The sequence below is a fragment of the Molossus molossus genome, unplaced genomic scaffold (assembly GCF_014108415.1).
Source record: "Molossus molossus isolate mMolMol1 unplaced genomic scaffold, mMolMol1.p scaffold_m16_p_14, whole genome shotgun sequence".
NCBI lineage: Eukaryota > Metazoa > Chordata > Mammalia > Chiroptera > Molossidae > Molossus > Molossus molossus.
The window spans coordinates 76396533-76468621 of NW_023425349.1; positions in this window are offsets into that span (position 1 = coordinate 76396533).

The following is a 72089-nucleotide window of genomic DNA, read 5'->3' on the forward strand; positions in this document are numbered from 1 at the left end:
TGCTGGTGGCCAGCCTCTGGGGGTGCTCTCTTGTGTCTGGCACTGGCCCCTTCCAATAATCTCACCTGTATCTCCAACAATCCCACCACCTCCCCCATCTTCTCACCCTTGGGCTCTGCCTCCATGGGCTCCCAGTCCCTGGGTCCAGTTGTGTGCACTTCAGCACGGTGCTTGTCAGCAATGGTGAGCTGCCTGTGGAGCCTGGGCAGTTTTGGGGGAGGAGTTCTTCTGCCATTTATGGGCACTGGTTCCCCAGACCCCCAGGTGGCCACACTCATTTGGGCCTGCTCTGGTCCTTAGTGGTGTGGCTCGCCTGGACCTCACTGGTTGAGATGAGACAAGGTCACCATCAACCAGCTGCTGTTCCTGCATGTCCTTGGCTGAGCTCTGCAATGACAGTGACAGGCAGCTGGTCCAGAGACCTTGAGCCCTGCCCAGCCTTAGTCACTGATGCTTCTGCCCACTGGACCTTCTGCTCCCAGATCTGGCTCAGCCCTCTCTCTGCACAGACCTCCACCCAGGGGACATGAGAGTCACCTCCAGGACTTGGGATAGACCTTTGGCAGAGGGCACCACCCACACTCCATGTCCACCATGAAGCCGGTCTTGATCTGGGCTGTGAACTTGACAGGCCCACCAGGCTTCTAACCCTTCCCCAACCTGTTCCTGCTCTGGTCAGACCCTCCCCATGTGACCCCCTTTCACAATCTCACACATACACACACACACACACACACACACACACACACACACACACAAACAAACACTGGGAGGGGACATAGGCTGCTCTTGTGGGACCAGAGTGGTGCTCTGGCCCGAAAAAACAACCCTGTATTACCTCTGGGTCCCGTGTAAAGGGCCACAGGTGTTTGGACTGAGCCTGGACCAAGTGGTGGCAGCAACAGAACATGCTGTCGCTGCTGGCTCTTTGGTGGTCACAGCCTGGGGATTTGGGGAGACAACAGAACAACATGTTGCTGGTTCAAGTGTCTCTTTCCAAATGAGCTGGGCAGGGGCTATTTTAGAATTTGGCTGCTGGGCTCCCAGGATTCCAAGTTCTGTTGGGCTCTGTCATCAGGAAGTAAGGTCACTGACTTGATTACTTACCCTGAGCGTCACCTCAGACAAGATCAGTGAGGTCACTGCCTGGGTCCCCTAACCATAACATCTCCTCAGACTAGGACAATATAAACAGTAACTTTTATTTGCAAGTGAAATAAATCAAACCAAGAGGAGAACATAAATATTTTGAAAAGTTCTAAGGGTGGAGTAAAATCACTTCTGTTTGGAGTTGGAGAGTCCATGGACAGGGCAACATTGTCTGGTCTGAGTCCCAGCAAAATCGCCCGTAGGGGAGGGGGCATCTGATATGGCCTGGGGTGTGCATGGCCTCTCCTTGGAAGTGCATAGGTTTGCCCTCTGTGAAGCCTGCTCTGGACTCCATCAAGATCAGCCCTGTGTTTCTACAGATCTCCATCCAGGGGAAATGAGATTTACCTCCAGAGCTCAGGATAAACCTTGGAGGAGGGTGGCTCTCACTTCATTTCACGTTCACCCAGCCACCTTGGCCTGGGGTGGGACATGACTGACCTAGAAGGCATCAGCCTGGGGAAATGTGCTAGTCCCAAACTCCAGACTTGCATTAACCCCTCACTACCAAGCTCAAGTCCTATGGAGGAAGCTGCTGATGCAGCCATCCTGGGCCCAGGGTGCAAATTTTTTGGAGAGCTCTTGCGGAAGCCTGGGCAGACTCAGTGGGTATCAGAGATGTACAGGGAGGGACTAAGTTGTGTCTCTCTAGGGAAAGGCCCATTTAGACCCAGCATGAATGACCAGTAATGTCTCCTTATTGTCGATCCACTAGCCCACATGCCTCATCCTCTGTGGCCTCATTCTGCTAAGCTTGAGCCCTGTGAAGGAGTCAGCTGGTGCACCCATCCAGGGTCCCTGGTGCAGACTTTTTGGAGGGCTCCCAAGGAGGCCTGGAAAGGCTCAGGGGATGGCAGAGATGCACAGGAAGAGGTTGAGTTGTGTGGCTCTAGAGTGATAGCCATGTGTCCCTTCATGCTTGACCAGCACCACCATTCCTGTGCAGAGCCCTCCACCCACATGACCAAATCTTAATCTGCTTCAGCCTGATGAAGTCTGCTGGCTTCACCCTGTTGACTCCCTGACACTCCGCCCCAGACAGGTGGAAGCAGGCCTTGGTGTACTCTGACTTGTTGAGGTGCCTCAGGCCCAGCACATGCATCAAGTTTGGATTGGTAAACAGTGCTGGTGGATACCACATGCCTGGCGACTTATTGAGAACCTGCTAACATAATTCACATACTGCTGGAGGGTCTCTCACTGACAGCCAAAAAGGCAGCTAGCAAGTGGACGCTCTTCTCAAGGTTACTTGAGCCTTTTCTGACCGTCCCACAGGCTCAATACTGGTTTAAGCTTTCCTTGCTATGCAGCTTGGCCTGTCCCACATGCATCCAGGCCACACAGAGGCAGACACATATTGTGAATCACTTTGCAGAATCAAACAGGTAGCCCAGGGACAGTGAAAGACAGTATCTGACATTGGCCAGCACCGATGTCCCTCCCAGGAGAGCCCAGAACAAACCTGAATGGTGGCGGGGTTCAAACTACATCAGAACACATCCCTATTTGCTCCACAGATGGCACAGCCAAAGGTACCATCTTGGCAAAAACCAGACCCTGCTGGGTCAGATTCTGCCTTGTGAGATCAGTCCCCACATAGCAGCTTGTACACTATCATCAAAATTGGTTCTCATAGCCAACCTGCATGTTAATCCAATCCACGGATGGACAAACAGCATTCAAGACACAACTACAACAGGAGTGTTCCCATGACCCACACAAAGGGCATTTATTTCTGAAGCACCCAGCTCAGATGATCAGAGAGTCTACACCACTGAGCCCCACAGGATACCTACCATATAAGTCCTTTAAGACCTAGTGGTATAACAGGTCTTCCTAATAAACAGAAACAAATACAGAGAGTAGACAAAACTCTAGTCAATTTAATAAATAAATTACTCAAATAGTCTATTTTATTACTTCTTTATCTAAAGAAATGAGTTAAAATGTCCAAACATTATTGTATCTATGTAAATTTCTCCTTTTTATTTTCTACTGGTTTTATGTATGTATTTTGATGTTATTCTAGGTTACTTGACACAAACGGATTTCTGATATTTTATCTTCTCTATATAAACTCACAATAAACAGATTAAAATTAGTACATAAAAGTTTCATTTTCTCCTCATTCTAGCCAACATTTATTACAGTCACTCTAATTGTAAACCATTCTAATGAGTGAGTAAAATATCTCATTATTATTTTTTAAGCAGTTCCCTGATAATGATGTTGATCATGTTTTCATATGTTTATTTGCCATAGCATATCTTTTTTGGATGTCTATTCCAACCGTCTGCCCAATTTTACGTCGATTGATTTCTTTCTGTTAATTGAGTTGTGAGAGTTATTTATAAATTCTACACCAATTTTTCTTTCTGCATTTTAATAATATTGCCCCACTGTCTTCTGGCCTTTTTGGTTTCAGAAGAGAAAAAAACCATTGGCATTTAAATCAATGTTGCCCTGTATGCAACATGATGCATTTCACTGAGGAAGATTTACTCTGTTCCATATATATTTCTTAAATTTGTATTAAATTTATTGGGTGACATTGGTCAATAAGATTATACAGATATCACATACACAATTCTATAATCATCTGTATCTTGCATTGTGTGCTCATAACCCAAAGTCAAGTCTCCTGTGTCACCATATATTTGACCTCCTTTTACCCTCTACTACCTCCCTCCACACTCATAATCTTGTCCATGTCTATGAGTTTTTGTTTGTCATTTTGAGCAATTTTACTGTGATATGCATTGTTCCCTTTGAATTTATAATGTTTGAAGTTTTTAGTGTTTCTTGAAACTACAAATTCATATATTTCACCAAATTTGGGTAGTTTGGGGCCACTGATTTTCAAAAACTGTTTTTATTCCTTATTATTATTCTCCTTTTCTTACTGAGCTCTGATGATCCCTATGTCAGACGTTTTGATATTATCTGTAAGATTGTGAGGCTCTCTTCATTCTGTAAAATTTCTTGCATCTCGTTCCAATTGAATCATTTCTGTGGGTCTCTTTAAGTTCACTGACTCTCCTGTCATCTATGTGTTGCTACTAAGCCATTGAGTAAATGTTCTGTTTGAGGTATTGTATTTTTTTTTTCTAAATTTGTATGTTGTTTTTTTCATGTTTTCTATTTCTCTTTACTGATTTCACATTTTCATTTATCATGCGTATCTTCCTTTACTTCACCGAGCACAGTTCTAATAGTAACTTTCCAGTCATTGTCCAGCAGTCCTAGTCATCATGGGATTAGCCTGCATTAATTTTCTTTTGTCTTAAGGATGGGTCTTATTTTCTTTGCTTTTTATGTTTAATACTTTTAACTTTATCACGGAAAATATTCATATCAATGTCACATATACTCAATTGCATTCTTCAGACATGTGTTGATATTTTTAATCCTAGCAGTCAGTTAACTTGATGAGACAAACTACAGCCTTGAGCACACCTGAAACCTGCAATAGGTGGAGTCTCAGTTTCATCCTTTCAGTCTTGGCTGTGAACTGCTTTCAGATTCAGGCCATCTAAACACAAATAAGGCCTTAAAAATTGAGTTAAATACCCATGCATACAATCTAAACAACACAACAAAAATCATCCCATTTATTTCTAAGGAAAAGAGATAAGGGGGGATTAAAATAAATAAACTGTACTCAAAATACAATAATAGCCTAGCACAATATTTCAAAACAGTACATATTTAAAAAGAACAAAGTACAGATTCAAGCTTTCTTGTATTTTAGATTTTTGTCTTTTTAGGAAATACTAGTTATGCATTGACTATGCTTTATCTAGCTATCACATTCTCTTTTATCACTTCCATTTTTATTTTTGTTTAGTGTGATTTTGTAAAGATTTTTCTTTCTGTTACTAACACGGTTTTCAGCATTTTTTTCTATTTCTTCTATTGCACTTCTATAATAGCTTTACTATTTAACACCAATTTGATTCCTAAACTTTCCAATTTCTTAACTTATTCTGTTGATTTATCTTTCATTTTGTAAATAACTATATCTCTCTTTCCATTTTATTTTCAGTCTTTTTTTTACTTTAATTTCTTTGAAAGAATGGAAAAGCATTTATCTTAGTCTAATATGTTTCCTTTCATAATTCTTAATCTGATGCACATTATTACTCTTCTTATTTTGTTGATTTTTATTTTACTTTTGTTATCTATGCATAGCTATCCATTCTAGAGTCTTTCAATTTATAACTCAGCATTTAAAAAATCCTCAATTAAGAATTTTTTTTTTTTGCATTGATTTTTAGAGAGAGTGTGGAAGAGAGGGAGGGAGAGGGAAAGAAACATCGATGTGAGAGAGACACTTCAGTTGATTGCCTCCTGCACATACCCTAACCAAGGCCAGGGATAGAACCTGCAACCCAGATACATCCCTTGACCAGGAATCGAACCTGAGACTCTCAGTGTGAGGTCTGATACTCTAACCACTGAGTCACACTGGCCAGGGCTATGACTTAGCTTTAAATAGACTTCATCTAATCTTGGTCAGCTAGGTGCACACACACACACACACACACACACACACACGTGCATGCAAATGCCTCTGACAGAAGGACTGAGTATGGGTGAGGAGGAAAAATGGGAGAGATGGGATGGCCAGCACCATTAATTAATTTTTCTTATACTGTATCATCTTATCTGCTGCATTGTTTTTTTATAATCATCTCTTAATTTTTAGAACGCTTCTTCAAAACTTCTTAGAATATGTCAAGAAAATAATTAAAGTAATGTTTAAAAAATTTTAGTTGTTTTACAAATGTTATTATTTTTATGTGAGGCACTAATGTAAGATCTCCACAAATATCAATTCTTTAATTTTCACTACAAGTATGTGAGTTATTACATCTAATTTCAATAATTATAGATGAAGATACTGATTTTCAAAAAAATTAATTATCTTGATCAAAATCACAACGAGGTGGTGGTAGAATTGAAACTTGAAACCAAACATTCCAGCTCTGGTGCTAATATTTTTAAACACAGCCGTGAAATGTATAAAACAGTATGTTAGACATAATATGCTTGACATCACCAGTCTGCTTACCATGAGCAGTGTTGGCTGGGTCCCCCTGCCCTACATAAAACGTTGCCTTTACTTTTTCTTTTTTCATCATAGGCAAAGCTGATCTGTTACATGCTAGTATTTCTTTACTTTTCCAGCTTATCATAATGCTTCTTTCCAAGTAACATTATAGAAGCTTCTTAGATGGGCTAGTCTCATTTTTCTCTCCCGTGCCAAAAATGTTTAGTGTCCCTGGAATATCTATTGCTCTATCATATTCCTCAACCCCTTTGTTTTTGAGCAGAGCCATTGGACTAGTTCTGAGAAGAGAATTGTGGGAGAAATGATACATACCTCCTTCAGGTTGTGGCAATATAAATTTCACAGTTAATTCTCCAACTCTGTCTTTCCTTTCCGTAGCTATCCAGGGGGCCACATGTTGACATTAATGGGTCAACAATGGCAGCAGGTAGGCTGCCAAGCGCTACACAGAGGAATACTGCCTTGGAGAACTCAGTAGGATGAGACTTTGGGTGGGAAATCAAATTTGGTTGTGAGCATTGAGACCAACCTGACTAATACACCAGCTCTGATTTCATCTTAGCAATTGCTTCCCATAAATGTGCTAAAATTAAATGGTAGCATTTGGAAAATACATCTGAATCATGTATTTCAATTATTTAGGTCTCCAAAGAAAATTTAATTCAATTTATGTTAATAAAGTAATATATTTTTTCTTTTAAATACAATACAGTAAGTTACCAAGGTTACTGAGAGAGCTAGCTATTCTGATCAAATTTCTAATTAATGGAAAGACAATGAGAAACATCACTGTTTTCAGTATTTGTTGTTAAAAAATTTTTCACAAATACATTTATTGGCTTATCTAATTATTAAATAAATCATGATGTGCTGGTTTTGATCATTTGTAATTTGAAATAAACTTGAATTCATGATTTAGTAGTGCAATTCAACCAAAATAATTGAGACTTCATATGGCAAGCACTATGTGTTCGTGCCAAACTTATAAAAAACAAAGTGTAAGTTATAGGATTTGATATACTACACAATAAAAATAAATAAATAACATAGTAAGCACCATAATAAGAGTGTTAACAACGTGTAATGAAAAGTAGATGAGTGAAGGAAAAAAATTGGTTAGTGATGACTGGTTTAATAAATGAGTTAATATTCAATTTAAAACAATTTTATTGAATTCATTGGGGTGACACGGGTTAATAAAACTATATAGGTTTTGGGTGTATAATTCTATAATACATAATTCATATATTATATTGTGTGTTTACCACACAAAGTCAAGTCTCCTTCCATCACCATTTATCCCCACTCTACCCTCTTCTACCTGTGCCTACCCCCCTTCCCTGTGGTACTCACCATACTGTTGTCTGTGTCAACGAGGGTTTTCTTTTTTTGCTTAATCTCTTTCCCTATTTCACCCAACCTCCCTCCCCTCTGACAACTGTCAGTTATCTGTATCTATGAGTCTTTTGTCTTTTTCTGTTTTGTTTGTTTATTTTGTTCATTAGAGTCCACATTTAAGTGAAATCATCCTAATTTTCATTTATCTTGTTTTTGTCTGTGAAAAGTGAACATTTTTTTTATGTGTTAAGAATAAATTATCCATTTTCAAAAAGTTGTTTCACCAGGGCTACTTTTGAGAGAAGGTGCTGGCGAATATAATTGAATTAGTGGAATTTTAATGCATATGTTGTTATTTGGCATTTATGGTCTTTCTTTTTTGCTTTTACTTCTTCATTTTTATTTCCTTCAGTGTAGATTGTGCTTTGGTTCTCCCTAAAATTTGAACATTTACAAAAAAAATTTGACGTATGTTGTTCTACTTTTAAAAATCTCTGGGGTTAAAAACAAAAAGAAAAGAAAAACACTAATCTTTCTTATTTTACACAACTAGGTGGTCTTTTTTCACTTTAATTTCTTTGAAAGAATGGAAAGGCATTTATCTTCGTCTCATATACAAATACAAAACAAGACAAATTCAATGACTTGTCTAAGATGACCCAGATGATACTCCTCTGAATCACTGTACTAAGAGAAAACGAAAATATATTTACTATTGATATAGGATATAACCCAGGTCAAAACAAAACAAAACCTTGAACCATAAAGGATTATGAAATAAATAGCATGAGATAATGTAAATATAATCTAACATATTTTAATAGAAGAGAAGCATGTTTATTCTATCTGGTCCATGCAAAATTCACAAGCTGACAACATTGGCAACATTTTCTAGGTATGCAAAAGCACAGGGTGTGAGTCTAACATGAACCTTTATATCATTTAGAATAATAGTGCTAAGACTCTATATTTGATCACTTCTCTCTTTCTGTTTCCCCATCTTCCCAAAACTATCCAGTTCAGTTGCTGATGCGAAAGTCTGGGCAATTTTAATGCAATAAAAAATGTAGCACAAAGCCCACAAAGCCAGTAAATGCCCTCTTTGTCTCTGATGCCTGTCAGGAAATGGAAGTAAATAGATTTAAAACTCTAACATCACAGACGATGAGATTAAAAAGCCATTAGTAGTCATAAACCCATTAGAACTCTGGGCACCAAAAGACTGTTACAGAGAAATTTCTTGACCAGATAAAAAAAACATTATTGATATCATCCATCTTTCATTATTCAATAAAAGGTTTTATCGAATGCTTTGTTATTAGTATTCTATTCCCCTCTGTAATGGGTGCTTTTAAACAGAAAAAGTTTCTGGAGCATCCTTCTCTTGAAAGACAAAAACAACAATTGTGACCATTTGTTCCACTGACATCCAAAGTGAAGCAATATCATTTAATGGTCTGAGTGGAGGAAAAACGTGGCTACTTTCAGTCTCCCTGTCGATTTTCTTAGTCTTTTCTCTTGCTGCTGTTTCTTGCCCAAATTCTTCAAAAAACAGTGACCCCTGGTAGTTGGAGCAATGAATGTCTTTTTCAGTCTCTTAAAAATAGAACTGTGTACTCCAGCAGATGAGGGGGAAGAGAGCGTTTCTATTTTTGTTGCTTCCTGTCAGAGGATGCATTAAAAACGTGGCTCCAAACTGAAATAAAATAACCCCAAGCCTGATGTTTCATTCCAGAACGGGCAATGATGGGGAGGAGAGCATGGATACGCAGAAGAGAAACGCTGGTCAGTAGGTATGATCATGTAAGGAATGAGGGATTCAGATCATGAACTAAGTGAAATGCAATATTTTAAAGTAGTAGTTCATTCTTATTTGTGAAAGTTGCCTTTTGGCCCTCTTACTATAATTCTAAATTTTTGCCTAAAATGGGGTTATATGTATTTTATGATGCTAAGTGAAATAAAACCTTTAGAAATGAATGGTTATGTAACAAAGTGTCCTAGTTTGCAATTCCATCCCATAGTTCTAAAAAAAAAAAGAAAAAATGACTGAAATGCAGCCACCTCTAAAGGAAATGTGCCATGATATGACTGGTACTTACAGCACTTGCCATAATTTTATTTATTAAAACTAACTTTCATCTCTGAATTTTTCGATTCTTTCTCATTTTTTTAAAATTTATTAACATCTCACTTTTTTACATTGACAGTTATGTCTCTATCATTTAAAATTCACTTTAGGTTACAAACATTGCCATATTAAATACAAAGGCTAAGGGACATTAACAGTTGTTGAAATACCTTGCAATCAGAAAAGAAGCTTGACTTCTGTTATATTAATAAGGCACTAACTAAAGATTAAAATTTTATCTTATCTTTCAGCATCCTAAGTCAAAATTATTATTAAAGTGAGCCAAACTAGAGTTCACTCAACTATTTGTTTACATAGACCATGACTACATAGTGGTATCAAAATAGGAAGGGAGAAAAGTCAGAATGTGGTGTTAACAATCTGACTGCCTCATGACAAATAGCACGTTGTCATGATTGTTTAGTAACTTGACCAATGCCTGTATAAAACTAGCAGATGCCATTTTGTGTAAGTGTGAATGTCATTAACTATATATAGCTTAGAATCTGAACTTCTTTAAATTTTCAGGGAAAATAAAAAAAAAAGTTTTACCTATTATAACCAGGACAGCACCCTGAGAGGTAATCTAATCAAAGTACTTTTTAAAAATGTATCTTTCAAATTTGGAACGGCAGGTGTGATGCTCCAGTCTTCAGTAAGCAGCTAACGAGCTAGCTACATCCTGGTATCTACCCCTGGACTGACACGAGGCCCAGAAACTGTGGACCCAGCACTTGTGAGTGTAGGGACCTGAGCCTCTTGCTTCTATCATACACCACAGCCAACCCATTACAAATGTGCTAACCACACATGGGGTGTTAATTGGAGCTTGGAACCCCCTGGAGCATGACAAATTAATTCTCCACCAGTTAGAAATAAACAAAACCCAAAAGGACTTTTATTACCTACTATAGATTTGAGACTTTTTAACCCTCTATTTACCAGAGGTTTAAATGAAATTAAATCATAATGATAGATCTGTAGCAATCTTGGTGACACCAAATCCATTTATGTAAAATTGTGATTAACGTGAATTGTCTCATCTGCTCTATCAATTGTATGATGATTTCTTATTCATGTAAAAGTCACTCCACAAGTGTTTTCTGTCTTTAAGCATCCTATGGGATAATCTAATCGAAAGGCAATATTCCATAATAGTTAATAGATTAGCTAAGAAAGAAAGCAAATCTAGACTCGGATTTTCCAAGTCTGAAAACCATTTCTACTAATTAATTGAACTACGTGCAACCTTGGGAAACTTCTATTCACTTTTTCCTCATATGTAGAATAAGAATTTGAAATATCAGAATTGTTGTGAAGAGTAAAAGTACACATATTGCTGAATATAAAATCTCTGTATATCTATCAGAGCAGTTCATATGTGCAAATCATGGATTGCATTCAGAAAAAAGCCATCCCATTTCTGGTCTTGATCAAAAAATATTGCATTACGGGATTATATATATGGGAATACCTTTTCTACATTTGGTAAGACTATGACCTCCTTTTGATCAGGCAAACATGGTCATGAGAATGACCCTTGTAAATATGCCAGAGAATGTTTCTTCCCTGCACAGGACTTCGATTGCTTCTCATCTCAACCACAGTAAAAGCCACAGTCTTTGGCCCAGAGTTCTTATATTCTCTACCAGTCTTCTCACCATTCATTCCACTCCTAGCTCATTGGCCTAATTACTAAGCCTCGAACTTTCCAAAGGGAATAAATTCCTACTATAGGATTTGAAATATTTTGTTCCCCAAGCTTCTCCATGATTCACTTCTATACCTGCTCACAGAATTCTGTTGGCCCCCTCATATCAAAAGAGAAAATGCTTCATCTTGGATTTTCCATCCCTTTAGTGCATTTATATTAACCTACACCAGACTTGAAGTTTGAGAGCAGGGAATTTAAGACATTTTACACACATGACTTCCAGTATATACCATTGCCTATTAATTAGTCATATAACAAAACTTAGCTGTAAGAAAGGTTGTAATGTATTCTGACCAGCTGGATATACAGATAAAATTTCATTGTTCTGTTGTAGAATATCGGGATAATAGATATTGGTGGACAACTGGCAGACTCTGGCACATTTCTAAACAAATATTTGTAGGAAAGCTGAATAAAAATAACTTTTAAAATTCAATTTTGATTTCTTGAATTGCAAAACCAAGACATTCACTCAAAAGAAAAATGTCATCAGTGATATAGAGATGTGATGGTGATGGTCCATACATAGCTGATTTTCTTTCTTAATTAACTATTGCAAGGATAAATGCTGTATATTCATTGAAATATTTCACCTTTGATTTAGGAGGAAAACACTGTATATAAATTCTAATCAGATGGATCAAATTATTGTTTTGTCATAGACTCAGAATAATGTTTACTAATTCACTTAACTGCTCATTTTTCTTTTTGATCCATCCAATAAAGAGTACGGGTTGATTAGCTCAATCAGGTAACCAAGAACTCAATAAATCCTGTTCTATTCAGTCCCATTAACTTCTCTATCTTTGTGGTACAGTCTGCTTTTAAACAAACAAACAAAAACAAAGAAAACTACATTAAAAAGTCTCACTTTCTCTTAAAAAAAAAAAAAAAGCTTCAATGAATTTGCCCTGTCAATTGCATTTTCTGCCTCTGAGCCTTCTCTGAGCTATTTCCCTGATCTGTGAGGCAAGGGATTCTGCCTGCCAGCTTCCTGAGCAGATCTGGGGGAAAATGAACACATCCACGACTGAGCTCAAGCATTGCTGACATCTGGTTTACGCGTTTTCACAGCACACTTGCACTGCACCCTATTGCCTTTTTCTTATGCACTGTTTTATCATGTGGCTCATTTCAAGTAAATGCATTTAACTTTTAGGTACTACTCTGTGGTATGAAGTGTGGCAAATAGAAAATAAAACAACCTTGCAAGAGCATTTTCACATATATGCAGCTACAATAATCACTGAATATCAAACCTCAGAACTTATGGTTTGCTCTGTTTGGCAAAAGCTTATGAGAGCAGGGGCAGTGTGGATATCTAAAGAAACCAATCTCACTTTTGAAGAGAATGAATACAAAATACCAACAACAAATTATCTCCTTACATGGACTATAGTTTATTGTTATCTCAGAAAAAGAATAAGCAACCACCTTTACACATTTATTTGTTTAATAAATGCTTTCTCTTTAATAGTAGGAAAATGAAAACAAAATTTAAGACTTTGGGTTTAATTTTGAATTGTACCTTTTGAATATATTTTTTTATATATTCTGTGTTCTACTTACAATGCAATTCCCCCATTTGTATGGAAATTAACGTAGAGAAAACTCTTTAATGAAGACCCCAAATTGAAATGAGACTATGTCATAAACAAAATAGTGCTAAAGATAGCTTTGATTCTATGCATACAAGTTTAGCAAAGAAAAGGTATATTATAAATGAGATTTATATTATATTATAATCTGCACATGGGAGACTTAATGAACAGATTATATTTAATCACTATTAGAACATTGCTGAAGAATATCTGCCAGTAAATAGTTCAATTTGAATTGTTGTATAAACTTAATATTATTAAAACCATACATGAAAATGTCTCTCAATCCAAATTTTTATTAATTGTGATTTCTTTTCTATTCAGTCATTAATAGTGAATTCTAGAATCTTCTATTTTAAAAGTGATATGTTCTCCAGCCTTATATTACTGATCTGTATCAGATTTTCAACTATATAATATCATTACGCTCTTTTAGAAAAGTAGTACAAAGCATAGAAGGCAAATGTAATTATTATAGCATAATATTTATGAGAAAAGTTACGATAAGAAATTAACTATTTTGTGAAACCAAGAGATGATAATTGAATATCTGTGAGGCATTTAACAACATTTATTAATTTTCACAAGGAAAAGTGTAATAAGTATGTTTTTGTAACCCTAATCATCCAGTAGAATATATAAGCAGAGATGTGTTAAAGGTGAGTGTTAAATGGAACCAGATTTCCTATGTAGTTATTAGGAAAGTCTGTAAAATGTGACTTAAATTTTAGGACAAGTCCCACATTTTAAATTTACATAGTTAATAAAACTCTCTATGTGGTTGAGTATTTTACTTTTTCCTTAATAAAGTGCTAGAATATCTCAATTTAAATTCTATAAGTGAATAACAAATTTTCAAATTAATCATTTTAAAAATGTCAATCTTATTTGTAAATTAGATAAGATTAATTCATAAAGTCAGATTATCTAGTAAATCAAATTTCTTCTGTATCATCAAAGCAGCTTGAGTTCCACTGATGTGTCCAGTTGTTTTTATGAAGGACATTGCCATGGTCTGCCTCCTCTAAAGACCACCAAAAAAACCTTTTGCTCCAAACTTAAATTTATTAGATCTTTAAGGGAGAATCTACTTTGAAAGTGTCTCATCAGTGCCTTAGACAGGGAAGCCTTAGAGGGGAATGTGCGCAGGGCCTGCATTGGCTTATTTTAAGTTGGATCTTGCAAGAAAAGGTACTAGGGTGGGTCAAATTTTTTGACATAATAGCTTAGAATTTGTCAGCACAGCAAATCAAGGATCTCGAAGCGTGTCCTGATGAGCAAGCTAATAGCCTGATAGGTGCACTGTTAAGTAATGTATAGTCCTATCTTCCAGGAGCAAATATTTCCTGGAGCAAGTAACTCAATTATTTTTGCTTGTCCTTCATATTGTCTGTGATAGGAAACTGTCTATACAACTATTATTTAATGCAGGGACAGGTAATTTTTTCAATTTAAGGGACTTCCATTTGTATGAACACAAACAAAAATTTTAATAAATAATAGATATTGATCATTATTAATAAATTATAGATATTAATGTTACAAAATTTAATTATTATATAAAAAGCATTCTATTTATGCCTACTTTTCCTTTTTAGTGTTATCTCTTTACTCCACCATCAAATCAAAACAAAAGGTACCCTGATTTCTAGCAGTCATATTATTGAAAGAGATCAAAATTGAAAAATAGATAGAAATTTAATTTTTAAATTTAGTTATAATAAAATTATAAAATTAATAAGTGATGTTTATATAGTTTGTGTAATCTAACATTTAATCATATTCTCTTGTCCTATTCTTATCTTCTTTTAACATTCACTGATGCCAAGGCAGGCAAAAGTTAAATAATTTGAAGTCTATCCTACAGCTTGTAGATAGACTTTGACTGGAATTCCTGAACTTAGCCAGTGTGGTTAAATGAAAATTTCTATGTTTTAATGTTAAATGTTTAAATGTTAAAATAACATTAACCATATTAAGTAGAAAAAAAAAGACATTATAGTCTTTGAGTATACAACTAGGTGTTTCCATCACTGATAAAAGCCCAAGGGTTATCCTCTAAATAAATGGAATTAATTATTTGTGATATCTATAATATTTAGTGACACAGAAAAATAAGAGATTTGGCTGGTATGTGATCTTCCATGTCCTGGATTTCAAAGATTTCAAAGCATTCTGGGTCCCTCATGAGCTGCCCTTTATCCAGGCTATGGCTCTCTCCTACCTGAATCCATTTGTACCACTCCATAAGTCATTTTTCATGTTGTCACATGCATTGAAACTTTTCATTGTTTATGTCTCTACAGCCTGCATTATTTTATCTCCAATAGCTTTACAGCCTTTATTTCTGTGGGCTTAAATTTAGTAATTCTACTACCTTAATCATACTTTTTGAACAGCAGGTCAGGTGTCTGAGAAATAAAATTAAAGGAAGTAGTGTTTGGCCCCACAGCCTCTCATACCTTAGTGCCAGCCTACATAAATGCTCATAATTTTTATCCCATGTATATGACTTATGATTGTGTGTTTTTTAAGTGTTTTTTTTATTAATTTTGAGAGAGAGAGAGAGAAAGAAGAGAGAAATTGATTTGATGTTTCAATTATTTATGAATTCATTGCTGGATACTTGTATGTACCGTGGCTGAGGATCAAACATGCAACCACGGCCTATGGAGATGATGATCTAACCTACTGAACTACTGGCCATAATTTTATTGTAGGAAAAATCCCAGAGGAATACAAGATGTCATAAATGGACAGAGCTTGACAATGGGGTGTCTGGAGAAAGTGTAGGGAACCTTGATTATTAGATATTTAGTTGTCTTGAAACTTTGAGCACTAATATGTGTGATTATTTCTGCTTATGTTCATAATGATGATTATAATAGACCCCCCCTCAAAAATAAACTTGTTGATTCTGAATTTGATTATACGTATTAGAATGTCAAAACTGAGAGAGTTCTATTATAAATATTAATATACAGGTTTTACGTTCAACTGGTAGTCTAAGAAATTTCATGGACTCACTCTCTATCAAAACAAACAAGACTGGTGAAATTACTTTAAAATCATTTAATGTCTATGGCAATTGTCCTAAAGGTATATAACAAATGAAAAAACATTTATTAGGAAAATCTATAACCGTGAAAGGCCCTCTAGGTGTCAGAACAAATCTCATTAAATTGCCTCAAAATCTACGCTTGCAAGGGAACCTAGATTTAATTGAATCAGACTGTGAAATAAAGTATGCTCCAAAGTATTATCAACAATTATAGAGCAATCATTTGTCATTAGTGAAGCCTAACAGCTGTATATGATAACAGCAGAAGAAGGCAGTTTAATCAAGAGATCAGGGAAGAGACCAAGAGAATCCTGAAATAAACCACTGTCATCCAAGTGTAACTGTGCACATGTCCAAAGCTGAACCTCTCAGGAACAAGGTAAAAGGCTTCACATTGAGACAGAAACAGATTTTACCAACATTTCTTAGCCAAATCACTAAATAAGTAAACAGGAAAAGAAGCTCTGAGGTAATGCAAGGATTAGCATTCAGTGTTGCTACAATATATTACCTAACATGTCTTGCTAAGCAAATAATTCAGACAGAAAAAGTCAAGAACCATATGATTTCACTGATATGTGGGATATAAAACTGAAAGCAATAAATGAACAAACAAACAAATATAAACTCATAGACACAGAAAACAATATGATGATTATAGAAGGAATGGGAGGAGAGATGGTAAAAAGTAAAGGAGGTCAAATATATGATGACAGAAGATTTGATTTCAGTGGTAAATACACAATGCAATATACAGATGATGGATCATAGAATTGTACACTTGAAATCCATATAATTTTATTAACTGATGTCACCAGAAGAAATTTAATATAAAAAAGAAATGGATCACATATCCAAAATTAAACTCATTATTTTCTTCCATGACTAAGAGCATGGAGCTCTCAGTCTAGTGAGGGAAGGTAAAAGAAATGAATGAATAAATAAATAAGTGGTCTACTTTTTAACTAAAGAAAAATTGAGAAATGTAAAAACAAAAGAAAATGGGAACAATATAGAGGAAAAGAAGCAATAGAACCTACCTAGGAAATAGCTAAAACTTAAGATAAAGTCGATTTTGCAACAAAAATACCTTATTAGAGATAGAAGAGAGCATTTCATAATAATAAAAGACTCAATTTGGCATGAAGATATCATAATTTTAAATATATATGCACCTAACAACAGAGCCCTAAATTACATAAAATATGAAATTAAAAAATTAAAGAAAAAATAGATAATTTATCTATTGTTGAAGATTCAATATTGTGCTTTCAATAATGGATAGAATTACGAGGCAAAAGATCACCAAGAACATAATTTATTTGAACAGCATTATAAAGCAACTATGCCTAACAAGTATCCATAAAACACTCCAACAACAGCACAATAAATATATTTCTCATGTTTACATAGAATATTCTCTATGAAAGACAATATGCTAAGCCATAAAGTAAGACTCAATAAATTTAAGAGAATTGAAATTATGCAAACTACATTTTATATTGACAATAGAATTAAAATCAGAATGAAATTTGGGAAATTAATAAATACTTGGAAATTAAATACCACACTTCTAAATTACCAACAGATTAAAGAAGAATTTACAAGGGAAATTAGAAAACACTTTATTGTAATTAAAATAAAGACAATAACATTTACAAGAAGCAGTTAACTTTGATTAAATGGACAAATTTCTAAGTCACAAAGTACGCAAAATTCTAAAAAAAAAAGAAAGAAAGAAAATCTGAATACAGCTATAACAAGTAAAAATATTGATTTGATATCAAAAAGAAAAACTACCCAAAGAAAGCCCAGTGAACTATACCAAATATTTTAAAAATAATTAACACCATTCTTTCACAAATTCTTCTAAACATAAGAGAATGCAATGCTTCCCAATTCATTTTATGAGGTTGCTTTACCTTCATTCAAAAAATAGACAGACATAAAACAAGGAAACAACAGACCAACATTTCTTATGAATAAAGATGTAAATATAGTGAACACAATGTAAGAGCCCTTAATTGAGCAACATATTAAAAGGATTATGCCACAACGGGTATGGCTCAGTGGTTGAGCATTGACCCATGCATCAAGCGGTCACCAGTTCAATTCCTGGTCAGGGCACATGCCAGATTGTGGGCCCAATCCCCAGTGGAGGGCATGCAAGAAGCAGCCAATCAATGTTGTCTCTCATCGATGTTTCTCTCTCTCTCTCTCTCTCTCTCTCTCTCTCTCTCTCTCTTCGTCCTCTTTCTCTAAAATCAATAAAGAAAAAAAATTTTTGTAATAAATAAATAATAAAAGGATTATGCACCATGAACAACTGGGATTTATTCCAGGGACACAAGTTTGCTTTGAGATCCATTAAATAAATATACTAGAACAATAGAATAGTTTATAAAAGCCACACGATCATCGCAATGGATATAGAAACAAGATTTGGCAAAATTTGTTTTACTATATAAACATTAAACAAACTAGGGTTAGAACAGAACTTTCTCAACCTTATAAAAAGTGTCTGCAAAGTAAACTCACCTAATATCATACTAAATGAGGAAAAAGTGAATGCTCTCCCTTTAGGATCAGGGATGAGACAGGCTGTCTGCTCTCATGAGTTCTATAATATTTTATAGAAGTTCTCTTCCAAGAAATTTGGCAAGAAAATGAAATAAAAAGTATGCAGATTCTAAAGAAAAGATCTATTTATGAATTGGAAGATAATATTGATAAGGTGGGATTACTTTCATATTGGTTTATAGATTTGATTTTATCTTCAGTTCTCATCTAAATTCTATCTGCTTTATTTGCAGAGATTAACCAGCTGATTCTAAAAGTTATATGGAAATTCAAGAGCCGAGAATAGGCAAAGCAATCTGGAAAAACAACAAAGCTTGAACAGACTGCATTGAGACGGTATAGTAATATCATAAGGAAAGACACATAAATCAATAAAATAGATTTGGGAGTACAGAGAAAAACCCTGTCAATTATTATCATTTGATTTTTAACAAATTTGTCACAAGAAATAAAAGAATAGTCTTTTCAATAAATGGAGTTGGGACAACTGGACAGTCAAATGAAAAAGAATGAAGTTGAATGTCTATTTCACACTATGTAAAAAAATTAACTCAAAAGGGAATAAATATCCAAATATAAGAAATACATTGATCAAGACATGGAAACAATCAGCATCCTCTGATAGATAATTGAATAAAGAAGATGTGGTACATATATAGAATATAATAATAGCCATAAGAAAAGATGAATTACAGCCAATTTCATTTGTGACGAAATTGATGGATTTTGAAAATATCATGCTAAACAAAATAACTCAGACATAAAATGTTAAGAATCATGATTTTACTCATATGTTAGATATAAAACTGAAAGCAATCAACAAACAAGCAAACAAACAAAAAACTCAAGAGATGCAGACAACAGCATTATGGTTACCAAAAGGAAGGGATTTGACTGGGAATAGTGAAGGGTAAAGGGAGTCAAATATATGGTGATGGAAGAAGATTTAACTTTGGGTGGTAAACACACAATGCAATATACAGATGATGTATTATAGAATTGTACACTTGAAACCTATATAATTTTATTAACCAATATCACCCCAATAAATTTAATTTAAAAAACCAAAAAGTTTAAAACTAATAGAAGAAAATCGTTTCTTAGAAAGATTAACCAAAGAAGTAAAGAACCTATTTGCAGAAAACTACAGGTCATTGAAAAAAGAAATAGAGGAAGATATAAAAAAGTGGAAGCACATACCCTGTTCATGGATTGGAAGAATTAACATAATTAAAATGTCCATACTACCCAAAGCAATCTATAGATTCAATGCAATCCCCATCAAAATACCAACGACATATTTCATAGAACTAGAACAAATACTTCAAAAGTTAATATGGAACCAAAAAAGACCCCGAATAGCCACAGCAATCTTGAAAAAGAAGGACAAAGTAGGTGGGATCACAATACCAGATATCAGGTTATACTACAAAGCGACTGTAACCAAAACAGCCTGGTACTGGCACAAGACCAGGCATATAGACCAGTGGAACAGAACTGAAAATCCAGAAATGGACCCAAGGCAATACGCTGAATTAATATTTGACAAAGGTGGCAAGAGCATACAGTGGAGTAAAGACAGCCTCTTTAATAAATGGTGTTGGGAAAATTGGACAGCTACATGCAAAAAAATGAAACTAGACCATCAACTTACACCATACACAAAAATAAACTCAAAATGGATAAAAGACTTAAATGTGACCCGTGAATCCATAAAAATTCTGGAAGAAAATGTAGGCAACAAAATTTCGGACATCATACGGAGCAGAATTTTCACTGATACATCACCTAAGGCAACAGAAATAAAGGAGAAAATGAACACATGGGACTACATCAAACTAAAAAGCTTCTGCACAGCAAAAGAAACAATCATCAAAATGGAAAGGCAACCCACTGTATGGGAGAACATCATTGCTAATGATGTATCAGATAAGGGGTTAATTTCCAATATATATAGAGTGCTCATACAACTCCACAAAAGGAAGACAAAGAACCCAATTAAAAAATGGGCAGAGGAGCTGAATAGACACCTCTCCAAACAGGACATACAAATGGCCAAGAGACATATGAATAAATGCTCAACATCACTAATCATCAGAGAGATGCAAATTAAAACAACAATGAGGTATCACCTCACACCTGTCAGAATGGCCGCCATCAACAAATCATCAAACAACAATTTTTGGTGAGGGTGTGGAGAAAAGGGGACTCTAATACACTGCTGGTGGGAATGCAGACTGGTGCAGCCGCTATGGAAAACAATATGGTGCTACCTCAAAAAATTAAAAATTGAACTTCCATTTGACCCAGTGATCCCACTGCTGGGAATATACCCCAAGAAGCCTGAAACACCAATCAGGAAGAATATATGCACCCCCATGTTCATAGCAGCACTATTTACAATAGCTAAGATCTGGAAACAGCCCAAGTGTCCACCAGTAAACGAATGGATAAAAAAGCTGTGGTACATATACACAATGGAGTACTATGCAGCGGTAAGAAAGAAAGATCTCTTATCCTTTGTGACGACATGGAGGGACCTGGAAAGTATTATCCTAAGTGAAAAAAGCCAAGCAGAAAAAGACAAATACCACATGATCTCACTTATATACGGAATATAATGAACATAACAGTCTGAGGAATACAGTAGACCTAGACACATGGAAGTAGGGCACAGACTGACATCCCTCAGAAGAGGGGATGGGTGGTGGGGGGGTGGGAAGAGATAAACCACAGAACTTATATGCATGTATGCATTACCAATAGACATGGACAACTAAGCCGGGGACAGGGTGGAGGGGGGGTGGGGTGGGGGGTGCCAATGGGGTAAAAAGGTAAAATATCTGTAACAAAAAAATAAATAAAAATTCATAAAAAAAAAAAAAAAGAAAGACACAAAGCACAAGCAAAAAAAGAAAATAAAAAATTTGGACTTGATTAAAGTGAAAAACTTTTGTGTTCCAATGATACCATCAAGAATGTAAAAAGACAACCCAGGGAGTCTGATGAAATATTTGAAAATTATATATTTGATAAAGGATTTGTATCTAGAATGCACAAAGCACTCTTACAAATCAATAATAAAAAGGCAACTAACATTTTAAAAATATGCAAATCATCTGAGCAGATGTTATTCAAAAATGATATACGAATGGTCATAAATTACATGAACAAATTTTCACACCATTACCTATCAGGAAAATGTAAATCCAGAACACAAGATATTAATTTATATCTACACAGATGGATATAATCTAAATGACAAATTATAACAAGTGTTGGGAAGAGTGTGGAAAATTGGAACCCTCATCCATTGCTGGTGGGATTAGAAATGATGTATCCCTTGGAAAACATTCTGGCAGTTCCTCCAAAACTAAAACATAGAGTCATCATATGACCCAGCAATTCTACTAGTTATACCCAGGAGAAATGAAAACAGCTGTCTACATAAAAGTGTATACAAAAATGTTCATAGCAGCATTATTTATTTTTTTAATGTATTTTTTATTGTTGACTGTATTACAGATGTCTCCTATTTCCCCTCTTTGTTCCCCTCCACCCAGCCCCCGCCCCACCCCAGGTCTTCACCTCACTCTTGTCTGTGTCCATGGGCTCTGTATTTTTGCGTGTAAGGTCTTTGGTTAATAGAACAAAAGTAGACACAATCCAAAAGTCCATGAACTGATAAATACCATCGATTTTGTTATTATGTGTATATAAAATGTCCAGAACAGACAAATCTATACAGAGAGAAAGTAGATTAGTAATTGTCTAGTGCTTGGGAGAGGGGAGTAAGTGAAGAGTTAAAGAGAAATAGAGAGTGATGCTAATGTATTCAGGGTTTCTTTCAAAACTGATAAAAATATGCTAAAATTCATAGTGGTGATGACTGTGAATATACTAAAAACTACTGAATTGTACTGTGTGAATTATATAGTAATAAAATTGTTATAAAAATATCTATTTTACTCATTTTGTGAATTACTTATTACATTATATATATACTTAGTAATAAATTTACATTCTTATGTGTGTGAACAAAGGTAAATAAATGCATATATTTATGTGTGAGAGAAAGTAAAATGTACAGTAAGTTGATCTTCAAATGGTATTGGAAATCCTGAAAGAATTGCTCCTTCTTTAATTTCCTGAAAAGACTTATTCATTCTAACTTATTATAGAAGAGGTGCTCGCTAGATGAACATGCTCATGCTTCTAGGAGACCTCTGATGTTTAGCAATAAAAATCCCAACTGCTGAGTTTGTATCATGAAGATTCACAAACCCATGGGGGAAGGACAGTGAGCAATAAGAGCAAAATTCCATATTTTAGAATTTCCTTAAAGAGATATTAATTTTGAATAAAACATGAACACTTTGGTCCCCTGGTATTTAAACAAATGGTTGCTTAATTGAATATGTGTCCTAAAGCACAGGGATAATCATCTCACTTCCATAATATTATTCAGACTTCGCTTCAAGCATATGCATTTCAATACATATTTTGGCATTTTGCAATATGTACATATTGCACAAAATCAAATGGCATGAAATATTCAGATAAAACATAGCAAATCCAAAGAGTGTCTTGAAAAATAGTTATGACAAATGTGTTCATTAGGAGACTATTTTATGTTATATATAAAAAAACTGATTTTATTTACAAATTGAGTATTTACAGAAATTTTGTTTCCAGCAGGAATGTTATATGCATACATTTTCCTTTCTATTCACTGCTGCTCAATCAGTAATTGTTTTTCCAAATGTCACAAGAACATATTTCAAACATGTTCTAACCATGAATATTAAATTCACCTACTACTTTTCGGGAATTTGGACTTTGTAGCCTATAATTATGGAACCTGATCTTTAGACTTTCTTTTCACTTTCTACTCTACAGTCCACAACAGCAGCTCATCTATTTTGACATTCTTGAATGGGTTTGACTATTAAATAAATACTGTGATCTTTGCTCAGTATCTTCTCCAAGATTGTCTTCACTTCTGGTTTGCTTTTGTGAATTTTCCTAAAGCAAAAAAACTAAGTCAAGAGACAGGTTCAGTGAAAGAATGTAAACCTGGGCTTTCGCATATTACTTTTGCTACAATAAGAAAAACAAAACAAAAAACTTTTTTTCTGTAAATACATTTTTATATTGAAACATTTTATTTTTAATCTGGTAAATTGGTCAGAGAAGGGTGATAAACCTCTAGTATTGCAGACAGTGTTCTGATTCAGTCTCATACAAAACAATTGTATAATTTTATATTCCAAAAGGCCCTAACTGAGAATGACTAGCATTAAGGCTAAAAAGGATGGAAGCCATCTAAGCCCCTTGAACTCTCGAAGACTCCTGTTCTAGTGAGAACTGCAGAGAATGGTGTCAAAATTCACTGTGTGAGGGACCCCAGAGAAGCAGGCAAGAGATGGTCTCACTAAAAGTGAAGGAGAGGAGGAAGACAAAAATCTCAGAAAACAGTTTACCGTAGTAAGTTTTAACACTACTTTAAAATAACAGAAGGGGGAACTCTGGGAAGTAAGAAACAATATTTGAGTCAAGTTTTTGTTTTTTGTTTTTTTCCTTTACATTTGAGGAAATTAAATTTAAATATAAATGCACAACAGGAAAGTATCAAGGTTAGATAGTATCAAAATTATTTTAAGAAAAAAGAATATAGAACATTATAGCATCCTTAGAGATACTGAAGTACAAAGGGAAAAATAAATAAAGAATCCAGATTGCAAAGTACTGTTTCAAAACAAGTTACATATTAAGAAAATAAACAAAATGTGAAAGAACAATCTTAACAGAACTACGAAAACTCAAAATAAAGTTACAATAGCCCTGGCCGGTTTGGCTCAGCAAGTAGAACGTTGGCCTGCGGACCAGAGAGTCCCGGGTTTGGTTTCCGCTAAGGGCACGTGCCTCGGTTGCAGTTTGTCCCCGGCCCCGATTGGGGTCATGTGGGTGGCAACCACTCGATGTGTCCCTTTCACATCGATGTTTCTCTCTCTCTTCCCCCCTTTCTCCCACTCTATATAAAAAATAAAAATAAAAAAATAAACAGAGCTGGAAATAACTTCAAAATCAATGACTTTAAAAGTTAGGACTAAACTAGAAAAAAGCATCATGAGATAAACACAATAAAATATCTTAAGAGAAATAGATGTAAAACAATAAGAAAAAAAAATAAACCTAAAGTAACAAAAGAAGTGATAAAAAGGGTTTAAAAGAAAATGATTAAGTATTGCAGATCAATAAAGAAGGTTGAATATGCAGACACTAGAGTTCCTAAAGAACCCAAGGAAAGCATCAGAAAATTATGAAAATGTACATTTCAAGAAAACGTTCAAAAAATTTAAACATAACATTAAAGGATCCATTGTACACCTGACAATATTGACAGTAATGATCAGCAACTCCTAATCTAACATAATTGTAGCACTGAAAAGACAATGAAGGAAAAAATGAGCATGTGACTTTGGAAGAGAAATAAAATTTGATTATCATCAGATTTTCAATATCAACTTTTATGCAGAAAAATAGAGTAGCATACTTTAGTCAAGGAAATAACATGTGAATCATGGGTTTTATATCCAGAAATATTAACCTTTAAATACAAAGGACACAGTAAAAGTATTACCAACCAGTGTAAATTCAGAGAATATAGTTCTTATGAGACCCTCCTAAAGATTTTACTCAAGAGCAAACTTCTGGAAGACAAAATGACTAGAGACACACAGAAGCAGTGGAGAGGTGATGAGCATTAAATGTATATAGTTCTTAATACAACCAAAAAAAATGAGAATTGAAAAGGGGAGAAATTAGCATATTGTGTTCTTCTGATATGATAAATTTTATACAGTATGATGATACAGTAAAAATAATTGGTGATAACAGTATTAATATTGTCAGCCTCAAACAGCTGTATGTAAAGAAAACACTGAGAGTGTGTAATTATGGGTTATTTTCATTCTATCATCCCTATTATTCTAAAAAACTAGAAGTCTCAGTGTGGAATTAAGGAGCTAGAGATATAATATAGATGAGGTTTAGTAAAAAATCCTGTAATTCCACATATAGAATAGGAATATCGGTATGAAAACATGAGGTATTTTACCTTTAAATGTTTATGCACAGCATCTATACACATACACATAATTCCTAGCTAGTTACATGTTTCTAATATGTATCCTTGGCTCTGTTGCTTAAAACCATCTTAGAAACAATGACCAGCACAGCAGCAATTTGCTTCCCCAGCTCTCCTAACGACCCTAATTCATCACTTCCCATTAGAAGAAACCAGAGCTTTGTGGAGAAATGACCGATTGCTATTCTGGAGCAGAAAATGAGCCTGGGACATCTTGAAATACCAGTGATCAAGAAAGCTCTCCAATGCTCTCAACAATAAAAAAAATTAATTGATTGACTAAATTAAAATAAAAGAAAGAAAAGAAAATAGATTTAGGTACCTTTTACCCCTCCTCACCAAAAATAAATAAGTAAATATTTGTATAACAGAATACATATATTAGAAGCTAAATATTTAATCATATATTGGGGTTAAAACTCACAGTACATAAAGTTAAGAACTTATTTTAGACAAACATTTCACAATAAGTAATATTTCTGTGTTGGTAATGTCTTTGAGAATTAACTTTTGTGATAAAATGCTAGCTAATCTCTTAAATATAAGAAAACTTTTGTTTCCTGGGCCAACTCTAAAAAGAATGCTGAAATACTTAAGAGATAGCCTCATGGTTTGCACGCTGCATGCTCAATAAAAACATTGATTTTTATACCATCCCAAATATATTAGTTATTATAAAACATTCTACAAATGTGCTTCTTTTTGTTTTGAATCCGGACTATGCATCAAATTTGTGTGTACCTAGTACAGATTATAGGATTTTGACAGATTTTAAGAGGAATTTTATTATTTATTTATTATTATTTTTTTTATTTCTTTAGCCCATTTTCTATTGGTCCTTTTACTTTATTTTAAAGAAATATTTCCTTTTTTCCAACACCATTTATCCCCACTAATGCTCTCTTTCACCTCCCCCCCTTCGCCATCACCACACTGTTGTCTGTGTCCATGAGTCTTTCATTTTTTCCTTATTTGCTCAATCCTTCTATCCCCCCACCATATCCTCTTCTTCCAACCAGAGCTGTCAGCCTGCTATCTATGAGTCTGTCTCTATTTTGCTTGGTAGTTCAGTTTGTTCGTGAAATTCCACATCTAAGGGAAATGATATGGTATTTGTCTTTCTCTGACTGGCTTATTTCACTTAGCATAATGTTCTGCAGGTCCATCCATGCTATCACAAAGGGTAAAATTTTCTTTCTCTTTACGGCAGAGTAGTATGCCATTGTGTTAACGTATCATAGTTTTTTATCCACTCATCTACTGATGGACACTTGGGCTGCTTCCTAATCTTGACTAGTGTAAATAGCACTGCAATGACACAGGGGTGGCATATATTTTTTCAAATTAATATTTCAGGATTTTTCAAGTAAATTCCTGGAATTGGAATCTCTGGGTCATAGGCAATTCTATTTTTAATTTTTGAGGTAACTCCATTCTGCTTTCCACAGTGGCTGCACCAATCTGCATTCCCACTAACAATTCAGGAAGGATCTCTTTTCTCCTGGCAAACACTTGTTGTTTGTTGATTTATTTATTAGAGGAATTTTTTTTTTAATTCTTTAATGAAGCATGACTAGAATAACAGGTACATGTTTAAAATTTATAGGATTATACTAAAAAGCAATGACTTCCCTACTGATTACTTATCCAAATATTAATGACTAATTAATATAGATAATATAAATTTGGGTTAGTCATAAAAAACTACATGTATTCATTTATTCTATATCTATAATAAATTATTGGACATAAGTAAGCTACTTCCTAGTGTTACCATGACAAAGATTCAATGTAATGTAAAATTTTAAATAAACAGAGCCAATGAATAACTACTATTCCTTCTCACACACCAACTCATCTAATTGCTGGAAACTTGGAGATTTTTACTATTATACTTTTACTTAGCTTAGATTCAAACATTAACTGACCTATTTAAAAAAAAGAATACCATAATAATTGTACTAGGATTCAGATGTTAATCAAAGCAGTATAGACATTGTGAATACCTTAGCTGATTAATCAATGTATAAATATTAATTTTTAAATATTAGAATAATCTGAAATGGAACACAAGTCCCATTTATTATTGATAGTGTCATCAATCCCTGATCACTCTAAAATAATTACTTCCCAACCTGGCTGGTTTGGCTTAGTGGTTGGAGCATTAGACACGTGGACCAAAGAGTCACAGGTTTAATTCTGGCCAAGGGCACATACCTAGGTTTTGGTTCAGTCTGCAACCCAGGTCAGGGTCCAGTGAGAGGCAGCCAATTGATGTGTCTCTCTCACATCGATGTTTCTCTCTCTCTTTCCCCCCTCCCCACTCTATCTGAAGATAAATAAAAAAATATCTTCAGGTAAGGATTTTTAAAAAGAAAAAGAATTACTTCCCAACTTATTGGCAGTCACTACTCTTCAGAGCTGAGGTCTCCTTCACCAACTTATTGATGGCTGCTAGGTCAGCACTTGCTTATTTATAACTGCGCCTGGGTAGGTTTACTTTGTATGACAGAAGTCCCTTGAAACCTAAACACTTAAACCTTCTGTTTTCACAGTGCTAAAAAAAAAAAAAACTTTCCATACAGAAGTGTCAAATAAGTTTGCAATTAGAAAAGTAGGTCAACTTGCTGACATCTTAAAGTAACAATTTTTTTTATTATTTATCTTGAAGTGTCTCAGGAAGGCATTCATTATTTGTCTTGAAGCATTGTCAAGTATTTGTGACAGCCATTGAAATGAGCATACAAAGACATACTGAAAAGTCCAAAATATTTTATTCCAAACCTTACTTATTTCAATCTAGCATTTTCTGAATTATATGTTTAAATTTGAAAATCCAATCTCATTAATTTAATACAAATCCTGCATTTTATACATTGAACACAGGAGAGAACAGGAAATTTGTTGTATGAGAAGTGGTGTCAGTCCTGGTAGGCTAAGATTGGTCATATCCATCTCCAGCTGAGGACTGGAGACAAGGCTTGGACTTAAGGAGATAGAAAATGACAGGTGCATAAAATTGTAGTTTCTAAAGTGATACCCTTTGAGCAGTAGTTAGACCAGAAGGAAAAGTGATCTACTAATACAGGTATGACACATTAACACTTGTCTGAACGTGAATCTGGGATCTGAGTGAAGAGCTATTTGTCTTGAAAACTCTTCATCTAAGTCTGAGTTTCCATGGCTATGTACGTCAAATGTATAAGACCCTTGGTGTTAAAATCAACAAATGTATAATAAAAATTAGCCCAAGGCCTGTTTTATATATATGCTTACACAAAACAATTATGAGATAAAAATGGTAAAACTAGGATTTAGTTCCAATTTAACTTAGTTTCCCTGTCTGCCATGAAGCAGATCTTATACATAACCAAAAGGTGATCTAAGTTTTATATTTATACCTTGAGATGAGGCAAGATGTCAGTTTTTGAGGGTGTTTTTTTGTTTGTTTGTTTGTTATTTTGCTTGGCTTTATTTTTAAGTATGTATGTAATGTGTGTTGTATGTTTATATGTAGATTTTTATTGATTGTTTGTTTATTTAATAATTAAAGTATTTTTTCATCAAAATTGTATTAGCAGTGTAATTAAGTGAAAATGGTTGACTGTCATAAATATGCAAACAAAAAATTCAGGAATCTTGGCTGCTTTGGAATATGATTTTTTTTTTTTTTTTGTAAGGAAGAGAAAAAAAGCCTCTATCAGAAATCACAAATTTCTATGAAGTTGTGTGTTATGGGGTTAGCGCTCACTGTCCGGAATTTCTGGCGAGAGGCAGGTTCTGGGCAATAGACTCAGGGAGGCCACTCAAACGGAGTCCAGCTAGCTGCCTTTAGGGACTGAGGAGCCCTTGATTGTAATGTTTCCTTTTTCCTTTTTTTTTTTTAATGCTAATGAAACTGGTATTTTGCATTTAATTTTAACTTCTCATTGTTTACTGCTGAACTATAAGAACGCAATTGACTTTTGCAATCTTGTTATAATTGCTTATTAGTTCCAGGATTTTTTTTGGGTTGATTCTCTGCATTTTCTACATATATTATATCATCTACAAAGACAGTTTTATTTCTTCCTTCGCAATCTGAATACTTCTTAATTCCTTTTTATGTCTTACTACATTAGCTACAACTTCCAGTATGATGTGAAATTGGAGTGGAGAAAGTGGATGGTTCTTTCCTTGATCCTGATATCAGCAGTAAAATGTCTAGTTCCACGCCATGATGCATATTAGCAATATATTTTTTTGTAGCTGTTCTTTCTCAAGTTTACCATGTTTCCCTCTATTCCTAGTTTATTGAAAGGTGTTTTGTTTTTATCATGAATAGATGATTAATTTTTTTCAATATTTTACCTGCACCTATTGATGAAGCTACTGAGAGGTTTTCGGGTTTGTTGTCTCACAAAATTGAAGAATGAGTTCTCGGACAAAGGGTAAGCAAAAGGAAAATTTATTTGAAAAGTAGACAGACTTCCCACAGTGGGGAGGGTACCCGAGTGTGTTGCCCATGAGGCTCTGTTGTCTATGGGCAGATATATATTTTGCTAGCCTCTGATTGATCCTGTCAAGAAATTCTGCCTTAGCAACATCCATACATTTATAAACAAATTTTGTCCTTTATTGATTTTAGAGAGAAAGTAAGAGATAGAAACATTGATGAGCAAGACAATATGGATTGGCCGCCTCCTGCATGTCCTTTACTGGGGATCAAGCCCACAACCTAGGCGTGTATCCTGACTGGCAATCAAACTGGTGACCTCTTGGTGCATGGGTAGATGCTCAACCACTGAGTCACACCACGGGACACAACATGCATACATTTTAAAGCTGTGTTTCTGTAAATAGCGGTGGAGTGAATGGAAGCTACACAGATCATCTCCCAGGACCAAACTGGAATTACAAGGAAAATAAAGCAAAATCATCAGGAAAAGTAACAGGAAAGCAGCTTGGAGGACCACATAACCAGGGACACCGACTCAATCCTGGTAGGCTTGTGGAGATGCGAGAGAGGGCAGGGAGCCCACAGTCGGCAGCAGCCTTAGCTGTGAGCAGCTCCCTTGGATTAAATACACAAGTGGATCCACAACACAGAGCAGGGACAGAGGCGAAAATAGCGACAACCACTTACCTTGGGCTTTGGAAAAGGGATGGCAGACTGGACTGAAACTGCGTGGAGACACTCAGGATTTGGAGGGCGCTCAGAGCTTTTGCTGAGTTGCTGCCATGCAGGACTGTGGTCATCGTACTCCTTCCCAGATATCAGTGGAGAGGAAATGGCCCCTCCCTTGGAGATTCAACCCCACAAAGTGGCCAATGAAAATGCAAATCGAGACGCATTAACAACCAGCATCTGCCCCACCCTCAGGAAATCCCCTTATGCTGAGCTCCTGAGGGAGACTTTCATTCAAATGAGAAGCCATCTCTTCAAGTAACCACTACTGATAGCCTCCAGGCAAAAAGCTAGAGGATAACTGTACCATTCCTGGGCTAGCAACACTAAGCAGGAAAGTAAGACTTAATAGTAGTGTTTAACGTGGGTCCTCCCTGGCTCATCCAAAACCAGGAGAAGGAGCGACAAACAGCAGAACACCTACACCCACAGGGAAAATTTGGCAGGCTCCAAAGCCCACTGTGATAGCGAAAATGGTGAAACACAGGAAAAAAGAAAAAGAAAAAACAAGAGACCTCCACCAAAGATTAGATAAATGAGGTGCAGTTAAGCAAGATAACAGAAGTAGAATTCAGGGCCATTAACTTAGGAAGCTCAACAGCATGTGTAAGGACATGAGCATCATAAGTAAAGACAGAGAAATGTTGAAAATCAACTAATTGGAAATTAAAAACCTCCAAGAAGAAATGAAGAATGACTTATCAGAAATAAAGAACACATTGGAAGGTCTAAATACCAGAGTACAGGAAGCAAAGGACCAGATCAGTGAATTAGAAGACAGGATAGAAAAAATCAACCAATCAGAAAACGAAAGAGAAAAAAACAATGACAAAAACAGAAAGACAGCTTAAGAGAACTGTGGGAAAACTAGAAATGTAATGATATTTGCATCATGGGAGTCCCCGAAGAAGGAGAAAATGAGCAAGGGTTAGAGAATATATTTGAAGAAATAGTGACAGAAAACTTCCCTAATTCGGTGAAGGAAGACATCATTCAAGTTCAAGAAGCACAGAGGGCCCCAAGTAAGAAGAACACAAACAGGCCCACACCAAGACACATAGTAATCAAAATGCCCAAAATTAAAGACAACGAGAGAATCCTAAAAGCAGCAAGAGATAAGCAACACGTTACCTACAAAGGAACCCCCATAAGGCCCTCAGCTGACTTCTCAACAAAAACACTAAGGCCAGAAGGAAATGGCATGAGGTAATGAAGGTCATGAAAAACGAAGATCTGAATCCAAGATTACTCTACCCAGCAAGGCCATCATTCAAAACAGAAGGTCAAATAAAAAGCTTCCCAGACAAAAAAAGCTAGTGTAATATATTAGCACCAAACCAGCACTGCAAGAAATGTTATAAGGACAACTATAATTAGCAGGAGAAATAGGAAGAAAAATATAACCACACTAAACAAAAATGGCAATACGTAAGTACATATCAATAATCACCTTAAATGTAAATGGATGGAATGCTCCCATAAAAAGACACAGAGTAGCTGATTGGATAAGAAAGCATGACTCATCTATATGTTGTTAACAAGAGACCCACCTAACAGCAAAAGACTCACACAGGTTGAAAGTGAAGGGATGAAAAAAGATCTTCCAAGCAAATGGAAAGGAAAAAAAAGCTGGGGTAGCAATACTCAAATCTGATAAAATAGATTTTAAAATGAAGGCCATAACTAGAGACAAAGAAGGCCAATACATAATATTGAAAGGATCTATCCAACAGGATGATATAACTTTGATAAACATATATGCACCCAATATAGGAACACCAAAATATATTAAAAATCTTCTGGAGGACTTCCAAGGAGAAATCGACAGCAATACAATCATAGCAGGGGACATCAACATCCTGTTGACAAAACTGGATAGATCCTCTAGACAAAAAATTAGCAAGGAAACAGAGACTCAAAATGAAGCACTAGACCAAACAGATTTAATAGATATCTACAGAGAATTACACCCCAAACCTACAGAATTCACATTCTTCTAAAGTGCACATGGGACATTCTCAAAGATAGACCACATGTTAGGACACAAACTAAGTCTCTACAAGTTCATGAAGACTGAAATCATATCAAGCATCCTCTCAGATCACAATAGCATAAAACTATAAATCAATTGCAACAAGAACATGCAAAGACATTTGAACACATGAAAGCTAAATAGCATGTTATTAAAAAACAAATGGGTCACCGAGGAGATCAAGAAAAAATTAAAAATTTCCTGGAACCCAATGAAAATGAAGACAAAACAACATAAAACCTATGTGATACAGTAAAAGCAGTTTTGAGAGGGACGTTCATAGCATTACCGGCCTACCTCAAAAAGCAAGAAAAATCTCTAATAGACTACCTAACCTCACAACTTAAAGACCTAGAAAACAAACAAAAAGAAAACCCTAGAGCAAGTAGAAGAAAGGAAGTAGTAATGATCAGAGCAGAAATAAATGACATAGAAACAACAACAAAAAACAATTGAAAGAATCAATGAAACAAAGATCTGGTTTTTCAAAAAGATAAACAAGATTGATGGGCCCTCAGCTAGACTCACCAAGAAACAAAGAGAGATAACTCCAATACACAAAATCAGAAATGAAAAAGGAGAAGTAACAACTGATACACAGAAATACAGAAGATCGTTAACAACTACTATGAACAATTATATGGCAACAAATTCGACAATCTAAGCAAAATGGACAAATTTCTAGAAACACATAGTCTCCCAAAACTGGACCAGGAAGAGAGCGAAAACATGAGCAGACCAATAACAGCAGAAGAAATTGAAGATGTAATGAAAATTCTCCCAGCAAACAAAAGCCCAGTCTCGGATGGCTTCAGGGTAGAGTTTACTGAACATTCAAAAAAGAACTAACACCCATTTTCCTCAAACTATTTCAAAAAATTCAAGAAGAAGGAAGACTTCCAAACTGTTTTATGAGGCCAGCATAATTCTAATTCCAAAACCAGAAAAAGACATTACAAAGAAAGAAAACTACAGGCCAATATCTCTGATGAACAGAGACGCCAAATTTCTGAACAAAATACTAGAAAATCGGTTCCAGCAACACATCAAAAAAATGAATTACCATGACCAAGTGGGATTCCTACCAGGGATGCCAGGCTGGTACTATATTTGCAAATCAATGAATGTGATACACCACTTAAACAAAATGAAGAATAAAAACCACATGATCATATCAATAGATGCTGAAAAAGCCTTTGACAAAATCCAGCATCCATTTCTGATAAAAATGCTCAGCAATGTGGGAATAGAGGGATCATATCTTGACGTGATAAAGGCCATATATGAAAGACCTACAGCCAATATCTTACTCAATGGGCAGAAACTAAAAGCATTTCCCTTAAGAAGAAGAACAAGACAAGGATGGACCCTTTCACAACTCTTATTTAACATTACACTGGAAGTCTTAGCCACAGCAATCAGACATGAAGAAATAATAAAAGGGATCCAATTAGAAAGGAGGAAGTGAAACTGTCATTATTTGCAGATGACATGATACTATACGTAGAAAACCCCAAAGAATCCATCAAAAACGTACTGGACTTAATAAATGAATTTGGCAAAGTAGCGGGATACAAAATTATTGTCATGAAATTGATGGCATTCTTATACATCAATGATGAACTCACAGAAAGAGAAACTAAAAAAAAAACAAAAACAATTTCAATTACCATTGCGGCAAAAATATTAAGATACCTAGGAATAAACTTCACCAAAGAAATAAAGGAACTATTTGCATAAAACTACAGGTCATTGAAAAAAGAAATAGAGGAAGATATAAAAAAGTGGAAGCACATACCTTGTTCCTGGATTGGAAGAATTAACATCATTAAAATGTCCATACTACCCAAAGCAATCTATAGATTCAATGCAATCCCCATTAAAATACCAACGACATACTTCAACAGAACAAGAACAAATATTTCAAAAGTTCATATGGAACCAAAAAAGACCTCAAATAGCCACAGCAATTTTGAAAAAGAAGAACAAAGTAGGAGGGATCACATTTCCAGATTTCAGGTTATACTACAAAGTCACTGTAATCAAAACAGCCTGGTACTGCCACAAGAACAGGCATATACAACAGTGGAACAGAACAGAGAACCCAGAAATGGACCCAGGGCAATATCCTCAATTAATATTTGACAAAAGATGGCAAAAACATACAGTGAAGTAAAAACAGCCTCTTTAATAAATGGTGTTGGGATAATTGGACAGCTACATGCAAAAAAATGAAACTAAACCATCAACTTACACCCTACACAAGAATAAACTCAAAATGGATAAATGACTTAAATGTGACTCATGAATCCATAAAAATCCTAGAAGAAACTGTAGGCAACAAAATGTCAGACATCATACACAGCAGAATTTTCACTGATACATCACCTAAGGCAACATAAACAAAAAAGAAAATGAACACATGGGACTACGTAGAACCACTTCACAGCAAAAGAAACAACCATCAAAATGGAAAGGCAACCCCTTGTATGGGAGAGCATAATTGCCAATGATATATCAGATAAGGGCTTAATTTCCAATATATATATATATATATATATATATATATATAGAGAGAGAGAGAGAGAGAGAGAGAGAGAGAGAGAGAGAGAGAGAGAGAGTGCTCATACAACTCCACAAAAGGAAGACAAAGAACCCAATTAAAAATGGGCAGAGGAACTAAATAGACACCTCTCCAAACAGGACATACAAATGGCTAAGAGACATATGAAGAAATGATCAACATCACTAATCACCAGAGAGTTGCAAATAAAGACAACATTGAGGTATCACCTCACACCTGTCAGAATGGCCACCATCAACAAATCATCAAACAACAAGTGTTAGCGAGGGTGTGGAGAAAAGGGGACTTTAGTGCACTGCTGGTGGGAATGCAGACTGGTGCCGCCACTGTGGAAAACACTATGGTGCTACCTCAAAAAATTAAAAATTGAACTTCCACATGACCCAGTGATCCAGCTTCTAGGAATATACCCTAAGCAGCTTGAAACACCAATCAGAAAGAATATATGTACCTCCATGTTCATAGCAGCACTATTTACAATAGCTAATATCTGGAAACAGCCCAAATGTCCACCAGTAGACGAATGGATTAAAAAGCAGTGGTACATATACACAATGGAGTACTATGCAGCAGTAAGAAAGAAAGATCTTTTATCCTTTGAGACGACATGGAAGAACCTGGAAAGTGTCATCCTGCGAAACAAGACAAACGGAGAAAGACAAGTATCACATCATCTCACTTATTTGTGGAATATAATGAACATAACAGTCTGAGGAATGGGATAGTCCCAGAGACGTGGAAGTGGGGTACAGACTGACAATCCCCAGAAGAGGGGGTAGCGGGCGAGAGATAAACCACAGAACTTATATGCATGTATGTATGAACAATGGACATGAACAACAAAGCTGGTTAGAGGGTGGGGAGGGAGAGAGGGGGGAATTAGTGGGAGAGAAAGGAGAAACATCTGTAACAAAAATAAATAAATAAATAATTTAAAAAAAAACAACAAAAAAACTGCGTTTTTCACTGGACTGGTTTTAGCCCTAGGTTATCTACAAGACTTTAGTAGCTTCCCTTTTAATGATAATTTTCAACTTCTCCAAGACTATTAGTGAGGAGGAGGGGAAACACCCTTGGACAACCCTATGCTTGCTTTTGGTTTCTTCCCCAAATCCAATGTTGGTTTCCTATAATCCTTTTTAAGGTGACCTGGCTCTCTGCAATAGGAACACACTCTACAGTTTCGCAGCAGAACTCATTCAGCTGTCCTGTTACCTTGCTCCCAGAGAAAGGAACTAAACAGTCAATTGCTGTTCTTCTCTTACCTGAAACCAGTCTTTCTGTTTTTTGTTATGTAACCGACCTGTGCTCCTCCCAGGAACTTCTAATTTGCATTTCTAGAAATGGAGGCTGGGAGTTTCTGACCTGGGAGACACAATCATCCACGTTAATTTTCATTTTATTCTGAGATCTGTAGAGTCCCAATAAACCTCGAGACAGGCAATGTACTGGGTTGCTGCCTGTGTGCTGAGCTCCAGGTCATCTCAAACTTCCCTGTGTCTCAGCCTCCCCTTTGCACAGTCCCATCCCTCACTGCCTAACCTGCCTCTATCTCCTCATTGATAGGATCTTATTACTTTTCTTCTTTAGTTTGTTGATGTGATGAATTACATTAATTGGTTTTTAAATACCGTACCAAACTTGCTACCCTGGGATAACCCTCACTTGGTTGTGTTGTACAATTCTTTTTATACATTTTTGGACTTGATACTTACTAATATTTTATTGAGGATTTTTGCATCTGTACTTATGATAATTATTGATCTGTACTTCTCTTTCCTTATCATGTCTTCATCCAGTTTTGATATTAAGGCAATGCTAGCCTCATGGGATGAGTTAGAAAATATTTGATCTCCTAATATTCTGGGAAAGTATAGAGAATTGGTATACTATCCGCTTTACTTGTGTAGTAGAATTCACTGTGATCACATCTGAGCCTGGTACTTTGTGTTATGTAAGGTTATTAAATATTGATTCTGTTTCTTTAATGAAAAGGGACTATTTATATTATATATTTCTCCTGTGTGAGGTTGGGTATACTGTGTCTTTCAATGATTTTATTTAATTCATTTAAGTTATCAAGTCATGGGCACACAATTATTCATAATATTCCTTCATTATTTCTAATGTCGAAGGGATCAGTAGTAATGATGCCTCTTTCATTTAATATATTAGTTTTTTTTTTTTAGTTAATATAGCTACATATTCATCAATTTTGTTAACTTTTTCTAAGAGCCAGCTTTTGGTTTTGTCAATTTCCTTGATTTCTGTTCTAATTTTCTCAGTAATTTTCTTCTTGCTTGCTTGGGATTTTATACAAACACATTTTAGAATTTCTCTCAATGTTGCTTTACTTTTTTTTTCATTCTGAAATATATTTCCAGTACATACAGACTTCTAGTTTGAAAGTTTTTTCAGCATTTTAAACACGCTAGTTCATTGTCTTATCACTTCATTTCTGATGCAAACTCTGTCATTTTTGTTTCTAACTTTTCGAAGTAAGGTATCTTATCCTATCAATAGTGTAAAAAAGGAGAAACATCTGTAACAAAAATAAATTTGAAAATAAAATAAAAATTTGAAAAATAATAATATTTTTAAAAAAGGTATCTTATCCTCTACCAACTTTTAGGACTTTTATTTGCCTTTAACTTTCATTAGTTTAACTTGTATGTACTTAGACATGTTTTCTTTGTCCTACTTGGTATTTTCAACCAATAAAACTTTTTCAGTTTTGTATTATTCTCATCCATCATCATCTTAAATACTTCTCCAATTATACCTTCATTAGAACTTTTCAATGTGTTCTTCTTATTTCTTATGCTTTCTTTATATTTACTTTTGTTTTTTTCTCTATTATTTAATTTGAACGTTTTATTGCCTTTCATCAATTCTGTCTTCTGTTAATAATGTTTAATATTCTGGTAAGACATTCTGTCACAATTTTTATTCTACATGACACGCTTGGTCTTTGCCAGATACGTAAGGCAAAGAAATTAAATTTAAAAGATTAGGAACAAAAATAAAAAAATAAATAAAAATTGTTATTTGTCAAAGATAAGAAATGATCGTTATTTGTCAAAAATGTGATTGTTTATAAATATATAGAAAATCTAAATGACATAATAGACATACTCTTCTAATTATAATTGAATTATTCAAGTTTTTAATACAAGGACATTGTAGAAAACAAATGGAAATGTTTCAATTGGTGTTATTTAATACAGCATTAAAAAAACATGAAATACCTATGAATAAATGTAAAAAATATGTGGGAAATTTCTACACTAATAAATTCAAAACACAAGTAAGTATACATTTTTAAAAATCTAAGTACATTTTCTTGAATTAGAAAATGTTCAAAGGCTGGAAAACTCTATATTTTAAAACTATCTGTTCTAGAAATTCATTAAAACCCTAAAAAAATGTGTAAATTTGTGTAAATCCACAACCTCATTCTAAAATATACATGGTAATTTAAACTCTTAACAGTCAAGAAAAGCTTGAAAAAGAGACACACATCTGGAGAAATTAAAAATTTAGATAACAATACCCATTATAAATATGTAGTAATTCAGAAGTTGTGGTATTCTCTATAAAAACAGACAATAAACAGTGGAAAATATATTAATGGTCTTTTGAGTAATGACTACAACCAGAAAGGAGGGAAATCAACTCTTAAATAAATGATTTCAGTTCAATTAGACACCCACATTTTAAAAAGGGAATGATAACCCTTGATTAATATCATATGCAAAAGTCCATTACAGACACATTGTAGATTTAAAGGAGAAAAATAAAACAATAAAGATTTTAGGTGAAAACTTATTCATTACCTTTGAGCAGGCAGTTTATTCAGCAGAATACAATGTGAAAGGATATTTGATCAATTAGATCCCACTAATATTAAGTCCTGGTATTAGTTAAAATGCACCATTAAGAAGGTGAAAGTAAAACAAAACAGTAAGAGATGTAGTCAATGTACATATCTCTAGCAAAAACCTGTACCCAGATAATATAATGACCCCCCCCACACACACCAAATACTAAGAAAAAGACTGTCAGGTCAATTAAAAAATGGGTAAATGTCTTACACTAAATCTTCAAATTACGATTTGCCAATGGTCAATGTGCATATTAAGATATATTCAAATGTTTATTCATCACAGAAATAAAAGTTAGGTACAAAACTACACATCCAACAGAATGGGCATAATAAAAATAATACACAATCCCAAAGTATATTTAAAGTGTAGATCAATGGAAATTTCCATGAAATTTTCTTTGGAGTGTAACTGGGTAAAATCACTTCGTAAAATCATGCTGCAATGTTTACTAACACAGAATATACATTTACTAAACCGATTACCACAAAGTAATTCATTTTTACTCCAAAAATGCATGCACATATTTAGAGATGTTCCTGGAAATATTATTTATGATAACCAAATGCTAGAAAAAATAAAAACATCCACAACAGTAGAATGTATAAATAAACTGTGGTATATTCAAAGAACACCGAACAAAGTTCACAGAAAAGTTTTTAAATGATGTCATTTATTACAGCATTAGAAAATATCAAATACCTATGAATAAATGTGACAAAATACATTTTTATATATAAGAATGGCTGAATTCCAAGTATAATTTGAATAAGTAATGTTAGAGATAAAATAATATATATGCCTTCATGTATGTAAAGTTAAAAAAAAAACAATCAAAATATGTTTCAAATGCGTACTCAATTGGTAAAATTATACAAAAAAGGGAAAATAGCATTTATTTACTTTTGCCATCAAAAGGGTTGTATCTAATAGAGGAGAAAGGGCTTTAACTGCAGTCATTCAGGTGCCATCTAAAATGCTAGGAATATTTTGTTTCTTGACTTAATGGGCATTCTGCAAGGGTTCATTTAGAATAATATGTTGAAAGGTACATACCTTTATATATATTATTTTTATGCATATTATGTGTTTCATAATGTAAAAATTATGAATTTTTATAAAGCTAAAATGTATGTGTGACATTAAGAGATGTTTTAGATTAAATGACCATTCTAATTTTCTTAATATAGTTTCTTATTTAATTTAATTTGATTTCTGTGAGGTAATGATATACCTCATAGAATGTAGAGGAAAATTAAAACAGTGAATTAGAGACAGCACCAAGACCAGAACTGTGGTCTTCTGGTACTATTTATGCATTAAAATTTGCTTAGATAATGTATTTCTTAATTACAGTTTACATTTAATATTATTTTGTATTTGTTTCATATGTACAGCATAGTGGTTAGACAATTATGTATTTACAGAGTAGAGACGCCTCCCCCATATTTCAAGTTTACTACAACATTATTTACAATAGCCAAGATATGGAAGCAACCCAAGTGCCCATATACAACAGAACACTACTTGGCCATAAATAGAATAAAATCTTACCTTTTATGACAGCATGGATGGACCTAGAGGCTAATGGAAACAAATTAGACAGGGAAAGATAAATGCCATATGGTTTCCCTTGTATGTGGAATCTATGGAACAAAATAAACCAACAGAATAGAAACAGACATATATACAGAGAATAAACTGACAATTGTAAGAGGGGAGGGGGATGAGGGTCTGGGTGAAATAGGTGAAGATTTAAAAAATACAAATTGATTCCAAAATGGCGGCAGAGTGAATGGAAGCTACACAGACCATCTCCCAGGACAAAACTGGAATTACAACAAAAATAAAGACAAATCGTCAGGAAAAAGTAACAGAAAAGAAGCTTGAGGACCATAAAACCACAGACACTACCTCAATCCTGGTAGGATTGCAGAGGCATGAGAGGGGGCTGGGAGCCCACAGACAGCTGCTGCCTTAGCTGTGAGCAGTGCCCTTGGGTTAAACTCCCAAGCAGCTCCACAGCACAGAGCCAGGACAGACGCTAAAATAGCCACAGCCACTAACCTTGGGCTCTGGCAGATGGTGGGCAGACTGGACTGGGACTGTGTGGGGACACTCAGGATTTGGAGGGCGCTCAGAGCTTTTGGTGAGTTGTGGCTACACAACTCCTTGGGAAGGAATGGTGGTCATCTTACTCCTTCCCAAGGCTCTGGGGAGAAGCAGCAACCCCTCCCTTGGAGATTCAACCCCACAAGTGGGCATTGAAAATGCATATCGAGGCACATTAACAACCAGCATCTGCCCCAACCTCAGGAAATCCCCTTATGCTGAGCACCTGAGGGAGTTTTTCATTCAACTGAGAAGCCATGTCTTCAAGTAACCACTACTGATAGCCTCCAGGCAAAAAGCTAGAGGATAACTGTACCATTCCTGGGCTAGCAACACTAAGCAGGAAAGTAAGACTTAATAGTGGTGTTTAACGTGGGTCCTCCCTGGCTCATCCAAAACCAGGAGAGGGAGTGACAAACAGCAGAACACCAACACCCACAGGGAAAATTTGGCAGGCACCGAAGCCCACTGATATAGCCAAAATGGGGAAACACAGGAAAAAAAAAAAAAAAAAACAAATGAAAAAAACAAGAGACCTCCACCAAAGATGAGATAAATGAGGTGCAGTTAAGCAAGATAACAGAAGTAGAATTCAGGGCCATTAACTTAGGAAGCTCAACAGCATGGGTAAGGACATGAGCACCATTAGTAAAAACATAAAAATATTGAAAATCAACCAATTGGAAATTAAAAACCTCCAAGAAGAAATGAAGAATGACTTATCAGAAATAAAGAACACATTGGAAGGTCTAAATACCAGAGTATAGGAAGCAAAGGACCGGATCAGTGAATTAGAAGACAGGGCAGAAAAATCAACAAATCAGAAAACCAAAGGGGAAAAAAAAAAGAAAAAACAACAAGAGGAAGATAGCTTAAGAAAACTGTGAACAGAAACATAATACAACTAGAAACATAATAATATTTGCATCATGGGAGTCCCCGAAGAAGAAGAAAATAAGCAAAAGTTAGAGAATGTATTTGAAGAAATAGTGACAGAAAACTTCCCTAATTCAGTGAAGGAAGACATCATTCAAGTTCAAGAAGCACAGAGAGCCCCAAGTAAGAAGAAACCAAAGAGACCCACACCAAGACATATAGTAATCAAAATGCCCAAAATTAAAGACAACGAGAGAATCCTAAAAGCAGCAAGAGATAAGCAACACGTTACCTACAAAGGAACCCCCATAAAACCATCAGCTGACTTCTCAACAGAAACACTAAGGCCAGAAGGAAATGGCATGACGTAATCAAGGTCATGAAAAACAAGGATCTGAATCAAAGACTACTCTACCCAGCAAGGCTATCATTCAAAACAGAAGGTCAAATAAAGAACTTCCCAGACAAAAAAAGACTAAGGGAATACTTTAGCCCCAAACCAGCACTGCAAGAAATGTTAATAGGACTGCTGTAATTAACAGGAGAAATAGGAAGAAAAATAAAACCACACTAAACAAAAATGGCAATAAATAAGTACATATCAATAATCACCTTAAATGTAAATGGATTGAATGCTCCCATAAAAAGACACAGAGTAGCTGATTGGATAAGAAGGCATGACTCATCTATATGTTGTTTACAAGAGACCCATCTCACAACAAAAGACTCAGATAGGTTGAAAGTGAAGGGATGGAAAAAAAATCTTCCAAGCAAACAAAAAGGAAAAAAAAAGCTGGGATAGCAAAACTCACATCTGATAAAATAGATTTCAAAATAAAGACCAAACTAGAGACAAAGAAGGCCACTACATAATATTGAAAGGATCTATCCAACAGGATGATATAATGTTGATAACTATATATGCATCCAATATAGGAGCACCAAAATATATTAAAAATCTTCTGGAAGACTTCCAAGGAGAAATTGATAGCAATGCAATTAAAGCAGGGAACTTCAACACCCCGCTGACATCACTGGATAGATCCTCTAGACAAACAATTAGCAAGGAAACAGAGACTCTAAATGAAGCACGAGGCCAAATGGATTTAATAGATAGCTACAGAAAATTATTCCCCAAAACTACAAAAGTGATATTCTACTCAAGTGCACATGGGACATTCTCAAAGACAGACCATATGTTAGGACACAAACAAAGTCTCTACAAGTTCAAGAAGACTGAAATCACATCAAGCATCTTCTCAGATAACAATGGCATGAAACTAGAAATCAATTGCAAGAAGAACATGCAAACACATTTGAACCTGGAGGCTAAATAGCATGTTATTAAACAATGAATGGGTTACGAAGATGATCAAGGAAGAAATTAAAAACTTCCTGAAAACTAATCAAAGTAAACACACAACAACACAAAATCTATGGGATGCAGCAAAAGCTGTTCTGAGAGGGAAGTCTATAGCACTACAGGCCTACATCAAGAAATAAGAAAAATATCTAATAGACTATCTAACCTCACAGCTTAGAAAATTAGAAAGCAAACAAAAACAAAACCAAGAGCAAGTAGTAGGAAGGAAATAGTAAAGATTAGAGCAGAAATAAATGACATACAGTCCAAAAAAAAAATTTTTTCAATGAATCAATGAAACAAAGATCTGGTTTTTCAAAAATATAAAAAAGATTGATGGACCCTTAGCGAGACTCACCAAGAAACAAAGAGAGATAACGCCAATACACAAAATCAGAAATGAAAAAGGAGAAGTAACAACTGATACACAGAAATTCAGAAGATCGTTAACAACCACTATGAACAATTATATGGCAACAAATTAGACAATCTAAGCAAAATGGACAAATTTCTAGAAACTGGACCAGGAAGAGAGCGAAAACATGAGCAGACCAACAACAACAAAAGAAATTGAAGATGTAATGAAGACTCTCCCAGCAAACAAAAGCCCGGGCCCCGATGGCATCACAATAGAGTTTACTGAACATTCAAAAAAGAACTAACACCCATTTTCCTCAAACTATTTCAAAAGTTTAAGAAGAAGGAAGACTTCCAAACTTGTTTTATGAGGCTAGCATAATTCTAATTCCAAAACCAGAATAAGACATTACAAAGATAGAAAACTACAGGCCAATATCTCTGATGAACATAGACACCAAAATCCTGAACAAAATATTTACAAATTGAATCCAGCAATACGTCAAAAAAGTATTTACCATGACCAAGTGGGATTCATACCAAGGATTCAAAGCTGGTACAATATTCACAAATCAAATATGTGATACATCAAATAAATAAAATGAAGAATAAAAACCGCATGATCATATCAATAGATGCCGAAAAAACTTTCGATAAAATCTAGCCTCCATTTCTGATAAAAACGCTCAGCAATGTGGGAATAGAGGGATCATATCTAGATATAATGAAAGACCTACAGCCAACATCATACTCAATGGGCAAAATCTAAAATGTAAAATCATTTCCCTTAAGAACAGGAAAAAGGCAAGGATGGCCCCTTTTGCCACTCTTATTTAACATAGTACTTGAAGTCTTAGCTACAGGAATCAGACAGGAAGAAGAATAAAAGGGATCCAAATTGGAAAAGACAAAATGAAACTGTTATTATTGGTAGATGACATGATACTATACGTAGAAAACCTGAAAGACTCCATCAAAAATGTACTAGACTTAATAAATGAATTTGGAAATGTAGCAGGATACACAATTAAGAAATGTCAAGAAATTTATGGTATTCTTATACACCAATAATGAACTCATAGGAAGAAGAACTAAGAAAACAATCCCATTTACCATTGCAGCAAAAAAATTAAGACACCTGGGAATAAACTTAATCAAAGATATAAAGGACCTTTCGCAGAAAACTACAGGTTATTGAAAAAAAGAAATAGAGGAAGATATAAAAAAGTGGAAGCACATACCTTGTTCATGGATTGGAAGAATTAACATCATTAAAATGTTCATACTACACAAAGCAATCTATACATTCAATGCAATCCCCATCAAAATACCAGTGACATACTGCACAGAACTAGAACAAATACTTCAAAAGTTTATATAACACCAAAAAAGACCTCGAATAGCCACAACAACATTAAAAAAGAAGAACAAAGTAGGAGGGATCACATTACCAGATTTCAGGTTATACTACAAAGCCACTGTAATCAAAACAGCATGGTACTGCCAGAAGAATAGGCATATAGACCAGGGAACAGAACAAAAAACCCAAATATGGACCCAAGGCAATATGCTCAATTAATATTTAACAATGGTGGCAAAAGCATACAGCGGAGTAAAACCAGCCTCTTTAATAAATGGTGTTGGGAAAATTGGACAGCTACATGCAAAAAAAAATTTAAAAAAAATGTAACTTGACCATCAACTTACACCCTAAACAAGAATAAACTCAAAATGGATAAAAGACTTAAATGTGACTCATGTATCCACAAAAATCCTAGAAGAAATTGTAGGCAACAAAATGTCAGACATCATACGCAGCAGAATTTTTACTGATACATAACCTAAGGCAACATAAACAAAGAAGAAAATAAACACATGGAACTACATCAAACGCAAAAGCTTCTGCACAGCAAAAGAAACAATCATCAAAATGGAAAGGCAACCTACTCTATGGGAGAGCGTCATTGCCAATGATGTATCAGATAAGTGGTTAATTTCTAATATATATAGAGTTCTCATACAACTCAACAAAAGGAAGACGAAGAACCCAATTAAAAAATGGGCAGAGGACCTGAATAGAAACCTCTCCCAACAGGACATACAAATGGCCAAGAGACATATGAAGAAATGCTCAACATCACTAATCATCAGAGGGATGAAAATTAAAGCAACATTGAGGTATCACCTCACACCTGTCAGAATGACCACCATCAACAAATCATCAAACAACAAGTGTTGGCGAGGGTGTGGAGAAAAGGGGACTCTAGTACACTGCTGGTGGGAATGCAGACTGGTGCAGCCACTATGGAAAACAATATTGTGTTACTTCAAAAAACTAAAACTTGAACTTCCATTTGACCCAGTGATCCCACTTCTAGGAATATACACTAAGAAACCTGAAACACCAGTCATGAAGAATATATGGGAGATTCCAAATTGGAGCCAGAGTGCACAGAAGCTACACAGACCATCTCCCAGGACCAAATTGAAATTACATCTGTAACACAGATAAATCGACGAGAAAAGCAACAGAAAAGCAGCTTGTGGGGCCATATAACCAGGGTCACTGACTTGATCCTGGTAGGAATGCAAAGGCACCAGAGGGGGGCTGGGAGCCCAAGGTCAGCAGCTTGGAACAGCCTGACCTGTGAGCAGTGCCCTCAGGTTAAAGTCCCAAGCAGCTCCACAGCACAGAGTCGGGACAGAGGCTAAAGAGGCCACAGCCATTCACCTTAGGCTCCGTCAGAGGAAAGGTGGACTGGACTGGACTGTGTGGGGACACTAAGGATTTGGAGGGCTATCAGAGCTTTGGCTGAGTTGCAGCCACACAGTACGGTGGCCATCTTGCTCCTTCCTAGGGCTCTGGGGAGAGGCAGCAGCCCCACCCTTGGAGATCAAATGCCACCCTGTGGGCCATTGAAATGCTAATTGAGGCTCAGTAACAACCACCATCTACACCACCCTGGGGAAATCCCCTTATGTTGAGCACCTGTGGGAGTTTTTCAATCAATTGACAACCCAAAACTCTTCAAGTAACCTTGATTGCTAGCCTTCAGGCAAAAAGCTAGAGGATAACAGTACCTTTCCTGGGCAAGCAACTTTAACCAGGAAAGTAAGACTTGACAGTAGTGTTTAACATGGGTCCTCCCTCGCTCATCTAAACCCAGGAGAGGGAGCCACAAATAGCAGAACACCAACACCCACAGGGAAAACTTGACAGGCTCCAAAGCCCACTGTGATAGCCAAAAGGGTGAAACACAGCAACATAAGGCAAATTAAAGAACAAGAGACCTCCACCAAAGATGAGATCAATGTGGAGCAGTTAGTCATGTTAAGAGAGCTAGAATTCAGAGCCATGATCTTGAGGAAGCTCAACAACATGAGTAATGACATAGGATGCTGAAAATAAACCAATTGGAAATTAAAAACCTCCAAGAAGAGATAAAAAAATGACATATAAGAAATAAAGAACACATTGGAAGGTCTAAAAAGCAGAGTAGAGAAAGCTGAGGACCGGATCAGTGAATTAGAAGACAGGGTAGAAAAAAATCAACCAATCAGAAAACCAAAAGCAAAATGGATTAAAAAACAGGAAAACAGCTTAAGAGAATTGTGGGACAACTGGAAACGGAGTAATATTCGCATCATAGGAGCCCCCAAAGAAGAAGAAAATGAACAAGGGTTAGAGAATATATTCATAAAAACAGTGAGAGAAAACTTCCCTAATTTGGTGAAGGAAAAATGCATTCAAGTTCAAGAAGCACAGAGGGAACCCAAGTAAGAAGAACACAAACAGGCCCACACCAAGACACATGGTAAACAAAATGCCGAAAATTAAAGACAAAGAGAGTATCCTAAAAGCAGCAAGAGATAAGCAACAGGTTACCTACAAAGGAAACCCCATAAGGCTGTCAGCTGACTTCTCACAAGAAACACTACAGGCCAGAAGGGAATGACATGAAGTGTTCAAGGTCATAAAAAACAAAGATCTGAATCCAAGAATACTCTACCCAGCAAGGCTATCATTCACAATAAAAGGTCAAATAAAGAGCTTCCCAGACAAAAAAAGGCTAAGGGAATACATTAGCACCAAACCAGCACTGCAAGAAATGTTAAAAGGACTACTGTAATTAGCAGAAGAAAAGGAAAAATAATATAACCAAACTAAACAAAATGCAAATAAATAAGTACATATCAATAATTACCTTAAATGTAAATGGATTGAATGCTCCCCCAAAAAGACACAGAATAGCTGATTGGAAAAGAAAGAATGACTCAACTATATGTTGTTTACAAGAGACCCACCTCACAACAAAAGACTCACATAAGTTGAAAGTGAAGAGATGGAAAAAAATCTTCCAAGCAAATGGAAAGGAAAAAAAAAGCTGGGGTAGCAATACTCATAACTGATAAAATAGATTTCAAAATGAAAGCCATAACTAGAGACAAAGAAGACCACTACATAATATCAAAAGTATCTATCCTACAGGATGATTTCACCTTGATAAACATATATGCACCCAATATAGGAGCACCAACATATATTAAAATCTTCTGGATGACTTCAAAGGAAAAATTGACAGCAATACAATCATAGCAGGGGACTTCAACACCATGTTGACACCACTGGATAGATTCTCTAGACAAAATATCAGCAAGGAAACGGATACTCTAAATGAAGACCTAGACCAAATGGATTTAATAGATATCTACAGAAAATTACACCCCAAAACTAAAGAATTCACATTCTTTTAAAGTGCACATGGGACATTCACAAAGACAGACCACCTGATAGGACACAAACTAAATCTCTACAATTTCAAGAAGATTGAAATCATATCAAGCATCTTTTCAGATTACAATGGCATGAAACTAGAAATCAATTGCAACAAGAACATGCAAAGACATTCCAACACATGGAGGCTAAATAGCATGTTATTAAACCATGAAAGGGTTACTGAGGAAATCAAGGAAGAAATTAAAACTTTCTGGAAACCAATGAAAATGAACACACAACAAAACAATATCTATGGGATGCAGCAAAAGCAGTTCTGAGAGGAAAATTCATTGCACTACAGGCCTACCTCAAGAAACAAGAAAAATCTCTAATAGACTATCTAACCTCACAGCTTAGAAAACAGGAAAGCAAAGCAAACAAACAAACAAAAAAAACCCAGAGCAAGTAGTAGGAAGGAAATAGTAAAGATTAGAGCAGAAATAAATGACATAGAGTAAAAAAACAAAACAAAACAAAAAACAATTCAATGGATCAATGAAACAACAATATGGTTTTTCGAAAAGATAAACAAGATTGATGGACCCTTAGCTAGACTCACCAAGAATCAAAAAGTGAGAACCCAAATACGCAAAATCAGAAATGAAAGAGGAGAAGTAACAACCAACACCATAAAAATACAAAAGATTGTTAACAACTACTATGAACAGCTATATGGCAACAAATTCGACAATGTAAGCAAAATGGACAAATTTCTAGAAATACAGTCTCCGAAAACTGGACTGGGAAGATATAGAAAACTTGATCAGAGCAATAACAAATAAGAAAATTGAAGAGGTAATCAAGACTCTCCCAGCAAACAGAAGCCCAGGCCTAGATGGCTTCACGAGGGAGTTTTACCAAACATTCAAAGAAGAACTAACACCCATTCTCCTCAAACTCTTTCAAAAAATTCAAGAAGAAGGAAGACTTCCAAACTTGTTTTATGAGGCCAGCATAATTCTAATTCCAAAACCAAAAATAGACACTAAAGAAAAAGAAAACTAGATGCCAATATCCCTGATGAACATAGACGCCAAAATCCTGAACAAAATACTAGCAAATCAGTTCCAGCAACACATCAAAAAAATTATTCATCATGACCAAGTGAGATTTATCCCAGGGATGCAAGGCTGGTACAATATTTGCAAATCAATGAATGTGATACACCACATAAAGAAAATGAAGAATAAAAACCGCAGGATCATATCAATAGACGCGGAAAAAGCATTCGACAAAATCCAGTATCCATTTCTGATAAGAACGCTCAGCAATGTGGGAATAGAGGGATCATAACTACACATAATAAAGGCCATATATGAAAGACCTACAGCCAACATCATACTCAATTGGCAGAAACTAAAATCATTTCCCTTAAGAACAGGAATAAGACAGAGATGTCCACTTTCACCACTCTTATTTAACATTGTACTGAAAGTCTTAGCCATAGCAATCAGACATGAAGAAAAAATAAAAGGGATCCAAATTTGAATGGAGGAAGTAAAACTGTCATTATTTGCAGATGACATGATATTTTACATAGAAAACCCTAAAGATTCCATCAAAAATCTACTAGACTTAATAAATGCATTTGGCAAAGTAGCGGGATACAAAATTAATGTCAAAAAATCAATGCATTCGTATAACCAATGATGAACTAACAGAAAGAGAAACTGAAAAAACAATCTCATTTACCATCACGGCCAAATAATTAAGATACTAGAAATAAACTTAATCAAAGATGTAAAGGACCTATTTGCAGAAAACTACACAATATTGAAAAAAGAAATAGAGAAAGATATTAAAAAGTGGAAGCACATACCTTGTTCATGGATCGGAAGAATTAACATCATTAAAATGTCCATACTACCCAAAGCAATCTATACATTCAATGCAATCCCTATCAAAATACCAACGACATATTTCACAGAAGTAGAATGAATACTTCAAAAGCTCATATGGAACCAAAAAAGTCTCTGAATAGCCACAGCAATTTTGAAAAATCAGGACAAAGTAAGTGTGATCACAATACCAGATATCACGTTATACTACAAGGCGACCGTAATCAAAACAGCCTGGTACTGGTACACGAACAGGCATACAGACCAGTGGAACAGAACAGAGAACCCAGAAATAGACCCAAGGCAATATGCTCAATTAATATTTGACAAACGGGGCAAGAGCATACAGTGGAGGATGGACAGCCTCTTTAATAAATGATGTTGAGAAAATTGCACTGCCACATGCAAAAAAAAATGAAACTAGACCATCAACTTACAGCATACACAAAAACAAACTCAAAATGGATAAAAGACTTAAATGTGACACATTATTTCATAAAAATCCTAGGAAATTTTGTAGGCAACAAAATTTCAGACATCATTCGCAGCAGAATTTTCACTGATACATCACCTAAGGCAACAGAAACAAAGGGAAAAAATGAACACATGGGACTACATCCAACTCAAAAGCTTCTGCACAGCAAAAGAAACAATCATCAAAATGGAAAGGCAACCCACTGTATGGGAGAACATCATTTCCAATGATACATCAGATAAGGGGTTAATTTCCAAAATATATAGAGTACTCATACAACTCAACAAAAGGAAGACAAAGAACCCAATTAAAAAATGGGCAGAGGTGCTGAATAGACACCTCTCCAAACAGGACATACAAATGGACAAGAGACATATGAAGAAATGCTCAACATCACTGATCATCAGAGATATGCAAATTAAAACACCTATGAGGTATTACTTCACACCTGTCAGAATGGCCGCCATCAACAAATCATCAAACAAGTGTTGGCGAGGCTGTAGATAAAAGGGGACTCTAGGACACTGCTCGTGGGAATGCAGACTGGTGCAACCACTATGGAAAACACTATGGTTACCTCAAAAAATTGAAAATTGAACTTCCATTTGACCCAGTGATCCAGCTTCTAGGAATATACCCTAGGAAGCCTGAATCACCAATCAGAAAGAATATATGTACCCCCATGTTCATAGCAGCACTTTTTACAATAGCTAAGATCTGGAAACAGCCCAAGTGTTCATCAGTAGATGAATGGATAAAAAAAGCAGTGGTACATATACACAATGGAGTACTATGCTGCTGTAAGAAAGAAAGATCTCATCCTTTGAGATGACATGGAGGGACCTGGAAAGTATTATCCTGAGTGAAACAAGCCAAACAGAGAAAGACAAGTATCATATAATCTCACTTATTTGTGAAATATAATGAACATAACAGTTTGAGGAATGAGGTAGTACCAGAGACGTGGAAGTGGGGTACAGACTGACATTCCCTAGAAGAGGGGTAAACCACAGAACTTATATGCATGTGTACATGAACAATGGACATGGACAGCAAAGTTGGGGACAGGGCGGGGAAGAATCGGGAGGGGGGAATCAGTGGGGGAAAAAGGAGAAACATCTGTAACAAAAAATAATTAATTAATTAAAAAAAAAAAAAATACAAGTTCATTGTTACAGAACAGTCCCAGAGATGTAAATTACAGCATAAGAAATATAGTCGATAATATCGTAATAATTATGTATGGAGCCAGGAGCCACTCTAATTCTTTTTTTTTTTTTTTTTAATCCTCATCCGAGGACATTTTTCCATCTTTTTTTTTGTACAGAGTGGGAGGGAGAGAGAGGTAGAGAGAGAGAGGGAATCATCGATGTGAAAGGGACACATCGAGTGGCTGCCACCCGCACGACCAACCAGGGCCGGGGACAAACTGCAACCGAAGTACATGCCCTTAGGGGGAACCGAACCCGGGTCTCTCCGGACCGCAGGCCGACGCTCCAACCGCTGAGCCAAACCGGCCAGGGCCCACTCTAATTCTTAAAGAAAGATTGATATGCTCTGTGAGAATGACATGTTGTGCCATATTAGTAAATTATGCCAATTTTAGTTTGAAACATTTATTTCTAAGATAGATTAGTTAAGGAGATATTAGCAAAGAAAATAGTTTAGTTTGAATGAGAACGACAAAGTCTAAATGGTTATTACAATAATTAACTACATTTAAAACTGGAGGCAAAGACATTTCATATGAAGATCTCAGGTGTAGACACCTAGAATGCTCTGCTTTATAACTATTTGCTTATTATCTTTCTTATGATTTAGGATTTCAAATACGTTTTTTACACATTGAATATATCTTAATTTTCTTGATCATTATTTATTTAAATATAGTTAATTTTTTTTTTTTCCTAACTGGCCTGACCGGTGTGGCTCTGTTGGTTGGAGCATCTCCCAGACACTGAAGGGTGGCAGATTCCATCCATTTCATTGATGTATCTCTCTCTAAAAATAAATAAATTTAAATAAATTTAAAAACAAATTCCTAACTGAAATTTTTTATTTTCCCTTTAAAAAAAATATGTTTTGATTTTTTTTTTAGAAATAGAGGAAGGAAGAGAGAGATAGAAACATTGATGTGATAGAGAAACATCGATTGGCTGCCTCCTGCATGCCCTCTATTGAGGGTTGAGCTTACAACCTGGGCATGTGCTCTGATCAAGAATTGGACCGAGATCTCTCAGTCAATGGAACAATGTTCAACTCACTGAGTCACACCGACTGGGCTTATTTTCTCTTAATGTGATATTAATCTGTTCAAATATCTGTAAAATTTGAGGACCTGCTGACAGTCAAATACTTAAAATTACCTATATGTTTTCAGGTTATGTTATTGTGTAGTGAAAAAAGGGATGAATATTTTCCATTTTTTAGTAACACTTTTGACACACAGCCCCTTAATATGTCACAGATTTAGCTAAAAGAAACATATTCACTGTTAACTTGGTAAATTAATAAGAAAAACCCCAGCTCTGGCCAGTGTGCTTACTTGTTAGAGCGTCAGTCTGAGGATCAAAGTGTTTGATCCCCAGCTCCAGTCGGGTACATGCCGGAGGCAATCAATGTGTCTCTCTCACATTGATGTTTTTCTCTCTTCCTTCCACTCTCTCTAAAAGCAATGGAAAAAATATTCTCGAGTGAAGATTAGCAAAGAAAAAAAAAAGAAAGAAAGAAAATTCCTGAAATTTTTATTACTATATTTTATACACATTATATCCCCTATCGTGATATGATGGATGTCATAAAACAATGACCACTTTAACTCACTATAACTTTTGATGGCTTTTCTGATTTACTTTCATCAATCCTTTGTTAATATAATTATTCATGCAGGGGTGGGGAAAAGTAGGTTTTTAATTGTAATACAAATAAGTAACACAATAATAATAAACACTAATACAAGATAAACTTTTGCCCACCCCTATATTTTACAAAGATGTTGGCTTATCTATTAGTATACTTCTCAAACTTCGTATCTCATCTTGTTACTTGGAAAGTTATAGAATAGAACTGAATTGTTAAAGTTTTGGACTAAAATGGCTGTGATAAGTATTTTACACTAGTTAAGACATCTTTTATCATCAACAACTAGGTGTGCATTTATATATACTGGTCATGAGAGTCAGGGGTTGCTTGGGAAATGATATTATACCTGTAATCTCACATGATTAACATTGGAACAGCTAAGCTACATTTACATAAGTATATCTTAGGCAGTCAACTATATGTCTGAAAATGTATATTCTAAATCATGAATCTGAGCCAAATTCATGGAACAGTTATAAGGGAACCACATGGAATGTTTTTCGTTAAACGTAGATGCTCCCATAGGTTCAATGCAATGTTTTTCTGTTTTGTTTTGTTTTTGTTTTTTTCAATTTAAAGGAGAACAGATACTTTAAAGGAGAACAGAATTTTTAAGAATGCTTAGTTCCTATGGATGTGTTTATTTGGCTTTAAAATCTAGGACATGTCAATTATGTGTCTATTGACAGTTAAGAGATTATTAAAATTTATTGTGAGAGATGCTATGTAATCAATTTTAAATTAGAGGACACTAATATAATTAGGTTTTTAACACAAAAAAATTGTAAGGAATATTTAGGCCCTTAATCGGAATTTTAAAAGCCAGTGGTAACAAGTTAATAATTGTGACAACTAAGAGTATCTAAATAAATGTCACTTTTTTATTAATTGATATTTAATTTGCTGTAGCCTGCCTTGGTAAATGTTAATTAAATGCCAGAAATTTTCTTATAATTTTAACATATTAATAATCTTATAATAATCTTATAATTATGCATTTATTGCTTACATAATTATGAGTTAATTACACAGCTGCTAGATTCACTCTACCCTTTATAGAGAGCTCCAGGCTATCCATTTTTTTTTCTGTAGGTCAATGCAGTTGATTGCCTGGTAACCACTGTTGATCATAGTCCAAAAGCTGTTTGTGAATAAATATACATCTCCACACAACACTCTGAACATTATATAACGAACTAGGAAACATAAAATCTTCCATCATTCCTTTTATTAATTTATCATTCACCTTAGAAAATATGTAAACTCTAATAGGTAGAACAAGGGAACTGTTTCTTCGCAGACTTTTCTAAAATGGTGCACTATATAATGAGTAGTTTCTTTCTTTCAAAATGCTTCCATATGTATAGTGTAATTTTTGTATACAGTAACCCTATAAAATTCATTGATCCTCTTTTTCTAATAAGAAAACCGGTTTAGAGATTGTGTCTTTCCCACATAATCTCATATTACTACTGCTAACACACCCTTGGAGCTTCACTCCCACTTCCTCCCAGCTATCAATTTCCAAACTATGTAAATTGTCACTGCACTTTTCATCTCTATTTCTGGTGGTAACTGAACATTATATAAAGAAAAACACATAACTATAGCAATTGGTTCTTCAACAAACCCATGTTTTCTAACTCAACTTTTCCCCACTGTGGTCAGGCTGGGTGGTGAGGAGACCATGCCTTAGTCATCTCTTCATTTCTAGCTGAGGCTGCAGGACCTGTACATTTGACACACAAGTGCAAGTGAATTTAAAATGTTTAATCAAGTTAGGGTTCATTTCCTATTTATCCTGGTGGTTACAACAGAACCTCAACTTTCCTCAATTCTTAAATTTTAAGCCTGCTGCTCTCTTATCAGTGAGACATCATTTTCTCTTAGAGAAAAATCTTCTACAACCAGTCCTTCATACCTGATTCTGATTCTCAAATTTCAACCCATGCTCTTATTCGATTTTACTGCAGAAGTGATCTCATATGTTTTAGAGTAAATCCTTCATTTATGTTCTTGATCATCTCTATTTACATCTAGTATTTATAGGAACCACTGATCTCATAAAATGTTCAAATAAAAAACATATACCACTAATTAAGCAATAAAAAATTGTGTATCACTGAATACAGAAGAAACTTCATTATTATTTATTTTATACTTTTATAAAAATGCAGACAAATTTAGATTGAATCTTTTTAAAAAATTTAACTGGGCCTGGCTGATTTGGCTCAGTTGGCTGAACATTTTCCCCTGCACCAAGAGGTCACTGGTTTGATTTGTGGTCAAGGTACACACCTGGGTTGTGGGCTCGATCCTCAGTAGGGGGTGTGCAGGAAGCTGCTAATTAATGTTTCTTTCTCATTGATGTTTCTACCTCTCTATCCCTTTTCTTTCCTCTTTCTCTAAAATCAATAAAAACATATTTTAAAAAGCCTGGCTGGTGTGGCTCAGTGGCTGAGCTTTGACCCATGCACCAGGAGGTCGCCAGTTCGATTCCTGGTCAGGACACATGCCCAGGTTGTGGGCCAAATCCCCAGTGGGGTGCATGCAGGAGGCAGCTGACCAATGTTCTCTGTGATTGATGTTTCTATCTCTTCCCCTCTCTTTCTCTCTCTCTCAAATCAATAAAGTAAAAGAAAAAACACATATTTAAAAACAAACAAAAAAATTTAATCATATGTTTTGAAATAAAGTAACCAAACACAACACTTTATGGATGTAAATACATAATAGTCTTTTCAACATATTACATGTGATGAATTATAAAATATAGTTGGGTATTATGCCATCTATCATCCAAACTATACATTTGGAAAATGCAGTAAGTGGATTAAAAACTATCTGTGACCTTTTCTAATTCTATGTTTAATATTAATATATGTGTCCTGCTCTACATGGTGTATTAAGATTAGGATTGATTGTTAAATAAGCAACAATCACTTCTTCCATATTCTCATTCTTTATTTTATAAAACAATGTTTTATTCACATTTACTCAAGTTTTATCAGAGTCTTATGTCACATGAAATGGTCTTAGTATTCTGACAATGCAAGAGACAGAGTTTCATAGTAATCAGTTCAGACACTGCTCATGGCATAGTTTTCAGTTTTTTTTTCATAATCTGATGTCACACAATTTACTCAGTTTACTTTCTCAGTTCTCCCCTACATGTACCAGTATTCTAACCTAATACTACCTCCATTACTTGCAAATCTACAGCTTTGACCAAAAGATTCTATCTACTCATCTCTGTGTATTCAAATAGTTCTTTTTATTTCTATTTTTATTTTTGTGTTGATTCCAGAGAGTTGAAAGGAGAGAGAGAGAGAAATATTGATGTGAGAGAGAAGCATCAATTGGTTGCCTCCAGTATGCACCCTAGGAATGGAATCTGCAACCTGGGTATGTGCCCTGACCGAAAATTGAAACTGCCACCTTTTTGGTGTGTGAGAGAGATGACAATTCAACCAACCAAGCCACCACGGCCATGGCCAAAGTGTTCTCATTTTAAAAGAACCAACAACGTTTTATATTTTATCATCTTTATGACAAATGGTCAGATAATTCTGGCCTTCACTGAACTCCTTCAATACTATCATCCCTCAGTAAATACTATTTATTTCATTGTTATTCATTTTATATTTTTTCTTGTCTTGTGCATTTTTTATTTTTCCCAAACCATATCATTAGCTCCTTCAGATTAACAGCCATGATTTCTGTTTCTGTTTTATCTTTAACCGTCCTAAGCATTGTATTATGCATATAGCAGGAAATAACCATTATTTAATTTAATTGTGTTTTGAATCTTATACAATAGCATTTTGTTTGTTTATTTTGTTTTATTTTGTATTTTATTGCATTTATTGGGGTAACATTGGCTTATAAAATTATATAGGTTTCAGGGACACAATTCTATAATACATCATCTGTATATTGTATACTGAATTCACCACTTCAAGCCAAGTCTCCTTCTAGCACCATTTATCCCCCTCAGCATTTTTTATTGTGGTTTTTTGGTGAAAGATAAAGAATTGCCTAGAAACGTTTTGAAATACAGATTCCTCTGTCCTACTCTGGATCTGGGAATCATGGCATGAAGCTCAATACTTTTTAGAAGCAGCCTCACTAATTTTTATGCACGCTATTGACTGGGGGAAACTGAGTTTGGACCTAGATTTCTAATACACAAACATTATTTCTCACCTTATTTTCATGTTGGTGAGTATCCAAGGGAAATAACCCAGCAATTCAGCAAACATTATTAGACTCTTTACACTGACAAGATATTATTAGGGTATGTAGATGTACTTCTATTTCCGTATATGCTGTTTTTATGGGTAACATTTAGAATACAACATCAAAAGAAAAATCCTTTGATGACCTCATAGTTCGTATACTTGTATAATGTAATGTGTGTAGTGAAAGCACTTTCCATGCTAAAGAGCAAATTAATTTTAAATCATTTAAAACAGACCTAGTCCAAAAAAAGATATTAAAAATGTATTTTACTTTGTTCTCCCTAAAGATCATATATAGTTTTTTATTTTAAAAAGGGCAGAAATGTACACAAAATATAATTGAGGATAAAATAGATTTATGCCGTTTGTTTTACTTTTCTATGTGTAAGAGCCACAAATTATTCTGTAAATTTTATCAGGGGAAAAAAGTGTGTCTTAAAAGACTACATAGGTGAGCCCGGGCGGTGTTGCTCAGTGGATTGAGCGTTGTCCTATGAACTGATTCCCAGTCAGGGCACATGACCAAGTTGCGGGCTTGATCCCCAGTAGGTGGTGTACAGGAGGCAGCCAATAGATGTTTATCTCTTACATTAATGTTTCTAACTCTCTCACCTTTTCTCTCTCTCTCTCTCTCTCTCTCTCTCTATATATATATATATATATATGTAAAAAAGAAGAAGACTACATAGGTGAAACTTTATTCTAGAGTAAAAATTAAATTTTATGGAAAACCAGTTTCTCAGAAGCCTTTCAGTTTAAAAATATTTTTAAAAATAACCTATTCATTACCATTAGTTTAACTCAACCATAAGTTAATCAATTTAGAGTTTCAGTAGTCCAGAGAGAGAAATTTCAACAACAATTTCTTGATTTTTTGTGCATAAAGAGAGAGAATCTACTTTCCAGGTAAGCATCTAATTTGTGATTTATACATGTGCTATTCTGCAAGCTATTGGTTAGCCTTGTCTTGGTGCACAGGCATCATGCCCATAGAACTGGACAGCTACCCACTGTAACTGAACAGCTGCACAGTGTACTGCCTTCCAAGGCTTGCATTAGTACCATGCTAATCCATGTCTATTTGCAAATTGTTATGATTATTGCTCAGAAATGGCATCAGTTGCAGCTGCAGCCTTCTGAAAATATTTCAGACTTGAGATGGCTGGAACAACAACACAGAAATTATAATCATCTGACATCCATCACCAGAGCTCCTTCACTTGATTACACCAGTCAACAGATCCTAGGCAGGAAGACAGTGAACTAAGAAGTAGCGCAAGCTTTATCTACTAAAGGAATCTTTATATTCTTCTCTGATTCTAATCACTTCTGATTTCTGCCATCTTCCTTCTTCCATTTCAAAACATATCCAATACATAAACAGAATAAGAAGAACATACATAATTTTTAAAATTTTCCTTTAATGTGCTGCTTCTTAAGAACTGAATCAACAAGAGCTTCTAAAAAAACCAGCTTTGTCCCATGTAATGTAAAGTTACTAAAAATTAGTCTGAATATGATTTCATTTTTTATATAAATATATTTATTAGCTTATTTTTCTCTTGTCATCTCCCTTTTGTTTTCTATTTTTGTTTTCTTACTTGAAGACTAAGTATTCACAATGTACAGGTTAGGTAAGATTTCTTTTCCAATGCTGCTGTTTTATCTCTTATCTCTTAATCCATGTACTATGGTTCAACAATGCTCTACTAAAGGCTATTCTGAACATTGATGTCTATGAGTTCTCTATACACAATTCAACCTAATACCATTTTTAAAAATTCAAGTGTAATCTTAGTATTACTAGTTTTTCTTTAATCTCTCAGACAAGCTAAACAACTTTGAAAAGTCCATCACCAAGCAAAGTACTTTTACTTAACATATACGAAATAAATACTATGGAATGAACTGATAAATGAGTATTTATATCTGAGAATCTGTTATAAAAGTATACTTTGTCTTTTCAATTTAATATTCAATTAGACAAAATATCCTAATGTAGCATGCAATACAAAACTTTTCATTGGCTGACCTTTGCTTGTCTTTCATACTAGTTGCAAACTCCATCATTTGCCACACCACATGTTGTATAGGAAAATCCATGGTAAATGTAGTCTTTCATGCCTTGTGCATTATGTTCTCTCTGTAAGAATTCTACTTACTAATAATCTATCTCAAATGACACTTTCTCCAGAAACCCATTTGAAGCATACAATTCATCTATTTTTTTAGTAAAGTTACAGAATTGTACCATTATAGAAATCTAATATAGAACGTTTTCATCACCCCATTTGATTCTCTTCACATCTTTCTATAGATTTGTGTTACCATCTGGTTTTACTTTTTTTGCTCCAATACATCTTTATTTTCACCTGCCTCATTTGCATTGTCATTGTATAATATATTTGTGCTGTATAATACTATGCAAATTATGTGTATGTATATATATTCAAATAACACAATTATATACATATTTTAATCTAATTCTTTAAATCAGTTATGAGAAAGAAAAAGAAATATGTACAGTAGTTATACTGTCTTTATAACTACCTACATAGTTTCTTTTCTTAGCTCTCTTTGTTTTCTCAAATAGTTTTGAATTCATATCTGCTGTCAGTTGCTTTCAACCTGAAGAATTTTCTTTCATTATTTCTTGTAATATAAATAGCAACAAATAATCTTTATTTAATTTTTACTTTTGAAAGATTTTTTTTTTTTATCTTCAGAACTTTAAACTTTGCTTTTCACTCCCTTCTGGTCTCCATTGTTTCTAATGAAAAATCAGCGATGAATCTTCCTAGGTTTTCCTCAAATGTAATGAGTTGTTTTTCTCTTTCGTTTTCAAATTATTTGCTTTATCTTCGACTTCCAACATTTAACTGTGAGCAGATCTTTTTGTATTTCTCTTACTTAGAGTTCATTATATTTTTTAATGTGTAGACTAATATTTTTCATCAAATTTGGAATATTTTTAGCTATTACTTCTTAAAATATATTTTCCATCCCTGGATATCTTTCTTCTCTTTTTGGTATCATGCATACGTTGGTTTCCTAATGATTCCCGACATTTTTCTGAAGCTCTGTTTATATTGATTCATTTATTTTGATTTCTGATCTTTAGATTAATAATCTCTATAATCTGTCTTCAAGTTTGATGAATCTTTGTTTTGCCTGCACAAATCTACTGTTGACCATTTAGTTATTTTTTTTTGTTTTATTTTATTTTTATTATTATTTTTTCTTTATTTTTTAAAGAGAGAGGAAGGAAGAGGGAGAGAGAGATAGAAACATTGATGAGAGAGAATGTTGACTGGCCACCTCCTACATGCCCCCCACTGGGGATTTGGCCCACAATCTGGGTATGTCCCTGACTAGGAATCAAACTGGCAACCTCTTGGTACATGGGTTGATGCTCAACCACTGAGCGACATTGGCTGGGCTATTTTTTATTTTAAATAACTCTAGAATTCCATTTACTTCTTCATTATAATTTCTATCTCATTACTGACATCCACTGTTTGCTGAAGTATTGTTGTCAGGACTTCCTTTAAGTCTTTACATGAGGTTTGCTTTAGTTTTTGCAACAAGTTAATATCAGCTCCTTGGAAGTCTGCTAAGTACAAAATCTGGGTCCCACAAAACAATTTCTATTGTATGGCTAATGTGTTTTTTTTCCATTTGTATTAAGTACACTTTCCAGAATTTTCTACATCTTATTCATTATTTTTGATGAAAACTGTATCTTAAGATAATATGTTGTCAAAACTATGGAGACTGAGTCCCATCCAGTCTCCATATTGGTCATTTGTCAGTTTGTTTAGTTACTTAGTTGAATTGATTCTTTGAAGTTTAGTTTTCCTACTTAGGTTTTGCTCTTGCTTTTACCTTTTAGTCTACATACCAAGAGTTTCCTCTTGGTCAGCATTATCACTTATTGATCAAGAGTGGTTTAATCCTACACCCTGTTCTCTTTATCATTGTATATGTTTGTGGTTTGTGAGCTGTTATTACAGTTTTTATTTTTTATTTTTTTTGCAAACTTGCAGCCACGAACTAGCAGCTTGGAAGTTCCCACTCTAGTTACTTCTGCGAGGACATAACCTTGGATATATACAGTTTTTCAGACTTCCAGGGTTACATTTGGTTTTACTTTTAAACAAATAAACTTCTTAGAATTTTTTCCTTGGTTATAGTAACTTAATGTTCAGTCTCCTGTACAAGTTGTTTTCTGCTCTCTGTTAATGGGTCTGTTTGTGACTTGGGAATTGTTTTCAAGTATGTTCCACATTCTGTTCTGAGATTGTGTGCAGCCCAGTGAATGTGCACAATCTTTCTGATTCTCAGGATTGAGTGTGATCTCAAGAGGGTTCTTCTTGTATCTTTCCCTATTACTCTGTCTTAAATATCTGACTTCTCTGTTGTCTCTTTTGTTGCTATCAGTGTTATGGAGCTACCAGACCCTCTTCATTGCTCTTCCCCAAACCTTCATTGTTTTGACAATGGAGAGAGCATTTGTCTTGTTGGCAGTATTCATCCAGGGAGTGTTTCTGTAACATGGGGCTGGGGGAAGACAGGATACACTGGTGACCTTCTTTCTTAGGGAGAAATCACAGGCATAGACTGGGAGCTTAGAGAAAAAGGAGTTTCCATTGGCAAATCTGGAGAGTATCACAGGAATTGATTGTGGTTTGAATTCCACACTGTCACTATTCTCACTAAGGCTTAGAAGATTTCCTTGAGTCAATGTTTCTCTATTGACTGTATCCTTAGGAAAATATCCAGAAACTATAATTTTTTTTTGCTATAATTATGCCCACTTATATTTTTGTCGTTGGTGGTGGCAATGTCATTAAGTTCCTCACTCCACCATTCCAGAAGTATTAATAAGGTCCGCTGTAAGAATGTAATGTTTATTAACATATTCATCATACTAACAAGACCCATTTTCTAAACAATATAATTAGATTATCAGTTTTAAAAGTAGAATAATAAAGATACTAATTTTCTAAAAACTCTAATTTTAATGGGTGTTTTAAGCTTTGTAAAAACACAAATAAATAGGCAACATGGTTAAGTAATCAACTTACCACTTTATTAGGTTTCATCTACCATGTAATTTAACAAAGAATATCTATGTTTTTATTTTGGTCTTTATTTGTATCATTATCATTTTTATGATTCATTAATTATCATTCCTAAAAGGAATAAAATATTCTTATATTTAAATATAATTTTACCAAGTAACCCAGAAATATATCAAAATAGTAATATCATAAAGTGGGGCTTATTCCTGGAATATAAGGTTCTTTTTATTAATGTACCTATTAATATAATTTACCACAGCATTAAACCAAAATTTTTTAAAGTATATATCTCCTTAAATTTTAAAAACTCAGTGATAAAAAATATATTTTCTAAAAGTCTCATTAAACCACTTCCTCATAAAAATATTTTGTTATCATAATTTGATATATCATCAAGGAGTAACATAAAGACTTTCTTTATCATCCTAGTCATTCAAAATCTTCTAAAAGAGTGTAAAAGATACAAGATATAAAATCTAGACAGGAGGAAGTAAAATTATTTTTATTGTTTATCTTGAATACTCAAGAGAATTAATTAAAGTCACAAGTGATATAATAATTCAATATAAGGATGGGCTAAAACAACCAATGAAGTAACAAAATTAATGAAACAAATTTATATGAACAAGAAATAAAAACAAAAAAAGAAAATACCTAGGAATCAATAAGAAATGTATAGTATCTCTGGGAAGAACAATTTTAAATCCTACTTAAAGTCACAAAAAAAGACTTGAACAAACATGGAGGCATGGATGTTGTTTGTTAAAGTTGCACGGAGGTTGAATTGAGCTCTAAGATGTAGGTGATTTAACTAAATAGCCAGTCTGTTTGGGTGACCAGATATTTTCCCACATGAACTGAATGTTTGCCTGACATCTTTACTAATGGGCCATTAGAATGCAGTCCTTGTTAGAGCAAACACACTAAAAAAATGTGTGTGTGTGTGTGTGTGTGTGTGTATATTTTTTTTCCTGTGCTGTGAAGACATTATTAGAATTTCAGAGAAAGACATTTCTCTAGAAACTGATCTGCAGTTTGTAGTGTGGGGCTGGGTACTTTTTTTTTTTTCTCTTTTAATATCATGATAGAACTTTATAAAGAGTTTCAACACAGCAACCACCCACCCAGGAGTATAATAATTGATGTATAATAACTCCTAGAAGAAATAAAAATGCTTCTAGTAAAGGAGGGCATATATGGCTGAAACTTACAAATTAGTTTAGTGTGCTCTACTTACTGATGTTACAAAAAATAATTGACTTTGCTTGTAAGGTTAATTAACTGTATCTTTAAAAATATTCATTTTTTTTATATAAATAATGTTCACATATAGTACTTCCATGTTTGGGTAATGTTAATAAAGCATTTTCTTTTTCTAGAGTCCAGAATAGAAATGTTTCTGTGGTTCTGCTTTTACAGAGGAAATTTATTGTATTAGGCCACAGCTGTAAATTTACTCCCTCCAATCCTATAAATTTCTTCTAAATGTTTAATGGTTTATAACTGTAATTATTCTTGTGTGCCAACATTAAACTTTAAAAAGTTTAATTTGGAGACTATTCGGAGAAACTCATCTTTTTTACAGCCTCATAAATAGTTCTTTGATGAAATGAGCAGAGGCTCTGTGTCTGCCCGAGGTGAATACAAATGACACCACATAGACTAAACTTACAGAGAAGAAACAAATGCATTGATGTCCAACGTGATCAGCTGGTGCTCAGCAGCAATGGGAACTGATAGGTTCAGAGATGGAAAATGACATGGATCTCAAACCTTACATCTTTCTTTTATTCTCCTCCTTCTCTTTGTCCTCCCTTTTCTCCTCTTAATTTTTCTAAAAGTTTTCAATATTCTCAACCAGTTCTACTAAACAGAGGGGTAGCCACCACTGGACATACAAATGCCCAAATCAGAATATATAGTTCACAGCTTCTGTTTAGTCAATATATTTCAGTGCCACTTTTGAATGCTGAGAGTGCAGAGCTATACTGTATACTGCTAAGAATATAACTTTTTTGCAAAGTTCGATTGCTATTTCATACCATCTCATAAACTGAGATGAATGAGAACTTTAGTTTCAAAAATAAGCTATAAAGATTGTGATAAAGCCCTGGTCAGTTTGTCTCAGCGGTTAGAGCACGGGCCTGTGGTCCAGAGAGATCTGGGTTCTGTTCCCGCTAAGGGCACGTAACTCGGTTGCTGTTTGTCCCTGGCCCTGGCCTGCCTGGTTGGGTCGTGTGGGTGGCAACCATTCGATGTGTCCCTTTCATGTCGATGTTTCTCTCTCTCTCTCCCTCCCATTCTATCTAAAAAAAAAAAGATTGTGATAAATATTGGAAATTCTCAAGAAAACAGTTATACCTGGAGTGTTTCCAAATGTAAATTTTTACATTGTAGTTCTTTCAAGTACAATTAGGATAGAATAACCAGTCAATTTCTTTTAATTAAATTCAAGAGAAGAAAATTGAAAACTTTCCACCTACAAGTACATAGAGAAACATAGGCATACCTTTAAAAACATTGAAGTTTCTGTTTCCGTTTTTAAATTATTAGATTATGTATAAATCTATACTTACCACAACATGATACATTTTCATTTTGTATATTGTTTGAATTGAAATCTGCCTTAATCCAAAAAATATTTAAGATGACAAATATTGAAATATATCTTAAATAATTATTTCTGTATATGTAATGTATACATATATTTGTAGCATAAACATTTTTCTAACTTTAAAATTAATACATGCTACAACAAAAAAGAAAATACAGAGAAATAGATTCAAGCAAAACTAAAATAATTAATTTTCTTTTCCAAAGTCATTTGTTCACTTTATGGGTGTAACTCAAATATGATGGGAATTGTTTACTCCAGTGAGATCTGAGTCAGTCTTCTGACTTACAGAAATGTAAGAAAACCTTGTTTTGTTTTAAGCCACTAATTTTGTGGTAATTTATTATAGCAGCAAGAGGAAACTAATACAATAAGAATGCAGCATATATAGTATATATATGTAAAGGGAAATTGTATGACAAATCTAGCACAAAGTTCAAAGGAGAGTGGTGGAGGTATAGTACTGTAAATTTCTTATATAAATAAAGTGTAATAAATGCACCTATATGATCAATGAGGTATATATTATAAATTCTACAAAAACCACTAAAATAAAACAAAGTGTTGTAGATAACAAGCCAACAAAAGCAATGAAGTAAAATCACAAAAAATATCAATTAATCCAAAAGAAGTTAGAAAAAGAGAATACAGGAAACAAACAGATCGATAACAAACAAGATATAGCAAGATGATAGATTTAAAGGTAAAGATGGCAATAAACATATTAATGTAAATATACACTCATTAAAAGTCAGATTGTCATATTGAATAAAACACTATAATGTGCTGATATGCTGTGTACAAAAATGTACTTTAAATATGAATACATATAAATTTAAAGAAGATATTTAGAAAAAATATACACTAAGCTAACTCTAATCATAAAAGAGTTGGTGCGGCTATATTAATATCAGACAAAAATATTATCAGAAATAAAAAGGTTATTTTATAATGCTAAGAGATCAATCATTCAGAAGGTTATAATAGTCTTAAAGCTTTATACACATACCAGAACTTCAAAATAAATGAAGAAAAAATGATAGAATCAAAAGGATGAAAAGCCAAATTTACAATTATAAGCACAAATTTCAATACTTTTCTGTCAACAGCAGATAAACTAAGTAGACAAAAATCAATAAGTATATAGAAGATTTTATCAATGCTATCAGCCAAATTAACCTAATTTACGTTTATAGATTATCAATCATCAACCACAGAGCACACATTCTTTTTAAGGACCATGAAACACTTGGCAAGATAGACCATATTATGGGATATAAAATAAGCCTCAATTGTTTAAAAGGTTCAAAGGCTTTAAAAGTACATGCTCTGACCACAATGAAATTAAAAGAGAAATCAATATCAAAAAATATCTGGAAAATCCAAACATAAAAAACATCAAAATAAAATCAGAAAGTATATTGATTAAAAAATGTAAACTCAACATAACAAAATTTGTAAGGTGGTGTTAAAACATTAAATGGAAAGAAATGACTAGCTTTAAGTCCTATACCAGTAAAGGGGGTAAAAAGTCTAAAATCAATGACCTCTGTTTTCATGCTAAAATATTACAAAGAAAAAATAACATTAAATGCAAATTAATAAAGATAAAAAAATATCAAAAGGAAATATAAAATGAGAGAAAATTGAGAAAAATAAATAAAACTAAATTTTTAAAAAATGATAAAACTCTAAGCAGACTAATCAGAAAGAAATGAAAGAAGACAGACATTTCCAAAATCATGAATGAGAAAGTTGACATCACTATAGAGTCTGCAAATAATAAAAGTATAAGATAATAAATATTATGAACAATTTTATGACAGTAATTTTTAAAAACTAGATAAAGTGGACAGTTCCATGAAAGGCATACATTACTATACCATATTCAAAAAGAAATTGATAACCTATATCTCTCTATATCTATCTAAAAAATTGAATTTGTATCTAAAAACCTTTTCACAAATAAAACTCTTGACCCAAATGATTTCACTGGTGAATTTTACCAAACATATAAGAAAAAACATAACAGCAATTATACAAAACTCTTTCCAACAACAGAAGAGGAAGGAATTTCCAATTAAATTTATGAAGCCAGTTTTACCTTGGTATAACCCCTGAAAAGACATTAAACAGGAATATGATACTCAAATCTAAAAACATATAAAAATACACACTACTCATGAACATGTAGATTTTATCATAGGACTAAAAGGTTGATTTAACATGCAAATGTCAATCAAAACATAATCAGTGTATTTATTTTGTTTAATGTGATCATCTGAATAAACATAGAAAAAGTGTTTGACAAAACCCAACACTCACTGAGTTGAGACTTTCTCAAACCAAGAAGAGTAGAGAACTTCCTCAACCTGATATGCAAATTCTCATAACTTTATACAACTTTCCCTTTCTGTATGTAACCTTATCCTCTTTACCTTCTGTATTTCTTCATGACTAGCTATCTCTTAATTTTTAAAACAGAAGTAATAAGGGATAATTAACATAAAATAAACTGCACATATTTGAAGTGCACAATTTAATAAGTTTTGACATATGAATAAAACTGAAAAATCATGATAATCAATATAATAAACATAATAATCATCAACCCCAAACTCTGTGCATGCTCCATTGTACAACGCTCCATTCCTGTTCTGTCTACCCTCGCCCCTCATCTGCAAGCAGAAACAGGCCAGCTTTCTTTTTTTTTCAGGCCAGCATTCTATCATCATAACATTTTCATTTTGTTCAATATACTTTTTAATTTATCTTATGATTTCTTCTTTGATACACTAATTATTTAAGAAGTATATTATTTAGTTTCTGAGTATTTGGGAATTGTCCAGAGATCTTTCTCTTATTGGTATCTTATATCTTACATAATCTTTCACACAGTGTTCTTTATTTGTGATATCATTTTCAAAATATTCCATCTCTGAAGATGTGTCCTGTCTCATATATAATTATACTGCAGAATATTAAAAATTCAGTGTGAAGTCCAAGTAAAATACAGGCATGGGCAAAAGTAGGTTTACAGTTTTAATACAAATAAATAACACAATAATTAATACATAATACTACAGGAATAAATTGTGTTTTGTGTACTCAGAACTGTAAACCTACTTTTGCCCATCTCCATATATATATATATAATAGATTATATAAATGTAGATGAATACAAAAGTAGTTTCAACAAATTCCACTTGATATTCATTTAAAAATGAATTAATTTATTTAATGTAACACTCATTAATGTAAGTTCACATAACAGCACAGATAATTGATCAGTAAACATGTTAATTATTAGTTGTAGCATAGCTCAGGTCCTTAAAATATATTTTAATAATGATCAGTTAATGATAAGTCATTTTTTATAACTAGATCTTCATGAAATTTAATATATTTATTAAATTATAGATTATTAATATGATATGTTTGTTGAGATTTACCACTGCATTTTAAACATTGCTTTATACTGTCATAAGTATATTTTCAGAAATCATTAAAGTAGCTATTTATCCTCAATAATTATCTTATTAATTTAAATTTAATGTCTAATTAAGTGTGTTTAGGTCAAATTATTTAGGTTATGGTTATACAGATGAAATGAATTAAAGAACCAAAATAGTTATCTGAATGAGTTTAGCCAAAAGTAAAATTTTAAATCTAACTTAGAACAAATATCTTATTTAATCATATATGTTCTCTATAATTCTTGGATACTTTTGTTTCGAAAGAATGAAATTTATATGTAATTAAAACTATAACAAAATCTCCCTAGAATACTCATTTTTCTTTTTTTACTTCTATATCTTTTACAATGACATAGACTGGTTGAATTAATCAGAATGTATAGAGGTGATGCACAATAAATTCTTAATAAAAACTACTTAACCTGAATTAGAAACATTAAGTGATATCTACATAAGATCAATTTTCACAGAATATAAAATTTTATAGTTTTTATTACAAGTTTTATACAATAATATAATACAATAATGTTCTAGGTGTCGCTTAATGTAAAACCAATTCAAGAGGTTGCAATAGTATTGTCTGTATTTGTATAAAAATAATGAAGATTAGGCCACTAAAAACTTATTTATTTATTTATCCTCACCTGAGGACATTTTTCCATTTTTTGTACAGATAGAGTGGGAGGGAGAGAGAGAGAGAAACATTGACGTGAAGGGACACCTCGAGTGGCTGCCACCCGCACGACCAATCAGGGCCGGGGACAAACTGCAACCGAGGTACGTGCCCTTAGCGGGAACCGAACCCGGGTCTCTCCGGACCGCAGGCCGACACTCTAACCGCTGAGCCAAACTGGCCAGGGCCCACTAAATACTTTAAAATTGTCTCAACTATATGGCATTATTATTGATTCATTATTTTGACTATCTAAAATCATTAGTTATACATTAAAAGATAAACTGAGGCACATTAAAAATGGTGAGTTTATCTGAGAAAAACAGACTCAAATCCAGCAGTGTGAAACTGGAAGTGGTTAGGAGGGTCCTCAGGTAGAAGCAAGGGAAGACTTGTGTAGCAAGTAAAGAGAAGCAAAGAAATGGAATTATTTAATTGGCTCCAAATTAAAGCCTAGTTTGGCTCTTTGTGATTGGTTGTCCATCGCTTTTGATTTCTTAACCTTGAGGTATTTAGAGGCTTAGGTTTTGATTTGCTTACATAAGCACTAAAGCATTAAAGCCGCTTCTGTCTCATCGCCTCCTTGTGTAATTAATTTAACATATAATATATATTTTATACCTATGTAAATACCACTCTACTGAATGCTATATTTGAAGATTATGATTGTGTAAAAAATATTTTCAATCTAAAAGGTGTAATATATATGCAAATAAAACCATTAAAAAGGTGCAAATATATTGTGATAAGTACAAAAAAGTGTAGAGATTAAAATATTTGGGTATTTGGAGGAACAAGCAATTGTTTCTAAAGAAAAAATAGAAAGGAGGTTTTGTAATAGAAATGCCATTTGAACATGTTCTTGAAATATGGAAAATATAGCAATCATCAAATAAATAAATCAAAATATTCCAAAAGAGTGAAGTTATGGGAATGGAAATACTTATTATGAGTCCAGAAAATAATGAGCTCTAAGTCTGACAAAGTAGACAATGTAAAAAGGAAAACCATGTGAGAAGGAAGTCAATGGCCAACCTTCACTGGTACAATGAGCAAATTGAACATTCAGCAAAGGAGTTTGGATATTGATAAAGTTTATAAAAATAAATGTTTGGATTATAATTTTTCAAAGAGAAAATCATATTAATTAATCCCAGTGTTTCACTTGACTTTGTATAACTCATACATTATTTATTTAAATAACTTTTAACATACTTTGGCTTGGGAAAAAGACGAAGCCTCTTCAGAAAACTATATCTAAGACAAGATGACCCCTGAGAGCACAATTATTGTAAAAAGACCTGATGTCCAATTCAATTTAAATACTCACACACACACACACACACACACACACACACACATTATGCACTGAAATTCTGTCTTCAGTTATTTCTCTAACTCCTCTTCCTACACCATTTCTGTCATAGCATTCATTTCAAGTCCTTATGGTTTTCATGATACAGCAGCTCCCCATGAACAGTGGCATTAATCAGGTCAGGTGGTATATTAGGTGGCTGGTTTATACTTAGTATAAAATGCAAACCAAACCAGCTTAAAAGGGAAACTATTGATTGAGGTAGCTGTAGTGTTAAGTGCCAGGTTAGTGTAAGAGGTGGTTAGAGGGAAGCACTCCAACTATGCCTTATGGCCCCAGTATATTTTTTCCCCTTTCTCTCTCAGCCTCACCTTTCTTCTGATGCACTCCATATTCAGCGACATTTCTTGTTTCTCCAATAAACTCATCACAGCTTTACCTCTAACATATCTCAGTTTGAATCAGGTGGTAGCATGTGGATTTCATTCCCAGACGTTTCATCAACAGTAGTGCCTGTTTCAGTGGTCTGATTAACTCGGGTGCTTATCATGAAGAGTTAAT